General features: G+C 43.1%; 1 pseudogene; it reads left to right on the top strand.

Annotated features, from left to right (window-relative positions):
• Nucleotides 1–31,877: 31,877 nt before the first annotated feature.
• On the top strand, nucleotides 31,878–67,396 carry LOC109871488 (C2 calcium-dependent domain-containing protein 4C-like; annotated as a pseudogene).
• The last annotated feature ends 4,693 nt before the right edge of the window (nucleotides 67,397–72,089 follow it).

Here is a 72,089-nt window from a genome sequence, read left to right as displayed (position 1 = left end):
AACCAAATTGTGTGCAAAATTTGAGTGAAATAAGGTTTTTGTGCGTCTGAAACATTTCTGGCATCTTTTTTTTCTGCTCATGAAACTTGGGACCAATACTTTACAAGTTGCGTTTATATTATTGTTCAGTATAATACAGGAAGGATGCATGCTCCATATAGTGAATGGTTGCTTCTAAATCAGCATGGTGAACAGAGATGGAACAGAGGGTTGCCATTGTAAAACATGAGCTAACCAACATACAGCACCCATGAGTGACGGCTGACACAGATCAGTCTCACTCGCAGTCCATGAGAGACTAAACTTTTCCTGCAGAGCCTATGATTTATTTTCTTTGAGCACCATCTAGTGGGTATTTAATGTATGATGTTTCTAGAGTAGAGACCGAAGTATTTGATGCAGTAATAATCCAAGTATCAAAAAATCATGATCAACGTAAACGTGTGGCTAGCCGGTTAGTCAAGATAGGGAATGTGCACAGGACAGTCAGGCCTGAATGCCCTGGCATTTCTAACACACCAGACCATTTTGTTCCTCGAGGCTCCCACACTGGGCCATTTTGTTCCTCGAGGCCCCCACACCGGGCCATTTTGTTCCTCGAGGCCCCCAACGCTCTAAACACTAGGCTACCTGCCGCCCCAAGTAGGTAGGCTATGCGATGCAGAACTAAAAGAATAGGCCTACCGGTGGAAAACCTCTTTGACTATGCTCAAATTCAAATGCTATTTTCTAGTTAGTGAACTTTTCTTGTGGAGTCACTTATGTTTTTTACAAAACACTGCAGGCTGGCCGACCAAGCATGTCAGCACCAGCACCAAAAACAGACCTTAATCATAAGTGTCGCTCTCCACTGGCATGTCACTTTCAACAATCTTTAGACGTGCGACATTCTTCCTCCATTTATTTCTTAGTTTTGAAAATGTATCCTCTTTCTGCTGATAACAATATGTTATGTTTCATATGTGATTAACAAGGCATTAATTCCCACGTGGAGGTGTGTGCATTGAAGGGCGTGGTCTTGATGCGGAGTTGTACATGATGTCATCTTTTCAGACATTGTACTTCATCATGTAAAGTAACCTTCATGCAATGCCAGTGCACTCAAGAGTATGTTCCGTCTGTGCTTTGCAAAGGACCAAGGAGGATGCACTTCTGTGTTAGTAATACCAAATGTGTCTTCATTCTACCCCTGCTTTGTGCTTTGTTGGTTCCTTTATTTATAGATTGTTTTCTAGGTTTGTTTTACAGGTCTTGATTGGATAAACTGCTGCACAAGTGGAGGAAAACTCTGAATCTAAGAAATTACAGAGGCCCAAGGTCAAAGTAATTCTCACTAATTTATTAAAGGCATACTTCGGGATTTTGGAAATTAAGCTCTTTTTTTACTACCCCAGATTCAGATGAACTCATGGATACCATTTGTAGGTCTCTAAATCCAGTACGAAGGAAGTTAGAGGTAGTTTCGCGAGCCAATGCTAACTAGTGTTAGCGCAATGACTGGAAATGTATGGTATCTACTAGCATGCTAGCAGTTTCCATAGACCTCTAGTCACTGTGTACTGTCAGTTACCAATTTCTATAACTTGAGTTAGCAACTTCCTTCAAACCAATGCTTTCCAACATATAATTTTTGATTACCACCTCATTGATGCCTGGCAAGCTAAAGCAAAAAAATACACTTTCTATTCAAACAGCCACCAAACATTATCCTGAATCGAGTTTGTACTATTATCTACTTCTCTATTTTCTCTAGAAAATCTCATCATCATGCTTACTACTGCCAGGTACACATTTCAGAAGCTCCCGAAAGTGCCATAAGAAGAAGTTTTATTGTTTCCTTATTACAAAATCATACTTTCTGTGAACATTTTGAAACTGAATTGAATTCATTCATAATGATTAACAGTAATTCAGTCGATGATGCTCGGATTTTATGGGACGCAAACAAAGGCTTTAATAAAGACAATGCAGCTGCATTTGCATCTGGACCAAAAAAAAATCACAATTAAAGAAGATATCGAAACTGGATAAGTTGTTAACCACATTAGAGCGTTCTAAATAAAACTGGTTTCAGACAAGGTAGTGGCTCCTCTCTCTAAAGTCCAGACAGAACTAAATCTATTGATAAGCAGAATTTGCCATCCATCGACAAAGTCATCTACTGCCTAACAAGCTTTGCAGTAATGTTCAATTAGCGGATATTGCAAACATTGAATCTGAATCAGGTGAATTACTATCAGAACCCAAATTAATCAACCAAAGATTCTCCCCTAACCTTCCACTAAGATCAGAAATTGGGGAGAAAAAGGAGGTAAAACACAAAATATATTTGACCAAATTTTCAATCTTGTTTCCTCGCTGCAACTTGATTCCTCGCCGAACCCAACCGGCTCGGGAGCAGCGAAGGTGGAGTCATGCGTCCTACGAAATATGACTCGTGCCAACCTCGTGACAACCGGTGCCAACCGCACCAATGAGTCGGGTGAAACAACGTTCAACTTGCGACCGGAGTCAGCCTGCAGGCACCCGGCCCTCCACAAGGAGTCACTAGAGCACAATGAGCCAAGTAAAGCCCCACTGGCCAAACCCTCCCCTCTCCCCTAACGACACTGGACCAATTGTGTGCCGTCCTATAGGACTTCCAGACACGGCCGGTTGTGGCACAGCCGGGGAATGAACCCAGGTCTGAAGTAACATCTCTAGCACTGCCACTCGAGAGGCCCAGATTCTCCCGTTTCTATAAAGAATTGTACACCTCCGATTGTAAATCCACACCAAGCCAGATGTAGTATTTTTTACAGTAAATTCAGAAAGTTTTCATACCCCTTGACTTTTTTCACATATTTCTGTGTTGAATTCAAAATTAATGATTTTTTTTTCTTCTCACACATCCACACACAAAATCCTATAATGACAAAGAAAGCATTTTTTTAAACAGTTTTGCAAATGTATTGAAAATGAAATACAGAAATATCTCATTTACATACAGTACCAGTCAAAAGTTTGGACACACCTACTCATTCCAGGGTTTTTATTTATTTTCACTGTTTTCTACATTGAAGAATAATAGTGAAGACATCAAAACTATGAAATAACACATATGGAATCATCTCGTAATCAAAAAAGTGTTAAACAAATCAAAATATATTTGAGAATCTTCAAAGAAGCCACCCTTTGCCTTGATGACAGCTTTGTACACTCTTGGCATTCTTTTAACCAGCTCATTCTCTCAACCAGCTCATGAAACATGGGGCCAACACTTCACACGTAAAATTTTTGTTCAGTGTAGAGGAGGTTTAGGGTTGAGGACAAGACTTTGATCGATGGTCATCATACTGTAAGTGTGTCTTTATAATAAGTCTGCATAAGTTTAATTGCTGATAAAACACGAGTGACCCAGTGACGTAGATTAGCCTTTTTAAAACTCTTTACGTTGATTGATTAATTAATCTTATTCTATTAAAAAAATCTAAATGAATCCAATTGTTACTGAAATGGTGGTTCCATGTTAGATGGTTTAGGGAGTCTAATAGCTTAGACTTCCCAACCCGGCAGTCATTCTGAAAACCAGTTGCGAGTGAATAACAATTCAACATTTTAGATATCCCCACTTAGATTTCAATATGAATAACACATCACTTTGCAAGCCAGCATAATGTAACTTGCAGGCCTGAAAACCATGAGTTTCAGGCCACAGTATTAGTGTAAACCTTGGCCCTTAATAACTTAAACCTAGGCCCTTGAAATAAGGCCTCATTAAATACTTGTATTGTTTTGAATAATATAATTTATTGATGACATATTAGCTTAGGATCTCACAGAAAAAAGGCTGCAACAATCACGTCTCTGTCACTAACAAATACAGTAATGACTAGTACATCTGTAATTAACCAGAAAGGCAAGGCACTCTGGGAAATATGAAAATAAGGCTTTACACTAAGCAGTGTGTTAATTTAACACTGAAAAGTGTGGACTTGTATATATACTAGACCAGTGTTAAATGTAACACTGTCGGTGTTAATTTAACACTGGAGAATTTGCTGTGAAGAGGAACAAAAATACACAAGAATTGAGCTATCTGATGGGAGTACCAGTACCACATTGATGTACAGGGGTACGAGGTATTTGAGGCAGACATGTATATGAAGGCAGGGTAAAGAAACTGGACATCCGGTTTGATAATAATAAGAGTAAAATAAAGAACAGAGAAGCAGCAGCACATGATGAGTGTGAAAGTGTGTGTGTGTGTATGTTATCATGACTCAGAATATGACCCAGATACAGACACAGGAGGCAGAGAGTACAGTTGTCAATAATTTATTATAGCACGGGGCAAAGGGCAGGTCGAGGACAGGCAGAGGTTCATAATCAGGTCAGAGTCAGGCAGGTACAGGATGGCAGGCAGGCTCAGGGTCAGGGAAGTTAGAATGGTCAGAAATGGAAAAACTAGGAAACAAACACTGGAGAAACAGGAAAACGGGAAAGCACGCCAGTAAGACCTGACAAGACAAGACGAACTGCCAACAGACAAACGGATGTACTGTATAAATGCTCTGGGGATAATGGGGAAGATGGACGACACCTGGAAGGGGGTGGAGACAAGCACAAAGCCAGGTGAAACTGGTCAGGGTGACAGTACCCCCCCTCTAGTGGCTCCGGCAGTAGAACTCAGCGATGAGGGCTGGGTCCAGGATGTTCTTAGCAGGGACCCAGCACCTCTCCTCTGGACCATAACCCTCCCATAACCCTCCAGGTACTGGAATCCCCTTCCCCGAGGTCGAACAATCAGGAGGCGCCTCACCGTGTAAGCCGGATGGCCATCGATGAGACGTGGGAGAGGGGTGGGCATGGAAACAGAAGACAAAGGACAGCGAGACACAGGCATTGGACACATGAAATGTAGGATGGATACGGAGGGTGCAGGGCAACAGAAGACGAACAGCAGAGGGGCTAAGGATTTTAGAGATGGGGAAAGGGCCAATGAAATGGGAAGAACGTTTACGGGACTCCACCCAGAGGGGCAGGTCCTAAGTGTACAGCCATACCCTCTGCCCGAGGCGATAGCGGGGAGCAGGGGTCCAGTGGTGATTCGCTTGTTGCAGAAACCTGTATGTGGTCTTCAAAAGAGCGGCCCGGCTCTCTTCCAGGTACGGCGACAGTGGCGAATGAACATCTGGGCAGAGGGTTTGCTGATTTCTTCTTCTTGCTCAGGGAAGAGCAGGGGCTGACATCCCAAGGAACACATTCGAAGGGTGAGTGGCCGAGCAGGAAAGGGTGTTACGGGCATTTTCCTCCCACACAAGTAGCTGGCTCCAGGTGGTGGGGTTGGCAGAGACGAGGCACCGACTGGCCATCTCCAGGTCCTGATTGGCTCGCTCCGATTGGATGTTAGATTGGGGGTGGAAACCAGAGGACAGGCTGGCTGATGATCCAATGAGGGTGCAGAATGCCTTCCAGAACCAGGACATGAACTGGGAAACACGATCGGAGACCATGTCGACCAGAAGTCCATGGATCTGGAAGACGTGCTGCACCTTGAGCTGAGCCGTCTCCTTGACTGAGGGTAACTTGGGAAGGGGAATGAAATGGGGGGGCTTTAGAAAACCTATCTACCACCGTCAGGATAATAGTGTTGCCGTCTGACAGGTAAGCACAGTCACAAATTCCAGAGATAAAGGGACCAGCGGCGATGAGGAACAGGGAGTGGTTGAAGAAGGCCATCCGTAGCTTTCTGCGGAGTCTTATTTTGTGCACACACAGTGCAGGCGACGACAGGTACCTGGATGTGCCCATTCCAGGACCGGGGAACGGGCAGAGTCCGGGACAAACATTTGGTTAGCCGGACCACCTCGGGTTCCGGACCAGGTTCTCTACACCCCAGATGACTGAAGCCACTAGACAGGGTGTAGGGAGGATGGTCTCGGGGTCAGTTGGAGTAGCAGTGGGGCAAGTGTCAGACTTCTCAGATCTCGGTCCCCGGCCAGTAGGAGAGAGTGAAATTGAAACGTGAATAACAGGGCCCAATGGGCCTCCCTAGAGTTGAGGCACTTGGCGGTGTGGAGATATTCCAGATTCTTATGGTCCGTCAACACTAAGAATGGGTGTTCCTCCCGCTGCAACTAGTGCTTCCACTCCTCCAACGCCATCTTGACCATGAGGAGTTCTCAATTAACCACATCATAGTTCCTCTCACCAGGGTTAAGACGATGGGAGAGGAAAGCTTTTGGTCCTGGGCAGAACGCTGGGAGAGGACAGCCCCCAGGAAACACATTTAACATTCAGTTGATACTTTCTATTTGCTGTCCAGTCATATGGTCTATGGCATTAGATGTTTTTTTCCACTTTTTCTTGAAGGTGGATTTACTTTTTGCCTGAGAAATATGTATTGGTAAAGAGTTCCATTAAGCTATGGATCTATTAGCTGCCCTGAATTTGCCTGTCTGGTTTGGTTGTTATGCGTGTTGCTAGTATGTACTAACTGGACTGCAAAATACTGCGGTTTGTTGAAAAATATAACATTCCTAAAGAACATCAGAAGACGAGATAGTAATTTATTTTTAACGTGAAGCCATGAGAGATTCTGATGCATTTGGATAATATTCATACGGTTAGAGCAATGAAGACAATCTGCCAGCCCTGTTTTGAGCCATTGGAGATTTTTTATAACTTTCTTTGCTGCGGATGACCATGAAACTGGACAGTACTCTAAGTGTGATAGGATCATGGATTGAATCACCTGATTCAGTGTACTAGATGTTACATACTCTGAACATTTTCTTGTGACAGCAATGCCCTTACCCATCTTAATAACAATATTATCTATGTGTTCTGATCATGATAAATCTGCGTCCAACATGACATCTAGTAGATTTGTTTTTTTCACATGCTCCACATGCTTTCTATTCATCAACAAATTCAATTGGGGATCATCAGCAAGCATACAGTGCCTTGCGAAAGTATTCGGCCCCCTTGAAATTTGCGACCTTTTGCCACATTTCAGGCTTCAAACATAAAGATATTTGTGAAGAATCAACAACAAGTGGGACACAATCATGAAGTGGAACGACATTTATTGGATATTTCAAACTTTCTTAACAAATCAAAAACTGAAAGATTGGGCGTGCAAAATTATTCAGCCCCCTTAAGTTAATACTTTGTAGCTAAAGATTGATGTAAAAAGGGGGCTGATTCACTTCATCCCTTTTTACTGCAGCTCTCTGCCCCAGTTATTGCATAACCACTGACCTATATTTTGTAACTTGACAATTGCTTCTGGTGTTATCCCTAAGATCCTCCTACATGAAGGAGGAGATCCTTCTGACTTAGATAACTAACGTCCAACTTCTAAATTATCTTGCCTTTCCAAAGTTGAGAATCCCTGACAAACTTTCAGCTAAGCACTTTAACTTCTCACCCTATTCTTATAAGTGCACAAGGCGAGACCCAAATGCAGACACAGGAGGCAGATGGTTGAGCTCCGATATTTATTATATCAAAGGGAGTAGGCAATGGCAGATCGGGGAAAGGCGAGAGCTCATAAACCAGGTCACAGTCCAAACAGTACCAGGCGATAGGCAGTCTCGAGGTCAGGCCAGGCAGGGGTCAGAAACCAGATCTGAGTCCAAAACAGTCCAAGGGGATAGGCAGGCTGGTAGTCAGAACAGGCAGAGTGCTCAGGCAGGCGGGTTTGGAGTCAGGACAGGCAAGGGTCAAAACCTGGAGGACTAGAAACAAGCAGAGACTGCGGAGAAATAGGAGCTTGGAAAACCGCTGGTTGACTTGGCAAACAAGACGAGCTGGCACAGAGAGACAGGAAACACATGGATAAATACACCGGGGATAATACACTACAACTGGGGGGGTGGAGACAATCACAAGGACAGGTGACCCAGATCAGGGTGTGACAATTCTTAACGTGCACCAATCCAGGTTTAGACCTAGACATAGCACCTTTTCAGCTGCTACACTTGTTTTAGATGTGTTCAATTGCTTGGATCATAAAACATCATTGTGCTGCCTTATTTATAGACCTTTCCAAGGTATTCGATACCATTCACCATCACATTCTTATTCAAAGGTTGACTGATATAGGTCTGAATCAGGCTTCTTGCAGGTGGTTTGAAAATGATCTGTCAGACAGAACTCAATGTGTGATCTCTAATGCAGTTAAATATTGTTTAATTGACATTACAGAATGTGTACCGCAGGGCTCGGTACTGGGACCTGTTGTCTTTGGTATTTATGTAAATAATATTGATCAATCTGTTAAAACTTGTAATATTGATCTGTATGCAGACACCACTGTTATGTATGCCATTGCCCCAACTGTTGACCAGGCTATGTCAGAGATGCAATCTGACCTTGGTTGGTTTAAAACTTGTATTTAATGCCGCAGCTGCCAAATACATATTGTTCTCTAGTTCTCGCAAAAATGTTTCAGATGGACTACATATTTATTCATTGGATGGTTCTCCCATTGATCGGGCTCCTGCCTACAAATATCTGGGCATTTAGCTTGAGCCAAATAGATCTTTCCTATCCCTAAATAGCAGGATGCAGATTGTACAGTCAACTTCTCTGCTACTTCTTGACTATGGTGACACCATGCAGCAGCCACTACTCTTAAACCTTTGGATGCCATCTACCATAGCACCCTGCGCTCTATCACTGGTGATAATTAACATAATACATAAATACCCATCAAAATCTATCTGTTATATATTTTTTTTTTTTGTTGCATTGGCTGCGTCTCAATCCAACGTATCCGCCAATATTGCCCTTCCACATCTGTGGTGAAATGTGGCAGAGCTAGAGCAGTGTTTGTCAGACCATGTGACATCCAGAACATCAGCCTTCTCACAAAATCATATGTAGGGTCTGAACGTTGGTGCCTACAAAGTATGAATCCATTGAGAGATGAGACTCTCATGAACACGATGATGTTCTCCGTTTTTCTCTAGGACGCCCACAAGATTCACATGACTTGTCTGAAGTCGGTACAGCCTCTCGGTACAGCGTCCAAACGGTTTGCTCTACACACTAATATGACCACTCTGTGGAAAGATGAGACTCTCACAAACATGATGGTGTCTACAATTTCTTTCTGCGGCCTTGGCTGATTTCTTTTGATTTTCCCATGATGTCAAGCAAAGAGGCACTGAGTTTAAAGGTAGGCCTTGAAATACATCCACAGGTACACCTCCAATTGACTCAAATGATGTCAATTAACCTATCAGAAGCTTCTAAAGCCATGACATAATTTTCTGGAATTTTCCAAGTTGTTTAAAGGCACAGTCAACTTCATGTATGTAAACTTCTGACCCACTGGAATTGTGATACAATGAATTATATGTGAAATAATCTGTCTGTAAACAATTGTTGGAACAATTACTTGTGTCATGCACAAAGTAGATGTCCTAACCCACTTGCCAAAACTATAGTGTGTTAACAAGAAATTTGTGGAGTGGTTGCAAAACAGTTTTTAATGACTCCAACCTAAGTGTATGTAAACTTCCGACTTCAACTGTACCTCACTTCGCTGTTGAAGTATAAAGACATGAGTTACAAAAATACAATCACAGGGTTGGTTAATGCTTGAGGTTCCTCGGATCAAATTGGGTAGATCCGCTATTAGTTTTGATGCACTGCTGGTAGAATCTGCAGATCTTGTTGAAATTGGATGTTCTGGTATTGATTGAACACCTGGTAGCTGACAGATTTGTATTTTTTTGTATTTTAACTGTTGCTTATATTATATAAAATGTGTCAATTGTAAAATGCAGGGCTCCCTTGTAAAAGCGACCTTGGTCTCAATGGGACTCCCTGTACAGGGCTACCGACCGGCTCCGGTAAAATACAACAGCAACGTGAATGTTTCCATTTTTTACCTTCCTGGTTAGGAGATATGTTATTGGTTTCCTTTTTCATGACATGGTGTACTGGAGTTCTGATTGGATCATTGACTAGGTGGCACTTAGCATTATCGGGATTCTGCATTTAACTCCTTGTGTTTTACCTGTGCCATCAGGACTGTAGTTTACACTAAGCAGGTAGAGTTTGTTTTGGACTTGCTAGACAACAATTGAGATAGACCCCCCAAGCTCATCACTAGGCTCAGGACCCTGGGATTGAACACCTCTCTCTGCAATTGGATCCTGGACTTCCTGACGGTCCACTTACAGGTGGTGAGGGTAGGCAGCAACACATCCTTGACCCCCCCTCAGCATAGCCATTGGATAAATCTCCAAAATATTCATATTAAAACTAGTATTTTGTAAAAAAAAGCCCCCGCATTTGTACAGTAGGCCTTTAATACTCCTGTATGAGCGGAGAAAGATATTCATAAGACCAAAATTACGTATCACACACACTGTGGTATTCACATCTTCAAAGGCAGGCTTTTAATTAGGAACTGATGAATCTGACATTAAGGTTTCCAGCAGGAACTCCCTCCCCTCTAAACCTTTAATTAAACTCCTCATAGCCAATTAAGACTAACAGGAGGACTGAAGTATTGTAGTACACTGAAAGGGTAAATGGGGTTTTGGATAACTATGAAGAGTGTATCTAAGTACTGAGCGTTGAATAAATTAAACCTATTTGTGTGTGTTTGTGTGTGTGTGTGTGTGTGTGTTGGGGGGGGGGGTGTTGCAGCTGTGATGTGACCTTCGAGGGCCTTGCTCTGTGTGTGAGATGATAAGATGATTCATGTAGTTATGTCAGGGGAGAGCCCTGCTACTGTTAAGAAGTGCTTCATTGGACGGACACACACACACACACACACACACACACACAGGCTAGATAGGGAAGTTATTAAGTATAAACAATGCGAAATTTAGCAAGATATCATATTTCCGAGTATCCATTGCTTTTTAGACAAGCGTCTTTCTAAAATGATCTGCCGCAATTGTTGTAACCCCTATTACTAGCCTGTTCAACCTCCCTTTTGTCTGAGATCCCCAAAGTTTGGAAATCTGCCCCGGTCATCCCCCTCTTCAAAGGGTGAGACACTCTAGATCCAAACTGTTACAGATCTATATCCATCCTTTCTAAAGTCTTCGAAAGCCAAGTTAACGAACAGATCACCGCCCATTTCGATTCTAAACGTAACGTCTCCGCTATGCAATCTGGTTTCCGAGCTGGTCGTGGGTGTACCTCAAGCCACGCTCAAGGTCCTAAACGATATCATAATCGCCATCGATAAGAGACAGTACTGTGCAGCTGTCTTCATCGACCTGGCCAAGGCTTTCGACACTGTCAATCACTGCATTCTTATCGGTAGACTCAATAGCCTTGGTTTCTCAAATGACTGCCTCGCCTGGTTCACCAACTACTTCTCAGTTCAGTGTGTCAAATCGGAGGGCCTGTTGTCCGGACTGCTGGCAGTCTCTATGGGGGTGCCACAGGGTTCAATTCACGGGCTGACTCTTTTGTTCTGTATATATCAATGATGTCGCTCTTGCTGCTGGTGATTCTCTGATCCACCTCTATGCAGATGACACCATTCTGTAGACATACGGCCCTTCTTTGGACACTGTGTTAAGAAACGAGCTTCAATGCCATACAACACTCCCTCCGTGGCCTCCAACTGCTCTTAAATGCTAGTAAAACTAAATACATGCTCTTCAACTGATCGCTGCCCGCACCCGCCCGCCCGACTAGCATCACTAATCTGGACGGTTCTGACTTAGAATATGTGGACAACTATAAATACCTAGTTGTCTGGTTAGACTCTAAACTCTCCTTCCAGACTCACATAAAGCATCTCCAATCCAAAATTAAATCTAGAATCGGCTTCCTAATTCGCAACAAAGCCTTGTTCACGCATGCTGCCAGACATACCCTCGTAAAACTGACTGTCCTACCGATCCTTGACTTCGGCGATGTCATTTACAAAATAGCCTCCAACACTCTACTCAGCAAATTGGATGTCGTCCATTATAGTGCCATCCGTTTTGTCACTAAAGCTCCAAACACTACCACCACTGCGACTTGTATGCTCTTGTTTGCTGGCCCTCGCTACATATCCGTCGCCAAACCCACTGGCACCAGGTCATCCTTTTAGCCTGGTGGGAGGGTGTCAGTTTTGGAATATCCGGAATAGAACACAGAATAATGGTAATCTGATGAGGAAATGGAACACAATAGCTCCATGGATTCCATCACAGCTTGTTTCTTTGAATAATACCATTGGGGCACAAGTACCAGTACTCACTGGTTTGTCAGGTCTAAGGCATTCATATGGAAGGTTCATTATGAAAATACCACCTCAACAGGAGATTGAAAGGAAAGATCAGAAAAGGTTGACAGGGCTTAACCACTCATCTCTGACAGCGTATTACACAGAGATGGAGAAGGGGTTGGGGAAAATAGAGCGATACGGAGAAAGGGACATTTATCGTACATTTGATAACTACGCTCACAGTAACCATATAGCTTGCACACAAGCCACCGCCTATTTGGGTAAGAAATGCAATATATTTACGTGTAGATGTCTTTAGCTGTCGTCTCTCTGTTGAAACCAATCGATGCTTCTATGGGGAATGCTCGATGGGTGTAAGGCTCTTGTTGTCCACCAGAGGTCACAATATCCTTCTTCTGTTGTCTTGGTTTTGTAGTGGAGTGTTCAAATAGAACAGATTTTAAGGTGCACTAATGATTGTCTGATAATGGATCTTTTCCTTCCTTTCTCGGGAACATAGTCAAAGTTCTAGATCCCTTTACATGCACAGCTGCAGACTGTCAAATGTTCTGGACTAGTGAGTTTATCTTCTGCAACTCGTGTTGAGTTTCAGAGTTTCCAACCATTTGAAACGTTTAGCTCATGCTTCACATCTGCTGGTCTGAATATGTTAAATCTCAGTGAGTGCTTATAAGCACTCATGTCAGAAAGGGTATTTGCATCACACTGACACGATCTTCTGACCTCATTCGGGGCATGGCTTAGTTCATGTGCAAGGGACATGAAAAATATAATCACATTACTAAATTTCTTAAGTTAACAATAAAAAAATAAAAATCTTCATATTGACTGGAAACTTAACAGCCGAAGGGGGTTTCCTTCCAAAGTTACAGTATTTGGTGAATACAGTTTTTAATTATTTTACAAAATGAAAAGCAATATGACATGAATATTCTTTAGATCCCAACTGACCATTCTTAACATTCCTATCTTACAAATATTATTCCAATATTCACTTTCTTGAACATTATAGTTTTGGCAGAAAAAGTTTCCTGGAGGACAAAGGTATTCCTTTGGTTGGTACTGAAGAGCAGGAGAGGGTTCTCTACTGCATAAGATTTCTGATTGGCGTGAGGTGTAATAAACCGGCCCAGCCACGCCTCTCCTCTTCTGTTGGGGAGAGAGGAGTCTGGCTATCTGTCAGCCATTTGCCAAGCTGATCTGAAGCCTCTAATAAACTTATCCTTAGCAGCAGAGGTAACTCGGGTTCTTCCTTTCCTGTGGCAGTACTCATGAGAGCCAATTTCATCATAGCGCTTGATGGTGTTTACGACTGCACTTGAAGAAACTTTCAAAGTTTTTTTCTGGATTGACTGGCCATCATGTCCATAATGATGGAATGTAATTTCTCTTTTCTTATTTTACTCCTGAGGTGCTGACCTGTTGCATCCTCGACAACCACTGTGATTATTAGTATTTGACCCTGCTGGTCATCCATGAACACAGCCAGAAGAGGACTGGCCACCCCTCATAGCCTGGTTCCTCTCTATGTTTCTTCCTAGCTTCTGGCCTTTCTAGGGAGTTTTTCCTAGCCACTGTGGTTCTACACCTGCATTCCTTGCTGTTTGCAGTTTTAGGCTGGGTTTCTGTACAGCACTTTGAGATATCAGCTGATGTACGAAGGGCTTTATAAATCCATTTGATTTGATTTATTTGAGCTGTTCTTGCAATAATATGGACTTGGCCATTTACCACCCTTACCTTGTCACAACACAACTGATTGGCTTGAATGCATTAAGAAGGAAATACACTCCACAAATTAACTTTTAACAATGCACACCTGTTAATTGAAATGCATTCCAGGTGACTAACTCATGATGCTGGTTGAGAGAATGACAAGAGTGTGCAAGCTGTCATCAACGCAAAGGGTGGCTACTTTGAATAATGTCAAATATAAAATACTGTTTCGGTTACAGCATGATTCCATATGTGTTATTTCATAGTTTTGATGTCTTATCTATTATTTTACAATGTAGAAAAAATAAAAAAATAATAAAAAAACTGGAATGAGTAGGTGTGTCCAAACGTTTGACTGGTACTCTATATACAGCATATATACTACATATCTACCCCTAGACTTTTGCCACATTTAGTTACAGCCTTTTTATAAAATGGGTTAAATAGTTTTTTCCCTCATCAATCTGCACACAATACCCCATAATGCCAAAGCAAAAACAGTTTTTGTAGACATTTTAGCAAATTTATTAAAAATAAAAACAGATACCTGATTTACATAAGTATTCAGAACCTTTTCTATGCAACTCGAAATTGAGCTCAGGAACATCCTATTTCCATTGATCATCCTTGAGATGTTTCTACAACTTGATCCACCTGTGATAAATGTAATTGATTGGACATGATTTGGAAAGGCACACACCAGTCGATATAAGGTCCCACAGTTGACAGTGCTTGTCAGAGCAAAAACCAAGCCATGAGGTTGAAGGAACTGTCCGTAGATCTCTGAGACAGGATTGTTTCGAGGCACAGATCTGGGGAAGGACACCGAAAATTTTGGGCAGCATTGAAGGTCCCCAAAAACACAGTGGCCTCAAGCCTTAAAAAAATCGAGAAGGTCCTTGGTCAGGGATGTGACCAAGAACCTGATTGTCACGCCTGCTCCCGCTCTTCCCCCCTGGCGCACGAGGGTGCCAGGCTCCCCAGCATTGTGCACTCCTGCCACCATCATTACGCACACCTGCCTTCCCCCCGTCACGCGCATCAGCGATTATTGAACTCACCTGGACTCTATCACCTCTGTCATTACCTTCCCTATATATGTCTTGTTCCCTGCTCTGTTCCCTGCTTCAGCATTGATTGGCGTATGTCCTTGTTTATCCGTGTGCCGACGCTGTGCCTGTCGCGTTACCTGTCTGTTCCGGACTAAATGTTGATTCCCCGTGCCTGCTTCTCATCTCAGGCTGCAGTCCTTACAGAATCCTGAAGCCACCATATGAAGCATTGTGGAGTGCTGGTTTTCCAGTTGGTGGTGACGTCGGGTCTGGGGGCCAACACCGATGTAACCAGGGGTGCCTAAGCCAGCTCGTCAGGCGGTCACGCCCTGCTGGCTCAAGAGGTTCTTGCCCCGGTTGGCTCGGAAGGCGCCCATCCCATTTCAGGCCTCAACTGGATAGTCAGGTTTTTACGCCCAGCCAGCTCGTCAGGCTCCTATGCCTCAGCTGGTTCGTCGGGAGTTTACGCCCAGACAGCTTGCCCAGTGCCCGTGCCTCGTCAGGCTCACCCAGGTGGGACGCCGGGTGGCACCGCTAGAGAGAGGGGGTGTACTGTCACTCCTGCTCCCGCTCTTCCCCCCTGGCACTTGAGGGCACCAGGCTCTCCAGCATTGTGCACTCCTTCCACCATCATTATGCACACAAGCATTTCCCCCATCACGCTCATCAGCGATTATTTGACTCACCTAGACTCTATCAACACTGTCATTACCTTCCCTATACATGTCTGATTCCTTGCTCTGTTCCCTTCTTCAGCATTGATTGCTGTTTGTCCTTGTTTACCCGTGTGCCGACGCTGTGCCTGTCTCATTACCTGTCTGTTCCCGATTAAATGTTGACTCCCCGTACCTGTTTCTCATCTCCTTCATCGGTCTTTACACCGATGGTCACTTTGACAGAGCTCCAGAGTTCCTCTGTGGAGAAGTGAGAAACTTCCAGAAGGACAACCGTGTATGCAGCACTCCACAAATCAGGCATTTAAGGTAGAGTGGCCAGACGGAAACCACTCCTCAGTAAAAGGCACATGACAGCCAGCTTGGAGTTTGCCAAAAGGCACCTAAAGGAATCTCAGACCATGAGATTAAGATTCTCTGGTCTGATGAAACCAAGGTTGAAATCTTTGGCCTGAATGCCAATCGCCACGTCTGGAGGAAACATGGCACCATCCTTACTGTGAAGCATGGTGGTGGCAGCATCATGCTGTGGGGATGATTTTCAGCGGCAGGGACTCAAAGACTACTGTAGTCAGTAAGATGAACAGAGATGAACAAAGATGAACAGAGCAAAGTACAGAGAGATCCATGATGAAAACCTACTCCAGAGCACTCAGGACCTCAGACTGGGGTGAAGGTTCACCTTCCAACAAGACAACAACCCTAAGCACACAGCCAAGACAACGCAGGATTGACTTCAGTACAAGTCTCTGAATGTACTTGAGTGGCCCAGCCAGAGCCCGGACTTGAACACGATTGAACATCTCTGGAGAGGCTTTTTTAATAGCTGTGCAGCGGCGCTCCCCATCCAACCTGACGGAGTAGGTGAGGATCTGCAGAGAAGAATCGGAGAAACTACCCAAATACAGGTGTGCCAAGCTTGTAGCGTCATATCCAATAAGATTCGAGGCTGTAATCGCTGCCAAAGGTGCTTCAACAAAGTACTGAGTACTTATACTTATGAATACTTATGTAAATGTGATATTTGTTTTTGCTTTGTCATTATGGGGTATTGTGTGTAGATTGATGAGGGAAAAAAACGATGTAATACATTTTAGAATAAGGCTGTAAAGTAACAAAATGTGGAAAATGTCGAGGGGTCTGAATACTTTCCGAATGCACTGTACTGTAGATAATTAAGCAGCCCATTATTAGAGCTGCACTTGTAGACTAGCACAGGAAAGCAGCACCACAGATTAAAGGAGAAGCTAGTGATCAAACCTGAGTTAGTAAGTAGCCTATCTTTGTTAAATGTAATGAGCAATGTGTAATACATTACTTTTCCAAGTAACTAATCATAGCACTGATGATGATTATGGTTATTATTATTATTATTACTAATGATTCATTTCGGCAGCATATTCTTGATGTTGACGTGATGATTTGAGAATGGGCACAGCACGCATTATTTTTAAGGTAACTTTGTACTGTTGCTATACTTTTGTCCTACTGCTAATGTTGATCATTGGAATTGTGTGTATTTATATTGATGGCTGTCAGCTCATGATGTACTTTTAGTCAATTATATTCCGTTTCATTGTTTTCCATTTGGATTGTACGTCTCATGTGCTCACCGTCTGCAAAATCAATTGCCCTCTGGGACAAATAAACTCACAAATTCACTTTAATTTTTTAATTTTGTATTTATTTTATGTAACGGGTGTATTAATATGCTGAGTACACATCAAAGTAGGCACCGACGACATGCGTGAACAATATGTGCAAGGTGTGTGGGTAGATGGCACTTCCCTAACCATGATAATAAAGTACGCTTGTACCTCTGATTATTGGCATGACAACAGGAACTTTACCAGAGAATTGATAAGCACAACTTTATAGGGTAGCATAGCTTTGATTACATCAATGCTACTACGGGTATAATATCAAGACTTTTGTTCAACTCGGTTTGAAATAAAGATTGTGAAATGTTGATATACTTCCCCAAAGGACCAGTGTTTAGACCTAAATGTGGGAGTTATTTTTCTCTCTTTCTCATAGCAGGCCTGTTTGTTTTCACACCTCCTCCTGTATCTCTCCTCCTCCTTCTCAGTGAACACTACAAGCATAGTCTGTGCACTTTATTCATACGGTAAGTCCCTTTGGATAAGAACAACTGTCACAATAAGAAACATCCAGCTGACATTCTATGTCTTTCTGCCAGCCTTTGCGTTGAACCCCACTGTTAATACCCTTTATTCATCACCTTAGTATGGGATTACTTTCAAGTGATTGTTTTTAAAGATGTTTCTAAGTAGTGGATCCTGCAACCTGTTTCTACTGGTTATATTACCATGGTAACTGTTCACAAAAACACATACAGCCATTTTCCAGCCAAAGAGAGGAGTCACAAAAAGCAGAAATAGAGATAAAATGAATCACTAACCTTTTTTGTTTGATAAAGTCCATCATTTATGTCCAAATACCTCCTTTTGTTAGCGCGTTTGTTAAACAAATCCAAACTTACGAGGAGCGGGCAAGTCCAGGCGAAAGTTCAGACGAAAAGTTCAAAAAGTTATATTACAGTTCGTAGAAACATGTCAAACAATGTATAGAATCAATCTTTAGGATGTTTTTAACATAAATCTTCAATAATGTTCCAACCAGAGAATTCCTTTGTCTTTAGAATTACAATGGAACGCAGGTCGCTCTCACGTGTGCGCGCGTGATCAGCTCATGGCACTCTGCCAGACCCCTGACTCAATCAGCTCTCATTTTACAGTAGAAGCCTCAAACAACCTTCTAAAGATTGTTGACATCTAGTGGAAGCCTTAGGAAGTGCAATATCAACCCATAGACACTGTGTATTCGATATTCAATGAGTTGAAAAACTACAAACCTCAGATTTCCCACTTCCATGTTGGATTTTTCTCAGGTTTTCACCTGCCATAGGAGTTCAGTTCTGTTATACTCACAGACATAATTCAAGCAGTTTTGGAAACTTCAGAGTGTTTTCTATCCAGATATACTAATAATATGACCATAGCAGGAGGTTTACTCTGGGAATGCTTTTCATCCGAATGTGAAAATGCTGCCCCCTATCCCAAACAGGCTAGCAGATGTTGCAGACACTGTGCATCGACTCGGCACGAGAAGGCAGAATGACTCCAAGCCCAGTGGTATCATTCCATATTTCATATCACAGATCTACTGGCATGCCACTAGGAAAGCAGCAAAGAAATCGACCTTCTTACGCGACAACAACCTGTGGTTTGCTGAAAACCATTCGAAAGCATGCAGAGAAAGGAAAGAAACTGTGGCCAGCTGTGGAAAAAGCCTTTGTTGAAGGCCATGCGTTCATCAATTGACCCAAAATCAGCCTTCCTCCATGAGGACTTTCATCCTTTTGACAGATGTCAGCCTTCCACCATGAGGACTTTCATCCTTTTGACAGATGTCAGCCTTCCTCCATGAGGACTTTCATCCCTTTGACAGATGTCAGCCTTCCTCCATGAGGACTTTCATCCCTTTGACAGATGTCAGCCTTCCTCCATGAGGACTTTCATCCCTTTGACAGATGTCAGCCTTCCTCCATGAGGACTTTCATCCCTTTGACAGATGTCAGCCTTCCTCCATGAGGACTTTCATCCCTTTGACAGATGTCAGCCTTCCTCCATGAGGACTTTCATCCCTTTGACAGATGTCAGCCTTCCTCCATGAGGACTTTCATCCCTTTGACAGATGTCAGCCTTCCTCCATGAGGACTTTTATCCCTTTGACAGATGTCAGCCTTCCACCATGAGGACTTTTATCCCTTTGACAGATGTCAGCCTTCCACCATGAGGACTTTTATCCCTTTGACAGATGTCAGCCTTCCTCCATGAGGACTTTTATCCTTTTGACAGATGTCAGCCTTCCACCATGAGGACTTTTATCCCTTTGACAGATGTCAGCCTTCCACCATGAGGACTTTTATCCCTTTGACAGATGTCAGCCTTCCACCATGAGGACTTTTATCCCTTTGACAGATGTCAGCCTTCCTCCATGAGGACTTTTATCCTTTTGACAGATGTCAGCCTTCCTCCATGAGGACTTTCATCCCTTTGACAGATGTCAGCCTTCCACCATGAGGACTTTCATCCTTTTGACAGATGTCAGCCTTCCACCATGAGGACTTTCATCCTTTTGACAGATGTCAGCCTTCCACCATGAGGACTTTTATCCTTTTGACAGATGTCAGCCTTCCACCATGAGGACTTTTATCCTTTTGACAGATGTCAGCCTTCCACCATGAGGACTTTTATCCTTTTGACAGATGTCAGCCTTCCACCATGAGGACTTTCATCCTTTTGACAGATGTCAGCCTTCCACCATGAGGACTTTTATCCCTTTGACAGATGTCAGCCTTCCTCCATGAGGACTTTCATCCCTTTGACAGATGTCAGCCTTCCTCCATGAGGACTTTCATCCCTTTGACAGATGTCAGCCTTCCTCCATGAGGACTTTCATCCTTTTGACAGATGTCAGCCTTCCACCATGAGGACTTTCATCCTTTTGACAGATGTCAGCCTTCCACCATGAGGACTTTTATCCTTTTGACAGATGTCAGCCTTCCACCATGAGGACTTTCATCCTTTTGACAGATGTCAGCCTTCCACCATGAGGACTTTCATCCTTTTGACAGATGTCTGATGGTCAAAATAGGTTACCTAGCTACCTCTAATGTGAGCAGATTTCTCTCCTGGCTCCCAGGTGATTTTGCTGCACAGGATGACTGGGGTATTTATTTTCTTTTTCACTTTATTCTTACTAGGCCTACTTTAATTTCTTATATAATAAAAGAAACCAGTAATATAGACTTGCTATTTTGAACTGCAGTATAAGCAGTGAGCAAGCTCTATTGGTTGTTTTCTGGGCCGACAGTTGTTGTTATGCTTACTACTATTATACTACTTATACTCAATGGGTTAAGAAATCATGTCAAATCAAAGCCTTATTTATGTTTGCCAAACAGATGACTGCTTTAATCAAGAGTCTCATTCTATTTCTACTGTCATCGACTTCTGGAGATCGCAGTGGGGAAATGATTTATGGCTCTCTCATGGTTCTGAACACTCCACTGGAGTGATCACTCTAAATAATAATTTCATTGGAAGTATTTTGCAATCAGACTGTGGCCCTTCTGGTCACTTTCTTTGTCTTGTTATAAACAACAACATGTATTATTTATATTGACGTAAAATGATTTGTCTGATTGTAACGTGGACGCTGGGAGTCGGGAAGCAAGTGCTGGTTGTGGGTTTAATAATAAAACGGAACATGGAACAAACATGCGTAGCTTAAAGACATGAAACACATAGGCAATACCGCCTGGGGAATAGAACTAAGGGAGTGACAGATATAGGGGAGGTAGTCAGTGAAGGGATGGAGTCCAGGTGTGCCTATTGGTGAAGTGCAAGTGCGCGTAATGATGAATGCTAGGATCCGTGGTAAGTAAACCTGCGAAGTCGAACGCAGGAGGGGAAGAGCGGCAGTAGACGTGACACTGATACTGGCCTTGTCAGAGCACCCTATTGGAAGTGTAATAGAGTTGGTCAAGATAGAGATAAAGAATGTATTTACATACTTCTGGAACAATGCTATAAATTACAATTCATACAGTAATAACTGGGAGTTTTTTTTTTTTAATATGAGGTTGCAAAACATGGGAGTATTCTTGCCAAGACCAGGAGAGGTGAAGAAGAGAGTGTAATTACTAAGATCACCTCTCTTGCTCAGAAGCCTGCTGAATGTCTTTCAGAAGAGGATCAATGTGTTTTGATTTGTCTACAGCATAAACTGAAAGCAGAGGGAGCCTTCGTCAGATCTAAGACGAAATGGCTAGAGGAGGGTGAACCAAATTCCTCCTATTCTTTTCAGGTTAGAAAAATTCCACTCTAAAAATAATACCGATACGGTGCCTTCAAAAAGTATTCATACCCCTTGAGTTTTTGTACATTTTTGTTGTGCTACAGCCTGAATTCAAAATGTTCAAAAGTTTACAACATAGGTGTAAAGGTCGAGAGAAAAAGTTTGAGCAATCAAAGTGACAGACAGTGACACAGTCAATTCCACCTTGCTCACTCTTGCCTGCATCCAGCTGATCTAGGGTGTAATCATTATTCCAACAGTTGCAAACGAGAGTTTCTATTAGACAAATTCAGGTATGTTTCGTTCCGTTTCCTTCCGTTTAAGAAATGTTTTTCAACAGAATCGAACAGAATGAGTACACCCCTGATCACACGCAAACACAGTTCACTTTCATAGCAGCCACATACAAACAGCATTATCATTTTGCTCGTTGTAGAATTTCTGCTCTCATTTACATGGTCTCCTCCTCTCACCTTTTCCCTTTGCTTGTGGATTTCAGTGCACAACACATCAGCTGTCTGTGACTAGGCCAATTCCAAGTCAATTCTAACCGCTACACACAACTTACCTTCATCATCGTAGCTACTAGATGTAATGTATTAGTAAACCCGCAACAATCATGCAGTACAATGTACAGTCAGCAAGCAGTTTAGCAGTTACACTGGATGGCCCTGGTGGCAGTAAATGAACAAAAACAAGACCTTACCTTGACCTGACTTGGAAGAGTTGGCACAAAAACGTTTTTAAAAGTGTTGATAGGGGACAGAATGCGTTCAGACCATCAAATAATTGGCATATACATTTACTCTGACTGAATTTCCACGTTGGCAAGGATATTGGAAATTGAATCAAAGCCTATTGGATGATCACTTGTTTTTTAACTCGGATAGAATTATTTATGACTGAATTTTCCGACATAACATAGGTACAGCAGATCCCCTTATTCTATGGGACACTTGTGCCTTTAGAGACCATGCAATTCAATACTCATCCCTAAAACAAAAGCCATTTAGGTCAAAAGAGTCCATATTAACAAAGGAAATAGAAGGACTAACGGTACAAATAAATGAAAACTACCATAAGCAGCACAGAATAAGTTAGAGAAAAAAATAAAATAAATGGAGGAACTTATTCAAGAAAGATAAACTGTAATACCTTATATTATAAAAAATAAAGCAAACTAGATGTAATATTGGAAAAATGCACCAAATTATGTTTTAATCTTCAACGTAGAAATGCGACCAAAAATAATTGACTGAAACTTGTTACAAATGACAGTCCACCATGATTCACTAAACAATATTTGGAAAGAGGAAGAAAAGTACTTTAAGCACATGTTTTCATTTAATTCTCCTCGATCTCCACTTACCCGAAGTTAATTGTATGGATTTTTTTACATGAATCATGTCAAAATGAACAGCTGTACAGAAAGAACCATGTGAATGCCAAATTACAGAGGAGGAACTGCTTGTGCAATTAAAGCCTTTAAGTCCTGGAAACCTCCAGGGCTAGATGGTATACCAGTTGAGGTACAGTGTTTCTTCCTTTAAAAGTTGCGTCATACTGCAGCGCAGCTTGTGGGGTGCTGCAGAATTCGATGGCATGATATTTAACTGTCAGCCATTGCTGCCATTAATGCTAGTTAGTGCTAGTTTGACCACCAGAGGGCATCTTTGAAAAGCTAAGTCAGGGGTTAAACTTTTTCAGCCTGGGACCCAAATTAGAAATTCTCTGTTTTCCTGGGACCCAAGCTTAGGAAAATTTGCAACTATGCATAAATATCGGTACATTTCATTGCCTTCATGCCTAAAACAAGTGCAATATAGACAAAAACAAATAACAATGAAATTAAATGTCAATATAAATATATATTCATGTTTATTTCCCCCCATTAAAAACATATCTGTCTACGTTGGAACCTTTGCTGTTAAAACACAATACATCATTTTCATTGTGAACTGGAATAAACGGATTGATCACATCACACAGATGTATAACAGAACACACACAGGCTTTTTGATAGTGCAACACTAAGTAACAATGCAGATGAAAAATGATCAGGCCTACTGTACATCTTACTGTATAAATTATTGTTGAAATAAAGTCTAGGTTGGAACTGTTGCTGTTAAAATACAATATCTATTTTTTCATTCTGAACTGGAATAAACTGATTGATCACATCACACAGATGTAGACCAGAAAACACACACAGTCCTAATGAGAGCATGTCTATTCTGGGCTCCGTTTTTGACAGTACCACACTGAGGTTATACTCAGCCTTGAAACTGTTTCTGTACTTGTTTTTTAAGTATGTCAGGGTTGAGAACCCTTTCTCGCGTATGTATGTGGTGCCAAACTGGATCAGAACATCTACTGCTTTCTCAGTCAGGCAGGAGACCGCTTCCTGCTGTAGATTAACAACCCAGACCTGTGTGAGTGTGTTTGCCTCAAAAAGCATCTTGCTTCAATCAGTTTATTCCAGTTCAGAATAAAAATTGTATTTTAGCAGCAACAGTTCAAACCTAGACTAGTTTTCAACAATCATTTCTACAGTAAGATGTACAGCTGATCGTTGTTCATCTTCATCTGTACTGCTACTGGGGTTGCACTGTCAGTAGCTAGTTTGCTTAGGCGAATGTTAACTATTAGCTGTGTACAAGGCCAGGGGATTGTTTGAAAGAGAAACTCACATCTACTACTATGAGAGTTAGTTAATACTATCTTATTTCTGCTGATCATCACCTGTTAGAAAATGACAACAATGCCTTGCTAGCTGACATACTCTTCAACTGTCGAAACACTGTTTCCTGAAGCATTCTGCAGCGGTTCTGAAAGAACTCACTGGGTTTACCATAATTTGTTCGTTATGAGAGACTCATTACTAAGCACATCCCCGCACAAAACACATTGTGGGAGCTCCTCGTTATAAGTTTGTATGAAAGAGAGAGAAACTCATCGCTCTATATGCATTTCATGACAATTGAGCTCAGTCAGAACTTGTTACTAGCATGAGTCCATTTCATGACAGCGGTGAGTGATGACTAGTGGTCATGACAAGTCAGTGGCAGACAGAGCATCATCTGCTGCTGAACGACAGCGCTGCATCGTGTGTGTCGCAGAGTGATCTTCAAAATAACTGCAGAAAAAAGATCCGGTAAACCACTAAGCACACAGGCATCTCCCTCCCACTCGCGCAGCTGCCAAACAGCAGAGACCGCAGATGCACTTGGACAAGTCAATTCCAGTAATTAATGAAAAAAATTATACATTTACTCGGACACGTCGCGACCCACCATTAACAGGTCCGCGACCCACTTTGGTAGTATTCATTAACTCTGTCTTTAATGCTTTTTCGGGTTGCATCAGTCATGGACAGAAACTTCTGAGGCACAGTATTAATGATGAACACTCTGAGGTTCACTGGTATGCCACATTTGCCTCATTTGCCATTTGGATTCTTCCCAGTTAGTATTCTGTGTCCGGTCGTGGTATCTCTCTTTGGTTACACATCCTTGGAATAGCAGACCAGCATAATGATCTGGAAGGCCCTTACTGTGCTTGGTGAGCAGGTCGTCAAGTTGCAGCAAATGCTTTGATCATCTCAGCAATGTTTAACCTGTGGTCGAGATCTGATGCAGCGCTCCATCACTCTCCTTCTTGGTCAAATAGCCCTTACACAGCCTGGAGGTGTGTTGGGTGATAGTCCCACTAAGCGCAAAACAGATGGGATGGCGTATCACTGCAGAATGCTGTGGTTGCCATGCTGGTTAAGATTACCTTGAATTCTAAATAAATCACAGTGTCACCAGCAAAGCACCCCCACAACATCACAACTCCTCCACTATTCTTCGCGATGGTAACCACACACACTGAGATCATCAGTTCACCTACTCTGCGTCTCACAATGACACAGAGGTTGGAACCAAAAACCTCAAATTTGGACACATCAGACCAATGGACAGATTTCCACTAGTCTAATGTCCAATGCTCGTGTTTTTTGGACCAAGCAAGTCTCAAATTTTTATTGGTGTCCTTTAGTAATGGTTTCTTTGCAGCAATTTGACCATGAAGGCCTGATTCACTCTGTCTCCTCTGAACAGTTGATGTTGAGATGTGTCTCTTACTTGAACTCTGTGAAGCATTTATTTGGGATGCAATTTCTGAGGCTAGTACTGTAACTCTAACGAATGTATCCTCTTCAGCAGAGGTATTTCTAGGTCTTCCTTTCCTGAGGCAATCCGCATGAGAGCCAGTGTCATCATAGCACTGTTTTTTGCACCTGCTATTGAAGACACTTTCAAAGTTCTTGACATTTTCCAGATTGACTGACTGTCATGATTGACTGGCTGTTATGTTTTAAGGTGTAATGGACTGTCTTTTCTTTTTGCTTATTTGAGCTGTTCTTGCCATAATATGGACTTTGTCTTGTACCATATAGGGCTATCATCTGTATACCACCCCTACCTTTTCAGAACACAACTAATTGGCTCAAATGCATTAAGAAGGAAAGAAATTCCACAAATTCACTTTTAACAAGGCACGCCTGTTAATTGAAATGCATTCCAGTTGACTACCTCATGAAGCTGGTTGAGAGAATGCCAAGAGTGTGCAAAGCTATCATCAAGGCAAAGGGTGGCTACTTTGAAGAATCTCAAATATAAAATATATTTTGATTTGTTGAACAATTTTGGTTACTACATGATTCCATATGTGTTATTTCACAGTTTTGATGTCTTCACTATTATTCTACAATGTAGAAAATTGTCAAAATAAAGAAAAACCCTTGAATCAGTAGATGTGTCCAAACTTTTCACTTTACTGGTACTGTATATGTGTGTCCATGTCCAGTTACTGATTTTTTTTAACAAGGTAGAATTGAAGAAAAATCAATTTGTGTGAATTTGCTTTATCCAACATTTTGTAGGATATTAGTAGGATTTTAAACAAACACTCAAAGAGGCAACAGAAGCAGGAACAGCATACGGCTGAGTGACTAACTCATTCCTGGCTTTTGTTCAAAATAAGTTATATTATTAAACGAAGTCTGGTGCTCTCTAATGTGTGGATAGGCCAATGGGAGTAAACGGATACCGCACTCTGGTCAAAGAGTGATGACGGACACAGAAGCCCAGTCTAGGAGTTTAATGATGAAGGTATACATGCGGTCTGTGTAGAGAGGACAACAGGATAGAATAAATAGAACATTACTACAATGTAAATCCAATAAACAATATTACATTAAACAGTAATGTCAACCATCTCTATATACAAAATAGAAAAAGAACACACCATTATTCCCCTCAAGAGAACTGACATTACCGTTACACCAACTGGTAGGCTAATTACACAATTGACAAAATGGTAAGAGAATTGGTGATGAAAGTTACCCCTCTACATAAACATTTATTGTATTTACATACAGTGGGTATAAAAGGTATGTGAACCCTTTAGAATTACCTGGAATTCTGCATAAATTGGTCAAAAAAAATTATTGTATATGATCTTCATGTAAGTCACATCAAGAGACACACACAGTCTGCTTAAACCAATGACACAGAAACAAATTAAATTATAATTGTTCATGTCTTTATTGAACACACTGTGTAAACATTCATAATATTGGTTGGGAAAAGTATGTGAACCCTTGGATTTAATAACAGGTTGACCCTCATTTTGGCAGCAATAACCTCAACCAAACATTTTCTGTAGTTGAGAAACTGCAGAACTGCACAACGGTCAGGACGAATATCCTTTTTACAAAACTGTTTCAGTTCCACAATATTCTTGGGATGTCTGGTGTGAACCACTCTCTTGAGGTCATGCCACAGCATCTCAATCGGGTTGAGGTCAGGAATGACTGGGTCACTCCAGAAGGGGTATTTTCTTCTGTTCATTCTATTCTGTTGTTGATTTACTTCTGTCTTTTGGGTTCTTGTCCTGTTACATCACCTTCTGTTGAGCTTCAATTGGAGGACAGATAGCCTTACATTCTCCTGCAAAATGTCTTGATAAAGTTGGGAATTCATTTGTCCGTCGATGATAGCAAGCTGTCCAGGACCCGAGGCAGCAAAGCAGCCCCAAACCATAATGCTCCCTCCACCATAGTTTACAGTTGGGATGAGGTTTTGATGTTGGTGTTGTGGTGGAATTATTGTAATTGAAAGGAGAGAATTTTAGTTTTCTATAAAACAATCAAACTTTATTATTTCATTAGTGCAGTAATGGAGCTGGTCGTTAATCACCCCTGGAGGTGATCACTGAGAACTCAACCAGCTGGTTTGAGCCACAGCATTTTATACCAAAGTCCATCCTCATTCAGTCTACATGACAAACAGGAATGGGTCACAAGGTTAAGATTTGTATGAAAGATACTAATAATTCACAGCAGACAGTAACTGCTGTAATAACTGTCCTCATTGTGTAGAGACCAGTGTCTATCCACCAACTCCATTATGGAGCCATCTCCCCCTGGGACCCCAGTACAGAAAGATTAGCTCATGCTCTGGTATGCGGTATCACCCACAGACATCGTAAATCTCCTGTCAGTGTTAGAGGCCAACTTTCAATTCACACAGACACAATAGAGTTATAAGAACCCTCTATTCTGTTGCATAAAACAACCATTTAATACAATTACAGCATTATAACATAATCTTGCAATTTTGCTCTAACAGTGTGCTGTGCCTTCTTTCACCAAAACACATAGTGTTGTGTGCAGTGGCGGATTTATGTATAGATGAAAGCCCGAGGTAGGGGGAGCGGGGGGGAATCTATCAAATAGCGCACCTCTATCTTTGAACAGTACTAATGCAATTAGTAACGTAATAGGTTGTGCAATTTAGTTTGTGTGTTTCTTGTTTGAAATGCAATAGTGTAATAATCAGGTTCTCTTCTTTATAAGTGTGTTATTCGATTTGTGTATTTGGGTGATATAGGATGTGCAATTTAGTTTTATTTGTGTGTTTTTTGTTAGGGTAATAGTGTAATAATTGCATTCTCTTTTTTGTTTGTATTTATATACTACAATTTGTTTGTATTTGTCTTTGTTACTTCTTTTTGATATTTATGAGTCTTGTTTTTTGTGTATATTGTTATATTTAAATAGTTTTAAATGTCATGATTATTTGTGTTGTTCCAAATGTCTGAATAAAAATGCCAGTTAGTGCAGAATGGTTCTTTTTTTATTTCTGGTGGGGGGTGGGTGTGGATATCTGATATCCGCTGTGGATATCCGATAGCCCAGGACATGAGAGACATGTTGCTTGCATGTAGTGGAGTACACCAAGATGCCGTCTATGTACACCACTACACAGCAACCCAAAATGTCTCTAAACACTTCGTTAATGAAGGATTGAAACACTGAGGTTTTTTTTGTCAGGCCGTATGGCATTAACCTGTGTTTGTAGTGCCTGGTGCTGGTGCTGAAGGTGGTCTTCCAAACAAACAGTGTAAATCCAATTTGGTAAAGTACTGAGCACCGTGCATCTGTTCGATTACAGTGGGTATGAGGAGCAGGGCATAACTGAATTTAGCGGTTGCCTTATTCAGTGTCCGGTAATTGATACAGGGGTGGAGACCTCCATCCTTCTTCTTCACAAAAAAAGAAGCTGGAGGAGGCCGGAGAGGTGGACAGGAATCCATGGGCCAGCGCCTCGTGGATGTACACCTCCATGGCTTCGGTCTCTGCATGCAAGAGAGGGTAGATGTGCCCTCGCGGGAGGGCTGAACCAGGCAGTAGGATAATAGTGCAGTCCCAGAGACGATGAGGGGGCAGGTACGTGACACGAGTCTTAGAAAAAAAAACGTAGGTCCCGGTATACCTCAGGGATAGGGACGTGGTTGACCTGGTCCGGACTTTCCACTGAGGTGGCACAGATAGAAACAGAGAGACACCTCCCCTGACACTCACAACCTGCTCTATGTCCATGATATCCTGGGGTTATGCAACTGGAACCAGGGGAAATCTAAAACTATGGGGTATACAGGAGAGTCTAAGATGAGGGAAGTGATGCGTTCATGGTGGCTGTGAGCAACTATGAGGGAAATGGGAATCATGGTCTAGAACACCAGTCTGCTTCCTAGGGGACAGTTGTCTAGGGCATGGACGGGGATAGGGGCTTGTAAAGGGACTAGAGGTATGCGTAATGATAAGGCCACTGACTGGTCTACGAAATTGCCTGCAGAACTCGAGTCTACTAGAGCAGGACTCAGTAGGGTCCAGGATAGTCCGGGAAGGTGACAGGAAGGGCTGGGTGGACCAAGAGGAGCAAGGCACGTCCACGCCTACCTGGGAAGGTGCGGGAGTACTCCTCAACCTGTCGCTTCCTCGCCTGGTTCTCCTTCTGGGACAGGTGTTCCAGGGGTGGTCCATCTCTCCGCAGTAGGAGCAGAGACCCTGTTAATGGCGGCGGTGATGTTCCTCTGGGGGAAGGTGCGTCGTGCCCACCTCCATGGGCTCAGACTCATTGGGGGTTCGTGGGAGAGACCCGAACCCATGGGATGGGCGACAACGGGCACGCAGGAGATTATCCAGGCGCATGGCGATGAGCTGGTCCAGCGTGAGGTCCTCATCGCGACAGGCCAGCTCGGTCTGGACGTCTGCCTGTAGCCCATTGTGGAAACCATCAATAGGGCCTGGTCGTTCCAGCCAGTGGACGCAGCCACGGTCCGGAAATCCAGAGCATACTCAGACGCTGTCCTGGACCCCTGTTGTAGACGGAGGAGATGCTCACCTCCCTCTCGGCCCTCTGTAGGGAGATCGAAAACAACACAGAAGAGTCGCTCATTGAACTGCACTCCCAGACGGCATGTGCCCACTCCAGAGCCTGGCCTGTCAGCACCGAGATCACCAAGGTCACCTTGTCCCTCTCGGAGGCCGTCCCTGTATGACGGCAAGGTGGAGGTCACACTGAGAAACCCCCGACAGTGAGCTGGAGTGCCGTCAAACTGCTCCGGGGAGTGGCAGGTGGACGTTCCTGACCAGATCTGGCGATGTAGATGGTGGTGTGGTGGCTGGAATGACCGCAGGGAGCAGGGAAGGTGGTGGTGTAGCCTGCAGTTGGTGTACGGTCCGGAGCACCTCGTCCATGGCAGTCCCAAGGTGTTGAGGAGGAGAGGTTGGGATGTCCTGCAGCTTCCTGTTCTGTTGGCGTCGCCGGCCTTCTAGTTGCTGCTGAACCTGTTGCTGGCAAACACCCTTTGTCTCATCATCACTGCACACACTTGTTTCCAATCCCCACTCTATCACTGTATATATACTCCCTCTGTCATTTGTCTTTGTCGGTCATTGTATATGTTGCTTGTTTCCTGAGAGGAATCTCTCCTACTATTTCCTGACTACTTTATTATTTTGCACTTTGGGTTTCGTCCGGCTTTTATATACGGTGCTTTAATAAATTCAGTAGTTCTAAACCTGAGACTGCCTACTGCCTACTCCTCTCTACACTTGTGACAATAAGGAACAATGACAAGGTTGCGACACACATCTGATTACTCATTATGAATAGGATTTATTTTATTTGTTTACATTCTTCATTGTAAACACAATGTCACATTGAAAACACACAACATGAGTAGATTCACTTGGTCAATACATTTCTTTATTAGAGACTATCAGAAAGACAGCCACGAAGGAGTGAGTCACTCAGCTTTATGCTGACAAATCCTCACTGGACTCTCTTTCATTCAGTTTCTTCTTCACATCAGCAAAGAAGGACTCCATGTTTCAGAAACTCACTTTATATAGAGGAGCCATCACTTTTTCACACTGTGGTAAGTAAAGGCAGTGTGTTATATTGAATTATTTCTTTCTGTTTTTAGCGGGAGAGAAACCAAAAGCCCACCGTGCCTATTTTTTGATAAGTGTAATTGCGCCATTGCATTTACCTAAGTTCTCTCTCAACTCCAGGGTCACCGCCAGCAAAATATTGTTGGTTGCCTGATGCAGGAGAAGAGAAGAGAGAGACTCTTGGACTGAAACATTTACCAGTCCATTAATTTATGAAAGATAGTCAATTTGTGCCACAGTTTAGAATACCGATAGATCAGCGTTGTAACTCCCCCTTGTGATAGTGTGATGCAATGACAGAATGATGCAATTTACCACAATCTGCCACCATCTACCACAAACGGTCGTGGCATAAGCTCAAAACATTTAAACCTCTTCAACGTAAAGTCCCTATATTTGGAGACCCTGATTGATTTTTAAAATTAATTCAGTCCGGCATGAGAACGATAGCCCATATCTGCAAAAGCAGGGTGTCTTGGATATTGATTGGTGCCTTCAAATCTTTGGTATGACTTACTACCATATATGGACATACATATTTATAAGGGCAGGCTGAGCCGATGACCTCATTTCAAGATGGCTGCTACCTACACTCTGGTTAGCGTTGTAAAGTATAAACTAAATTAACACTGAATACGTTGATACACACTGAAAGCAGGGACTCCACAGATCATGAAGATATTTTTTTCGTCTGCCTGTGACCTATCGTTATTGATCACCAGCCCCGAGAGTCAAAATGTTATACACAACATTTTCACCAAACAGCAAACATCTTACAAGGTAAGCTTAAATTTGGTCAGTGTTTGAGATATAGCTACATGGAGGGGTATCAAATGAATCCTTAGGTTGGTAGGAACAAATTGCCAATGGTATCTGATGATGTTTGACTTAATGCCAACATCGAATGTCCACCGAGTGAATATATCTTTGTGCATCAAAATGATGTTGACTGCTTACGTGCTGTAGGCATCCATATCCCCTGTAAGTCCCCCGTCACCACCACACTGTTTGAAAGAGGTTGGTGTTACAGACATTTTGTTTTTACAGTGAACAATAACTTTTTGGCACAGTGTGCAAAAACAGTGCAATTACCATATTCGGACACTTTGGAGAGGTTGAAAGGACACTTGAATGTACCCTGGATACCCCATAACACCACCACAATGTTTGAGTGAGGTTGATATGGTAGAAATTGTGTTTTTATACTGAACAAATAGCATTTAGGGATTGCTAATATGTAATACCACTGGGATTATCTAATTTACAGACATATGCCACTTTGGAGAGGTTTAGGGACACTTGGAATACCCAACAAAAATGTACGTTCCCAGAACAGGTGAATTTATTTTGTTTAAAAAAACATTTAATTTTACTGGTCAGAAAAAGTATGGCTAAGTTCCCACAACTAACGTGAAATCAAAAATATACATTCCCACAAATTCCAAGGAACCAAATGTGCTAGATGGGACATTTCCATTTTCATATGTGGGAGGGAAAAAATGGAATTGGAATCTTTCAAAACATTTCTTTCATAAGTCTGGAATTCGAAAAACCAAGTGCTTCGGAAATCCCTGCTCATCTGACACTCTGACTCACCCTCATCACTTCCCCACATAAAGACGGGTTGATCCCAGACCTGCTCATCACAGAAACATGATGGGAATCATATTGAAGGATGGGAGGAGGAGAATAAGGTGAGAGAGAGGGTTAGTTGAGTGGGCGAAAGATGCAAACCTGGGTTGGAAATAAATACTGGAGATTAATCCGATGGATCATAAAAAAGAGTTAGACTGAGAGAAGAGATGATGGAGAAAATGGATGTCAGGGTAGGAAAAGATGGCAGGAGTATGTGCCACGGATGATTGAAGTGTCAGGACAACAATGTAAGCCAACACCTCCACATTCCAGAGATGTCATTGATCATTAGCTAGCTCTTTGTTTCAATCCTCAGGCTTTCCAATAAGAGCATTTAAATTGGAAAGCCACTCCACGGAGACGATGAGTGACAAAACATGTGAAATAAAGGCCATTGTTTCCCCTTTGCAAGGGTAGATGACTTAATAGGGACATAAGTATGTGATGAAGCATGGCAGTGAGTCACATGCAAGGTGCCCTTATAATAGCCAAGTTAAGCACTGAGCATGAAGGACTGAATTGAGAGAAGGATGGAAAGAAGGGTGTAGAAAAGAGCAAGTTGATTTTATTGTCATGAATCTTGCCATTCTGCTAGATGGGCCAGCTGCAAAGTCAAAATTGGCTATACTGTAAAAATTCATGAAAACAAAAATGTGCTTCTTGGTCTTATTTTACGGTTAGCAGTGTGGTTAAGATGAGAGTTAATATTAGGGTTAGGTTTAAAATCCGATTGTATGACTTTGTGGATGTGACAGCTAGTGACCACTCTATAGAGCTGCCTCCAGGGTAAGACTCATGACAATAAATGCCAACCTGCTAGAAAAAAGCCCTGAGGCTCCTCACTTTGTTGCACTCGTTTGATTGGAAAGATACTTCACTCCTTCCATTTTCTCCTCTCCCTCTGGTCGATGTGTTGATGCCGTCAATCGAGCTCAAAACCAGCGGGAATCCTTCCTGCCGTCGGCGGCACTCTAAATAGACTTAAACTGCATCTATTAATGCATCAATTGGAAATGAAATTCGGTTTGTTAATGGGGGCTGCTGGGGAGAGAGTCAGTAGTCACTTAATTGAGATCCGGCTGTCTGGAACACTCCACAGAGGGCTGTGAGATTTTTTTTAAATCTAACATGCACACCTTGTATATCAAGTGTTGAACAGCCTTTCCTTCTGTACTCTATGGTTTAAAGTCAGGTTTGAGTTGAAGCATATAAGTAGCCTATGTGAGTTGTATTTATTCATTCTTCAAGTGGACTTGTGATGGTTGATCTTCCCCTACCCCCATCACCCTAAGTTCATATAGTATACATTTGCTGCACACCTGATTCCCTTCTATTGATTCTGTTCATTTCACGAGTTCGGCTTTTGGAAGGGGTAGTAGTTGATTGAGTTTGGTATGAGGGTTTTAGAGATTTTTGGAGAATCTTTCAGTACTGTACATCCAACTGGCCTCACAACCGCAGACCACGTGTATGGCGTCGTGTGGGCAAGCGGTTTGCTGATGTCAACGTTGTGAGTAGAGTGCCCCATGGTGGCGGTAGGGTTATGGTATGGGCAGGCATAAGCTACGGAAAATGAACACAATTGCATTTTATCGATGGCAATTTGAATGCACAGAAATACAGTGACTAGATCCGGAGGCCCATTTCTTATAAGGTTTCTGTGACCACTTTTAAGGGCCAGCTGTGCTGCCCTAATCTGAGCCAACTGCAATTTTCCCTGACCATACTACTGAACAATAGGACTAGGTGTGACAAAACCAGGACCTGTAGGACATGCCGTGTTGATAGTGTTGTTAACAATGCAAAACAACGCTTTATTATGGACAGACTTCTCCCCATCTTAGCTACTGTTGTATCAATATGTTTTGACCATGACAGTTTACAATCCAGGGTAACTCCAAGCAGTTTAGTCACCTCAACTCGCTCAATTTCCACATTATTCATTACGAGATGTAATTGAGGTTTAGTGAGTGATTTGTCCCAAATGCAATGCTTTAAGTTTTGGAAATATTTAGGACTAACTTATTCCTTTCTATCCATTCAGATACCAACTACAGCTCTTTGTTAAGTGTTGCAGTCATTTCAGTTGCTGTAGTAGCTGACAAGTCATCCGCATACCGCACACACTGGCCTTACTCAAAGCCATGTTGTTAGTAAAGATTGAAAAAAGAAAGGGGCCTAAACAGCTACCCTGGGGAATTCCTGCTTCTACCTGGATTATGTTTGAGAGGCTTCCATTAAAGAACACCCTCTGTGTTCTGGTAGACAAGTAACTATTTTTTGAATATATTTTTTATTTATTTTAATTTGACCCCTTTTTCTCCCCAATTTCGTGGTATCCAATTGTTTTAGTAGCTACTATCTTGTCTCATCGCTACAACTCCCATACAGGCTCGGGAGAGACGAAGGTTGAAAGTCATGCGTCCTCCGATACACAACCCAACCAAGCCGCACTGCTTCTTAACACAGCGCCATCCAACCCGGAAGCCAGCCGCACCAATGTGTCGGAGGAAACACTGTGCACCTGGCAACCTTGGTTAGCGTGCACTGCGCCCGGCCCGCCACAGGAGTCGCTGGTGAGCGATGAGACAAGGATTTCCCTACCGGCCAAACCCTCCCTAACCCGGACGACGCTAGGCCAATTGTGCGTTGCCCCACGGACCTCCCGGTCATGACAGAGTTTGGGCGTGAACCCAGAGTCTCTGGTGGCGCAGCTGGCGCTGCAGTACAGCACCCTTAACCACTGCGCCACCCGGGAGGCCCAAGTAACTCTTTATCCACATTATAGCAAGGGGTGTAAAGCAATAACACATCAGTTTTTCGATAATGTCAAAAGCTGCACTCAAGTCTAACAAGACAGCCCCCAATCATTTTATCATTAATTTCACTCAGCCAATCATCAGTAATTTGTGTAAGTGCTGTGCTTGTTGAGTGTCCTCTATATGCGTGCTGAAAGTCTGTTTTCAATTTGTTTACTGTGAAATACCATTGTATCTTGTCAAGCAACATTTTTTCCAGAAGTTTACTAAGGGTTGGTAACAGGCTGATTGGTCAGCTATTTGAGCTTCACTATTCTTGGGTAGCGGAATGACTTTCGCTTCCCTCCAGGCCTGAGGGCACACATTTTCTAGTAGGCTTAAATTGAAGATGTGGCAAATAGGAGTGGCAATATCGTCCACTGTTATCGTCAGTAATTTTCCATCCAGATTGTCAATCCCTGGTGGCTTGTCATTGTTGATAGACAACAACAAAAAATGGCACCTCTTCAACACTGACTTTATGGAATTCAAATGTACAATTCTTGTCTTTCATAATTTGGTCAAATATACTTGGATGGGTAGTGTCAGTGTTTGTTGCTGGCATGTCATCCCTAAGTTTGTTTATCTTGCTAATGAAAAAGTAATTAAAGTGATTGGCAATATCAGTGGGTTTTGTAATAAATGAGCCATCTGATTCAATGAATGATTGAGCAGAGTTGGCTTTTTTCCCCAAAATTTCATTTCAGGTGCTCCAAATCTTTTTGCTATCATTCTTTATATCGTGTATCTTTGTTTCATAGTATAGCTTATTTTTATTTAGCTTCGTCACATGATTTCTTCATTTGCAGTACGTTTGCCAATCAGTTGGGCTGCCAGACTTATTTGCCATACCTTTTGCCTCATCCCTCTTAACCATACACTTCCTCATCAATCCAAGGGGATTTAACAGTGTTTAGTCATTACCCTTAATGGGTGCGTGCTTATTAGGAACTGGAAGGAGACATTTCATGCATGTTTCAAGTGCAGCATCTGGTTGCTCCTCATTACACACCACAGAGCAGCAAATATTCTTTACATCATCAACATATGAATCATTATAAAACGTATTATAATGACCTCTTATACACTATATTAGGCCCAGCCTGACCTCTTATACACTATATTAGGCCCAGCCTTTGGAACTTTGGTTTTCCTAGATATGGCTATTATATTGTGATCACTACATCCTATGAATTTGGATACTGCTTTAAAACAAATTTCTGCAACATTAGTAAAGATGTTATCAATACATGTTGATGATTTAATTCCTGTACTGTTTTAAATACCCTGGTAGGATGACTAACAACCTGAACCAAGTTGCAGGCACTGGTTACAGTTTGAATTTTTTTCTTGAGTGGGCAGATTGATGAGAGCTAGTCAATATTTAAATCACCCAGAAAATCTACTTCTCTGTTGATATCACATACATTATCAAGCATTTCACACACATTATCCAGATACTGACTGTTGGCACTTGGTGGTCTATAGCAGCTTCCCACAAGAATGGGCTTTAGGTGAGGCAGGTGAACCTGTAGCATATTACTTCAACAGTATTTAACATTAGATCATCTCTAAGCTTTACAGGAATGTGGTTCTTTATATAGACAGCAACACCGCCCCCGTTGGCATTTCTGTCTTTTCGGTAAATGCTATAAATGCCATGTATTTCTACCACTGTATCATAAAAGGTAAATGAGTTTCAGAGATTGTCAGAATATGAATGTCATCTGTTACAAGCAAGTCATTGACTTCATGGACCTTGTTTCTCAGGCTGCATGTGTTAATATGGGCATTTTTTGTAGCACTTTTCTGGGTTGCTCCATTGTTTTTAATGCTTTCCTGGGAAGCTTATCAGAAGTAGACTAGATAGTGCAGGGTACGCTGCACAAAGTGGTCTTCCTACTAAAGCACTCCGCCTCAGTGCTAACAGTGTAACTCTGGTTCATTGGCTCATTACTGCATCCAATAGCTGTAGGATTTAGAAAGGTATTCAGGGAAATTAGGGGGACATAAATTAAGTTACGTACATTGTGTCTGCCATTGCTCATAGGATAATGTACATTTGATGCAGCATTATGACAACTCATTGTCACAATGGTAGGGATTAACTGAGTTGGTCTTGGATCATTGTTTCAACACATCCTTGAATTGCGAGTCCAGGAGCTAAGATGATTTGGATGGACTCCATCATAACTGTAGAGTATCTTCTGTTTCCAGAAGGTGTCAAAGTTATCTATAATAGTGACTCCAGCAGAGCTACAATAATATTTGAGCAGATGTGTAATGCCAGTAGCCTGCTGAATCTTTCACACCCGTGACCCAATGATGGTACTGGACCTGAAATGATAGGCCGTTTTTGCCTTGGGGACCGAGATGTTTCTCACCATAGAGCTGCGTATGATGACAGCTGGCGATGTTAATGGGCCGGTCTCTCAGGCAGCCTCACTGTCTGATGGTGGGAGCTCCGAGGATCTGAACCCGATGTAGAAGCCACCGGAGAGAGAGACCAAACAAAGGAGGAAGACTCCGGATCTGATCTTGAATGGGAAGCCCCCAAGGAAGAAGGAGCTGGAACCTCTGGATCCTGGTTGGCAAAGCTGTTTCTGGTCTGTGTCCGGTCCGGGCTCAACATCTCCAAGGAGACACCCGTTGCCAGAAGACGCTTCAACCTCCACGGCGAGTGGCGTATCTCCATGGCTGGTTGGTTGGGTTGAGAAACAGCTCCGTTCTCCAGGGTAGAGGAAGACCCCTTCGGGGATGGAACCCTGCTGAGCACCAGCTTGTCGGCTGTGGAGAGCCGACACGTCCGCAACACTTACACCAGACCAGAGCGACGTCCGGCTGCTGGGGTGGAAGGAAAATAAAAAGTAGGCGGGTGTGGATTCCCCAGTAGCTTGTGTAGGTTTGCTGCTTGCTTGCTAAGAGTAGCCACTTCACTCATGTAGTCCTCCGCAAGCTTGCAGTTGCTGCATTGAAAGTCAGCGCAGTCCATAGACAACTCTGGAAACGTTCAATAGTGACCTGCATGTCTCTCCCCCTCTGCAGAATCTGGAGGGTATACATATCTCCCTGGCATATTACATAATTTATGCAGGAGATTGTTGTGCTGTGCTCACTTGAAAAGGAAGGTGGCAGGGCGGTCCTTCTTGTGGGCAAAAAGAAGGTCGAATCATGACGTTGGTGATCTTCAGAATGGAGCTCTAGAAAGAGGCCCGTTCCCGACTTGGAATTCTGAGTTGGATGACTGTTAAAAACATATTTCCAAGTCAGAGGTAAATTTTTCTGAGTTCCCAGTTGTCTTGAACTCACTGAAGTCAGAGATTTCCCAGTTCTCGAGTTTCCAGTTGTTGTGAACGCAGCAGAAGTCATGCTGGATTGAACAGCATGGCCAATGTTGAATGTTTATCCTTTTAAGCTTGAAAAAGAGACCCTTAAACCCAGACTTGGACTACACACCTACTCCACTGAATAGCAAGCGAGTGAATGCTCTGCAATGATTGCAGTTCCACTGAATGCTTCCAAACCACTCATTGTTGAATTTGTGATTTCCAACTTGTTGTGTAATTGTTCATGTCCAATGGCTGATGAGCATGATACATTTTATCTGTAATTTCTCATCATATGACAAGGATTGAAAATGATATGCCAGTAGATATTTGACTTGATTCATAATGATGTCTGTTAGCTCGCTAGCTAAAATTTTGAAAGTGTGATGTTGAGTCTAATCAAAGCTACTGTAGATATAACGTGATTTAACGTAATTTTATCTGTGGCATTGGAACACAGAAGTGATGGTTGTTGATAGTGGGCCTCTGTATGCCTATGTAGATATTCCATGAAAAAATCTGCCTTTCCAGCTACAATAGTAATTTACAACATTAACAATGTCGACACTGTATTTCTGATCAATTTGATGTTATTTTAATGGACAAAAACCTATGAATTATCAACTTATGAACGGTAGTGTATATATTTCCTGCGCTTTCTCATATCTCCTAGATATAGGACAGACACTTCAAAACCTTAGTTCAAAAATGTATCATAAGGAATGTCTTTTTTTTTTGCCATTTATGAATGTATTATTCAATACCTTTCTATGGGCTACAGTAAAGGCTAAATTTAATATTTTAACATCTTTTTTTGTTATACCTAAAGCGGTCCTAACATTTTAAATTAAATAGCTAAATTATCCATGGCATGACTATCTTTAAAAAACAAAACAATTTGTTACCTTAGTTGAACCCACCCCCAACAGCTCAGACTTTTAGGAGGTTAAGACATTTCGGCATCACAGACTGGGACAAAGAGAGGTTGAAAATAACCATGAACACGAATGCCATCTGATCTGCGCATGCTCTGTGAACGTGCCCTGGAATACGGTCTGTCCTTGCGAGTGTTGACCTGATTAAAGACCTTACTCACTTCGACCTTGGTGAGTGAGATCACCCAGTCTTCTAGTTAGGCACAGTACAGTGGTGATTTTGTCGAAGCGTGCATAAAATGCATTGGATTAGTCTGGAAGAGAGGCATCGTTGGGCAGATCATGGCTATGTCTTCCTTTGTAATCCGTAATGGACTGTAGCCCTGCCACATACGATGCTATATTGTCCCTTTGCTCATTTGATGACTGTGTGGAGGTTGTAGCAGGACTTCAGGGTTGCCAGTTTTTCTCTGGATCAGAAAGGGGCTTAGGGGGCCTCCCGAGTGGCACAGCGGTCCAAGGCACTGCATCACAGTGCTTAGAGGTGTCACTACAGATCTGGGTTCGATCCCGGGCTGTGTCGCATCCTGCCGCGACCGGGAGACCCATGAGGCAGCGCACAATTGGCCCAGCGTCATCTGGGTTAGGGGAGGGTTTGGCCAGCTGGGATGTCCTTGTCCCTTCACGCACTAGCGACTCCTTGTTGCAGCCAGGCGCATGCACACTGATTTCAGTCGCCAGTTATACAATTTCCTGCAATTCTAAAAATACATCCATGGAGTTTCATATTTTTTTTTGCAATTACAGCTACTTTCCTTCAGATCTACACATTTTGGCATGCAGCTGAGAGAAAATGTTACAGATTCAAAGCACATTTCCTGTGATTCTACATATTCTGCCAGGGAGCTGAAAGAACATTTTGCAGTTATAAAGGTAGTTTGCATTTTGCCATGGTTAATGCTGTGTTCAAAGGAGCGAGTCATGGGTACTTCCTGTTTGAGCTTCTGCAAGTAAACAGGAAGCAGTATGGAGTCATGATCTTATTTGCCAAATGGCAGACGAGTGAGGACGTTGTATGCTAGCTTGTGGGTAGATTAACAATGGTCTGGAACTTTATTGCCCCTAGTGGCAAAGTAGACGTGTGCTGCCGTGGCTGCTCCTATCCAGAAAGAGGGCCATCGGGTGTGATTAGAACCAATGGCTGTTGGTTGGGTGGTCTCTGCCAAGATAAACAGACTCCAAAGGGCACTGCAGTGGAAGTGGTGCAGGGGTTTGTTTGGTGCTTCTAGGGTTGGTTTGGTTTGGGAAGAGCAGAGCCTGGTCCTGAGGGTGGCTATGCTGATGGAGAGGATATTGAAAGTGATGAAAAACCGGGTGAGTGCGCTGGAAGGTGGCTACCTGCATGTTCTGCATGAATTCGAGGCCGCTGAGGTATGTCCTGATGGTGGTGTAGTAGAAGCGGAGGTGCTGGTGGCCGTAGGTGATGTAACTTTGTGACAATAGGAAGGTTGCAGTTAAGGACAAGGATCCTAAAAAAGGGAAGGCCCGGTCAACAGCAACGGAGGGTGCAAGGTCGGGGCTCGACATGGGTCATGTCTGTGGGGTGGAGATGGGAGCTGAGTACCGGCTGCAGGAGAGACGATGAGTGAAGGCAATGGGCCCAGTTCGGGCTCAGCATGGATGCAGCGAGGTAGGTGGGTGTGAGGTTGAAGCGGGAGCTAGGGTGGCTGATTGAGAGAAGGTGCATGCAGGAGCCTCAGTCCTGTCTCAGCGTTGGTGGGCTCATTTGCCCGAAGGCCGTGGGAGGAGGCTCTGTCCAATCTCTGTGTGGAGAAGCCATACAATGGCTGTGGGGAGGACGTGGGAACAGTGATGTAGTCAAGTCACTAAACCTCGAGTCGAATCCCAAATCCCTGGTGTTTGAGTCCAAGTCGAGTCCCTTGGTAGTGCTAAAGCTGTGGTCTATTCATTTAAAGCTACATTTGGTCATGTGTTGCACATTATGAAGGCTAGCTAGGTAAAGCAGTAGCTACTGCTGAGCAATTAACCAAACAACTATTTGACTGACATTGGTTAAATTACTTGAATTCCATGTTGTTGTTTTTCTCCTGTGAGCGCAATGCGGAGTTTTTCGAGAGATAAATCAGGACAAGCCCAAATTGTGTGATGTAGTAGGGAGTTGTAGGGATCTCTACCTGAAAATACATGATCTGAGATTGTTAGTTGGTATTCAGCAGTCATAAAAGTTTGCCTTATTTCTTTTGAAGAACTACTAAAATAGTGATTTTGTTAGACATCATAGGCAGCAGCTCTTTAGAGATGAGATGACTTGGAATGAAATAAAGTGATCAAATAGGCCTAAAAGAAAAATGATATACACAACTGAAATATTTTATTAAAGTAATGTGAATAAATGGTTAATAAAAAAATTAAAATCACCTTTATTTAACCAGGTAGGCAAGTATAAACAAGTCTATATACGATGTGAGCAAATGAGGTGAGATAAGGGAGGTAAAGGCAAAAAAAAGAACATGGTGGCAAAGTAAATACAATATAGCAAGTAAAACACTGGAATGGTAGATTTGCAGTGGAAGAATGTGCAAAGTAGAAATAAAAATAATAGGGTGCAAAGGAGCAAAATAAATAAATAAATAAAATAAATAAATACAGTAGGGAAAGAGGTAGTTGTTTGGGCTAAATTATAGATGGGCTATGTACAGGTGCAGTAATCTGTGAGCTGCTCTGACAGCTGGTGCTTAAAGCTAGTGAGGGAGATAAGTGTTCCCAGTTTCAGAGATTTTTGTAGTTCGTTCCAGTCATTGGCAGCAGAGAACTGGAAGGAGAGGCGGCCAAAGAAAGAATTGGTTTTGGGGGTGACCAGAGAGATATACCTGCTGGAGCGCGTGCTACAGGTGGGTGATGCTATGGTGACCAGCAAGCTGAGATAAGGGGGGACTTTACCTAGCAGGGTCTTGTAGATGACATGCAGCCAGTGGGTTTGGCGACGAGTATGAAGCGAGGGCCAGCCAAGGAAAGTGTACAGGTCGCAATGGTGGGTAGTATATGGGGCTTTGGTGACAAAACGGATGGCACTGTGATAGACTGCATCCAATTTGTTGAGTAGGGTATTGGAGGCTATTTTGTAAATGACATCGCCAAAGTCGAGGATTGGTAGGATGGTCAGTTTTACAAGGGTATGTTTGGCAGCATGAGTGAAGGATGCTTTGTTGTGAAATAGGAAGTAAATTCTAGATTTAACTTTGGATTGGAGATGTTTGATGTGGGTCTGGAAGGAGAGTTTACAGTCTAACCAGACACCTAGGTATTTGTAGTTGTCCACGTATTCTAAGTCAGAGCCGTTCAGAGTAGTGATGTTGGACGGGCGGGCAGGTGCAGGCAGCGATCGGTTGAAGAGCAATAAGTGATAAGCAGTAATGGGCAGTCACTACTATCATGGGACTTGTTGTTGTGTTACAGCATTCAAACCAATGCATAGTGCATTAATGTTTTTGTTGTTGTTGAAAACAGTGATAAAAAAAATTATAATCTAACAAACCGAACCAACCTCAAAAAGCACTAATCTCTCAGTACGAGCAATAGCTATCTGACATTGGCTGTTGTAGCTAGCAGATTGAATTATGCAAGAAAGAGAGACTTTCTGACAAGTCGTCACTGGTTCAAGGCCAAGTCACCACTAGTCAGGTCTAAGTTGAGTCACTGCGTGGGAGCTTGGTCTTAACTGCTAGGGAAAAGATGGGCACATGCTGGACGTTCAGAGAAAAGATGGGAACATGCAGGTGGTTCAGCCCCATCCTGGGTTGGGACGAAACACGTGGGGAAGGCTGCCCTGGTGGAACGGGAGGATCTGTTCCGTCTCAGCGTGGCGAGGCAGGTGTGGGCAAGGCCATGTAAAACTCTTGTGATGGAAATTTTATACATCTGCTTTTCTTCTAATTAATTTCTGTGTTCTATTCATGTTCTGTTCTAATAACTAATTTATGTGTTCATGCATGTGACTGATTTAATGAATCCTCACTTATCAGTATCTGCAATTTGGCAGTACGCCCAGACCTTGTTTTGAGAACAAAGATATCTCAGTTTCAAGGTCACATGTTATGAACCAGTAATGATTAATTATGCTAAATCATGCAAATATAACTTGTCTGTGTATGGCCGAATATAAGACAACTGCAGGGACTGCACCCGCAGGGCTTCTGACAAACGTTCACTATGGTGCATCGAGTTTGACAATAAACAATGATTAATTTAAGATTGACTTTGAGTGTCCCCGTGGAAGAATTTCCACAACACTCTGGTCCATCTGGGCCTTTGTAGCAGGCTGCAAGAAGAGAACCTAGATGTGAGGAAGTTCAGGGGGTCCAGGGTTTGATTCAGGCAAAGTGCCAGAGCTCCAGGAGGGTGCCAAATTGGACTGGCCAAGTTGCACTACGGTGAAAATGCTGAGTCATCCACTCGACCTGGTTGAAGTTTTGCTTGTAGACTTGCACTAGAGTGGAGGACATTGATAGATCATTTGGCACAGAGGAGATGAAAAGAGCTGAAGGGGGTGGAAGAGGCAATAAGGTAGTGTAAGGAAGGCCAACCCCCCCCCATCCTGGACCAAGGTAGTGCTGAACCCCACTTCCTGGTAGGGTAAACCCCCAATTGTTGAGTGGTGTTGTGCTGGACTACACACCCCAGGGAATGGTAGAAGTGGAGAGAGCGGTATCTTAGTTATATTATGGTAGTTCTTACAGGAGCCAGTGAATATGCACAAAGTCTTTAACCAGGTTATCCTCTGGAACTAGCACTCTGTCAAATCAAATCAAATTTTAATGGACACATACACATATTTAGCAGATGTTATTGCGGGTGTTGCGAAATGCTTGTGTTCCTAGCTCCAACAGTGCAGTAGTATATAACAGTGCAAAAGTATCGAAAACGATTCACAACAATGCAAGTAAAATGGAATTAAGAAATAAATAAAAATTAGATCTAGCAATGTTTTGGCCTCCCAAGTGGCACAGAGGTCTAAGGCACTGCATCTCAGTCCCTGGATTGAATCCAGGCTGAATCACATCCGGCCGTGATTTGGAGTCCCATAGGGAAGCGCACAATTGGCCCAGCGTCATCCTTGTTTGGCCGGGGTAGGCCTTCATTGTAAATAAGAATTTGTCCTTAACTGACTTGCCTAGTTAAATAAAACATACAAAAATAATGTTGGATTGGCATTGACTAAAATACAGTAGAATAGTATACAGTATACATATGAGTAAAGAAGTATATAAACATTATTAAAGTGACTAGTGTTCCATTATTAAAGTGGCCAGTGATTCCAAGTCTATGTACAATATATTGGCGGGAGCCTTTAAGGTGACTGGTTGTGTTACCGGGTAGTGATGGCTATTTAAGTCTGATGGCCTTGAGATAGAAGCTGTTTTTCAGTCTCTCTGTCCCAACTTTGATGCACCTGTACTGACCTCACCTTCTGGATGATAGCGGGGTTAACAGGCTGTGGAATGGGTGGTTGATGTCCATGATGACCTTTTTGGCCTTCTGTGACATGGGGTGCTGTAGGTGTCCTGGAGGGCAGGTAGTTTGCTCCCGGTGATACGTTGTGCAGACCGCACCACCCTCTGGAGAGCCCTGTGGTTGCCGTACCAGGCAATGTTTACAGCCCGACAGGATGCTCTCAATTGTGCATCTGTAAAAGTTTGAGTGTTTTTGCGGCCAAGCCCAGTTTCTTCAGCCTCCTGAGGTTGAAGATGCGGTGTTGCGTCTTTGTCACCACACTGTCTGTGTGGGTGGACCATTTAAAATCTTCAGTGATGTGTATGCCAAGGAACTTGAAGCTTTCCACCTTCTCCACTGCGGTCCCGTCGATGTGGATAGAGGCTTTCTCCCTCTGCTGTTTCCTGAATTACACAATCAGCTCCTTTGTTTTGTAGACATTGAGTGAGAAGGTATTTTCCTGGCACCACTCTCCCATTGCCCTCATCTCGTCATTGTTGGTAATCAGGCCTACTACTGTTGTCGTCTGCAAACTTCATGATTGAGTTGGAGTCGTGCGTGGCCACACAGTCATGGGTGAACAGGGAGTACAGGAGGGGTCTGAGCAAGCACCCTTGTGGGGCCCCTGTGTTGAGGATCAGCGAAGTGGAGGTGTTTCCTATCTTCACCACCTGGGGGGCGGCCCGTCAGGAAGTCCAGGACCCAGTCGCACAGGGCGGGGTTCAGACCCAGGGCCCCGATCTTAATGATGAGCTTGGAGGGTACTATGGTGTTGAATGCTGAACTATAGTCAATGACCAGCATTCTTACATAGGTATTCATCTTGTCCAGGTGGGATAGGGCAGTGTGCAGTGCGATTGCAATTGCATCATCTGTGGATCTATTGGGGCGGTAAGCAAATTGAAGAGGTTCTTGGGTTTCAGGTGATATGATCCTTGACTAGTCTCTCAAAGCACTTCATGATGACAGAAGTGAGGGCTAAGGGGCTTTTGTCATTTGCTTTCTTGGGTACAGGAACAGTAGTTGACATATTTAAGCAAGTGGGGACAGCAGACTGGGATAGGGAGAGATTGAATATGTCCGTAAAAACTCCAGCCAGCGGGTCTATGCATGCTCTGAGGATGCAGCTAGGGATGCCGACTGGGCTGGCAGCCTTGCGAGGGTTAACCCGCTTAAATGTCTTACTCACATTGGCCACGGAGAAGGAGACCCCACAGTCCTTGGTAGCAGACTGCGTCGGTGGCACTGTGTTATCCTCAAAGCGGGCGAAGAAGGTGTTTAGCTTGTCCGGTAGCAAGACATAGGTGTCGCGACATAACTGATTTTCCCTTTGTAATCCGGGATTGTCTGCCCATGATTTGCGACTCCACTTTGTCTCTGTACTGACATTTCGGCTAATTGATTGCCTTACGGAGTGAATAACTATACTGTTTGTATTCTGCCATATTACCAGTCACCTTAAATGAGTTGTTTCGTGCTTTCAGTTTTGCGCGAAGTCTGACATCTATCCACGGTTTCTGGTTCGGGAAGGTTTTAATAGTCACAGTGGGTACAACATATCCCTATACACTTCCTGATGAACTCAGGCACCATATCAGTTTATTCGTCAATGTTATTCTGAGGCTACCCGGAACATGTTCCAGTCTGCGTGATCAAAACAGTCTTGAGGCATGGATTGAGATTGGTCAGACCATCGTTGAATATTCCTTAGTATGGGTACTTCCTGTCTGAGTTTCTGCCTATAGGAAGTGAGGAGCAAAATGGAGTCGTGATCAGAAGGCAGGGAGGGCAGGTGAGGGCCTTGTTGGCACTTCGAAGTTGAGTAGCAGTGGACAATATTTTATCAGTGCGAGTACTACAGTCAATATGTTGGTAGAACTTCGGTAGCCTTTTCATCAAATTTGCTTTGTTAAAATCCCCAGCTACAATAAATCCGTCCTGAAGATATGTGGTTTCCAGTTGGCATAAAGTCCAGTGTAGTTCCTTGAGGACCATTGTGGTATTGCCTTGAGTGGGAATATACACGGCTGTTACTATAACCGAAGTGAATTCTCTTGAGAGGTAATACGGTCGGCATTTGATTGTGAGGTATTCTAGGTCAGGTGACAAAAATACTTGAGTTTCTGTATGTTATCACAATCACACCATGAGTAGTAAATCATTTAACAAACACCCCCACATTTCTTCTTCCTGGAGAGTCTTTATTCCTGTCTGCGCGATGTACTGATAACCCAGTTGGCTGTATGGACGGGGACAATATATCCCGAGAGAGCCATGTTTCCAGGAAAGAGTATTTTACAATTCCTGAAGTCTCTCTGGAAGGAGATCCTTGTCTACTTTATTATCTAGACTGAACATTAGCGAGTAATATACTCTGAAGCGGTGGATGGAGTGCACGCCTCCTGAGTCGGACTAGAAGTCCACTCAAAATACCTCTTCTCCGCAGGCAGTGTTTTGGAACAGCCTCTGGAATAAAATAAATTGCCCTGGGGGGTATGAACAAAGGATCTAATTCGGGGAAAGTCGTATTCCTGGTCGTAATGCTGGTGAGTTACCAACGCTCTGATATCCAAAAGTTATTTCCGGCTGTATGTAATAACACAAGAAAAATGATTGGCTAATAATGTAAGAAATAATAGACTTTAGCATCATCTTGTTTGTGGGTTGCTTTCATGATTGTGGTTTTATTTCCCAGTTTGGTCCATCTTTCAAAGGATTACCATGTTGATCGAATGAGTGTTAAGACTTGCACAAAGGGATCAAGTTGGTTCTGAAAGGTTAAGGCAAACAAATGGTACAGGGTGTGGATGCCTGAATGGCTCATCTGGAGGAGCCAGGGACTGCCAGAGGCCAGCAGCGGCGAGAGAGGAGGAAGGGCCCTGGTTGAGCAGAGGCAGCCGGAGGTGAGGCCGGGCCGGTGAGGGAGGAAGAGGAGATAGTGGCCGAGAAGGCAAGAGCAGTGACAAAGTGATGTTTTGTTTTGTCATTCATTTCTCCTAGAGGAAGGGGAGAGAGGAAGATTTCGCAGTAAATGGGGCAAAGCCCAGGAGTTCCACGTCTGGGGAACCCAAAGACGGAACCATGACAATGAACCCTGGCGCTGAGACATGACGGGTAGGTCAGGTAGGTGAGGCGGGCTTGTGGCTAATGAAAATTTGATGCAGTTGAGCAAATTGGCATGATCACGGCTCTATGATCAAATATGGAGTTCCTTGCTAGTAGGCAACGTTCCAATATGGGACTTTCAACTCCAGGGTCGCGTTCCAATATGAATGTCGGTGCCCATGTATGGAATTCCTGCTCTGGGCTAAGGTCTAATATGAAAGTCTGTGCCCATATACAGAGTTCTTGCTTTTGTGGATTAGATGTGTTGTCTGAAGCTTAAAGCTCTCTACCCGAAATTGCATTATAAACTACACTTAAATAACTGAAAATGAAAGACTCACTTCACTGTATTCTTTGTGTGAGAATGGTTTGAGATATTGAAGAGGGAACTGGTGTTAATTACAAATCCATAGCTACAATAGATGCAGTGTTCTGTCCTTACTCATTAGGGAAGCTTACACTGAACAGAGATAACTGGGAGAAACACACACCGTAACAGATGCCTAGAAGACGAAGGGGGAAGACGGACACTAACTAGATGACTTCATTATGTCTGTCAAATCAACACAGCGACTGGAGAGAGAGAAGTAGGTACAGGAGGATAGAGAGAGACAATTAGACGGGATATGGGAGATAAAGATAAATATATTCATCTGAAACCTCGGATAAAGTATATGACAGGCAGAGAAGTTACATTTCCTCTGTACAGCTTTCGGGTTGGTATGAATGTGTTTAAATATTTGAGCTTCACAGGTTTTCTGCTTGAGCTCTGGTTTGTCTTTGTTCATGTAGATGTTGAGGGATCACAATGGTTTATGGCGGGGATATCGTCTTCTCCCATTGCTCCAATGCAATATCCAGCCCTGTCAATGAGGAGTCTCTTATAAAGGGAAGGCATCACAGACTGTACTAAATTGACCTTTAATGAATAGTATTAATGGCATTGTTTCATGAGCATTCCTATGTTTTTTATTTTACCTTTTATTTAACTAGGCAAGTCAGTTAAGAACACATTCTTATTTTCAATGACGGCCTAGGAACAGTGTTCAGGGGCAGAATGACAGATTTGTACCTTGTCAGCTCAGGGATTTGAACGTGCAACCTTTTGGTTACTAGTCCAACACTCTAACCATTAGGCTACGCTGCCGCCCAGGGGTGTAGTATTTTCCAAGGCAATGAGAAGGGAGATATTGTATCAAATTATATTTGAAGGGGAATGGAAACATCCTTGACAGAGTTTATAGCTCCTTTATAGCCATGTGAGTCCAGCTGGGAAGGGCCTGTAGGAAACAGAGGTGTATAACACACACACACACACACTAGTAAATTAAGGATAGCTCAGTGCTGTGCTAGCAGAGCTGTGGTGATAAATCTGTACAGCCCAAAGCAAATACAGAGAACACACAGAATAAGTATGGACCCAGAGGAGATCTCTGGATGCGAGACAGTACTAAGGAGTCCGGAGCAGGGAAGGAACACTCAGTGTTCACCCATGTGGCAGCCTAAAGTCAAGACAACCCGCTTGAAAAAGTAAACAGATCAGCATTCAATTTTGTTTGGTGTTCCAGTTGTCAACAAACTTTTAATTTTCTCTTTAAATAATCTACATGTTGATCTCTTTTAGATTTTTGGGTGAAGCCTGAGATTAATTAAACAAGTCCAATGTTGTCTGCGTCGCTGGCACACAAACACACAGAATGAGACAGAGCCGATCGTTAATTAACTAACTATGTAAACGCCAATGACAAGCACAACTATGTTGGCATAAAGTGATTCAGCCAACAAGATAATGTGTTGTGTTTTCTCTTAAATCTGGAATCCTTACTTGGTGAAAGAAAGAAGTTACTGCAAACAGCGAACAACTTTTTTTCCTCTCAGACATCATTGCACACGTGATAGAACAACAGAATATGTACTGCGGGCTCTTCTCTTTCTCCTTAGTTTCAGCAACAAAACGATAACAAAAGTGCTGGGAGCGAACAGTGGAGCAGTTTCCTCTAAGGCTGATTCAATCTTTAAGGTATATAGCCTTAGATGTACACTACATGACCAAAAGTCTGTGGATGCCTGCTCGTCAAACATCTCATTCCAAAATCATGGCCATCAATATGGAGTTGGTCCCTCCTTTGCTGCTATAACAGCATCCACTCTTCTGGTAAGTGCCCAACAACTGTAGATGTTGGAACATTGCTGTGGGGACTTCCATTCAGCCACAATAGCATTAGTGAGGTCGGGCACTTATGTTGGGCGATTAAGGCCTGGCTCGCAGTCGGCATTACAATTCATCCCAAAGGTGTTTGATGGAGTTGAGGTCAGAGCTCTGTGCAGGCCAGTCAAGTTCTTCCACACTGATCACCACAAACCATTTATGTATGGACCTCGCTTTGTGCATGGGGGCGTTGTCATGCTGAAACAAGAAAGGGCCTTCCCCAACCTTTTGCCACAAAATTGGAAGCACAGAATCATCCAGAATGTCATTGTATGCTGTAGCGTTAATATTTCCCTTCACTGGGACTAAGGGGCCTGAACCATGAAAAAACGCAGACCATTATTCCTCCTCCATCAAACTTTACAGTTGGCACAATGCATTGGGGCAGGTAGCGTTTTCCTGGTATCCGCCAAACCCAGATTTGTCTGTCGGACTGCCAGATGGTGAAGCGTGATTCATCACTCTAGAGAACACGTTTCATAGTACCGCCACTCCAGAGTCCAATGGCGGTGAGCTTTACACCTCTCCAGCCAACGCTTGGCAGAAATCTGACGAACTCACTTGTTCGAAAGGTGGCATCCTATGATGGTGTCATGTTGAAAGTCGCTGAGCTGTTCAGTAAGGCCATTCTACTGCAAATGTTTGTCTATGGAGATTGCATGGCGGTGTGCTCGATTTTATAGACTTGTCAGTAACCTATGGCCTGTGCTTCTGAAGTAAAAAGATAACTGGGTTGCTAATCTAAGGATTATGTTTATGCAGATACGGTGGACTGAATTTAGATGCTTTCTTATAAAGGCTGCACGGAGGAATCCTGAAAGAAAATACCCCTGGAACATTTTGCCGGTCTTGTTTCACGAAGGAATGTAAATAAGCGTGTCTGTGTGTGCGCTTGCCTGCATGCCCAAATACAGGTATGCGTGCACGTTTGTGTGTAAACGCTCTGTATCTGTGTGGATCTTACAAGAGGCAGAGAGATCTATGGATGTGGCCACTAAACAAATTATAGAATTTCATAGATCCATCTTCTCTTTTGTTCTTTATCAAGGCATTTTCTCTCATCTGTCCCCAGCTCCAGTCGATGGTGCTTAGTGGGAGGCAGCAGTCGCCTCACAAACCCCTGGACTTTACATAGCAACAGGGGGTGAAAAAACAGTCCCTAATTGGCCACTTGTCCTGTACCAATGAGATTTATTTTCTTTTCTTCATGGTGAGACAGTTATTTCTTTATTTTTCCACTGAGTGAGAAAAGAGTTAGACGAGAAAGAGAATAATGAATCATCCGATTTTGGAGGAGGAGGTGGAAGGATACAGCAAAGGGATACAGTTAGATGAAGAGGGAGACACACAGACAAGGGGGGGAGAGGTACAGAGAGAAGGTGGCGTGAAACAGAGGGGAGGACATGAGTCAGAGAGAGAGGTACAGAGAGAAGGTGGCGTGAAACAGAGGGGAGGACATGAGTCAGAGAGAGAGGGGCAGAGAGAAGGTGGCGTGAAACAGAGGGGAGGACATGAGTCAGAGAGAGAGGGGCAGAGAGAAGGTGGCGTGAAACAGAGGGGAGGACATGAGTCAGAGAGAGAGAGAGGGGCAGAGAGAAGGTGGCGTGAAACAGAGGGGAGGACATGAGTCAGAGAGAGAGAGGGGCAGAGAGAAGGTGGCGTGAAACAGAGGGGAGGACATGAGTCAGAGAGAGAGGGGCAGAGAGAAGGTGGCGTGAAACAGAGGGGAGGACATGAGTCAGAGAGAGAGAGAGGGGCAGAGAGAAGGTGGCGTGAAACAGAGGGGAGGACATGAGTCAGAGAGAGAGGTACAGAGAGAAGGTGGCGTGAAACAGAGGGGAGGACATGAGTCAGAGAGAGAGGGGCAGAGAGAAGGTGGCGTGAAACAGAGGGGAGGACATGAGTCAGAGAGAGAGGTACAGAGAGAAGGTGGCGTGAAACAGAGGGGAGGACATGAGTCAGAGAGAGAGGGGCAGAGAGAAGGTGGCGTGAAACAGAGGGGAGGACATGAGTCAGAGAGAGAGGGGCAGAGAGAAGGTGGCATGAAACAGAGGGGGGGACATGAGTCAGAGAGAGAGGGGCAGAGAGAAGGTGGCGTGAAACAGAGGGGAGGACATGAGTCAGAGGGGTACAGAGAGAAGGTGGCGTGAAACAGAGGGGAGGACATGAGTCAGAGAGAGAGAGGGGCAGAGAGAAGGTGGCGTGAAACAGAGGGGGAGACATGAGTCAGAGAGAGAGGTACAGAGATATGGAAGGAGTGAGAAAGGGGACACATGAAGGTACAGTATACTTTGAGTGGTTGTGCAGACTGTTGGGTAATAGGGAGGGAAATAAGGAGGTTGAGAGGTAGGTAGGGAAGGATAAAGAGGGGGGGGGGGCGGAATGGGAACAGCAGAGCATTGGAGTTCTAGTCATAGAACTCATTATAAATAGAAACAGACTTGTTCTCTCTCGGCTTTTCCTCCAATTAAAACAGACCGTGTGCCTTTGGAGGGCATGCAGCAGTTTAGCTCTGTAACCATTACATTACCCTGTGTTCTAAACCCAGCTAAACGGTGTGTGTTTGTGTGTGCACACGTGCGTGCACTACAGGGATAGGGTTAACCTGCATGGATTGCTGTTGTGCATTAGTCCTGGCCTGAGCAATGCTCTAACTTCAACCATGGTTTTTTTATTTGTATAGTATGATTCAAATATTCAGAACATTCTCAAATGTTCTTTCCTTCCTGTATTCGGCTCCCTATTAGCTGTTTCTTTAGCAACTGAGGGGGAGAAATACACAAGATACAGTCTGTTACAATGACATAACGTAGACACAGACAGTGAACATGACTGTGAATGACGATGATGAGACAGCCTATAGTGAAGAGGTCAGTGACATCAACGTCAGCAAGACACAGGAACTAATTGTGGATTACAGGAAACGGAGGGCTGTGCATGCCCCCATCCACATGGACTGGGCTGTAGTGGAGCGTGTCGAAATCTTCAAGTTCCTCGGTGTCCACATCACTAAAGAATTATCATGGCCTTTACACACCAACACAGTCATGAAGAAGGCAGGAGGCTGAAAAGATTTGGCAAGGGCCCTCAGATCGTCAAAAGGTTCTACAGCTGCACCATCGAGAGCATCCTGACTGGCTGCATCACTGCCTGGTATGGCAACTGCTCCACATCCGATCGCAAGGCGCTTCAGAGGGTAGTGCGTACAGCCGAGTACATCACTGGGGCCGAGCTCCCTGCCATCCAGGACCTCTATACCAGGCAGTGTCAGAGGAAGGCCCTAAAAATTGACAAAGACTCCAGCCACAAAAGTTATAGAATCTTTGCTACTGCACAGCAAACGGTATCGATGCAGCAAGTCTGGAACAAACGGGACCCTGAAAAGATTCTACCCCCTATATAGCAGCCATATGACTGCTACATAGTTAAAACTCTCTGCGTTGACCCTTTTTGGTTCAACTCTTTTGCTGCTACTGTTTATCTTTTTATTTATTTCACCTTTATTTAACCAGGTAGGCGAGTTGAGAACAAGTTCTCATTTACAATTGCGACCTGGCCAAGATAAAGCAAAGCAGTTCGACAGATACAACGACACAGAGTTACACATGGAGTAAAACAAACATACAGTCAATAATACAGTATAAACAAGTCTATATACAATGTGAGCAAATGAGGTGAGAAGGGAGGTAAAGGCAAAAAAGGCCATGGTGGCAAAGTAAATATAATATAGCAAGTAAAACACTGGAATGGTAGTTTTGCAATGGAAGAATGTGCAAAGTAGAAATAAAAATAATGGGGTGCAAAGGAGCAAAATAAATAAATAAATTAAATACAGTTGGGAAAGAGGTAGTTGTTTAGGCTAAATTATAGGTGGGCTATGTACAGGTGCAGTAATCTGTGAGCTGCTCTGACAGCTGGTCCTTAAAGCTAGTGAGTGAGATAAGTGTTTCCAGTTTCAGAGATTTTTGTAGTTCGTTCCAGTCATTGGCAGCAGAGAACTGGAAGGAGAGGCGGCCAAAGAAAGAATTGGTTTTGGGGGTGACTAGAGAGATATACCTGCTGGAGCATGTGCTACAGGTGGGAGATGCTATGGTGGCCAGCGAGCTGAGATAAGGGGGGACTTTACCTAGCAGGGTCTTGTAGATGACATGGAGCCAGTGGGTTTGGCGACGAGTATGAAGCGAGGGCCAGCCAACGAGAGCGTACAGGTCGCAATGGTGGGTAGTATATGGGGCTTTGGTGACAAAACGGATTGCACTGTGATAGACTGCATCCAATTTGTTGAGTAGGGTATTGGAGGCTATTTTGTAAATGACATCGCCAAAGTCGAGGATTGGTAGGATGGTCAGTTTTACAAGGGTATGTTTGGCAGCATAAGTGAAGGATGCTTTGTTGCGAAATAGGAAGCCAATTCTAGATTTAACTTTGGATTGGAGATGTTTGATATGGGTCTGGAAGGAGAGTTTACAGTCTAACCAGACACCTAAGTATTTGTAGTTGTCCACGTATTCTAAGTCAGAGCCGTCCAGAGTAGTGATGTTGGACAGGCGGGTAGGTGCAGTTAGCGATCGGTTGAAGAGCATGCATTTAGTTTTACTTGTATTTAAGAGCAATTGGAGGCCACGGAAGGAGAGTTGTATGGCATTGAAGCTTGCCTGGAGGGTTGTTAACACAGTGTCCAAAGAAGGGCCAGAAGTATACAGAATGGTGTCGTCTGCGTAGAGGTGGATCAGAGACTCACCAGCAGCAAGAGCGACCTCATTGATGTATACAGAGAAGAGAGTCGGTCCAAGAATTGAACCCTGTGGCACCCCCATAGAGACTGCCAGAGGTCCGGACAGCAGACCCTCCGATTTGACACACTGAACTCTATCAGAGAAGTAGTTGGTGAACCAGGCGAGGCAATCATTTGAGAAACCAAGGTTTCCTAGTCACTTTATCCCTACCTAGACTACAAAAATATGTGGACACCCCTTGAAATGAGTGGATTTGGCTATTTCAGTCACACCCGTTGCTGACGTGTATAAAATCAAGCATACATCTATGCAATCTCCATAGACAAACATTGGCAGTAAAATGGCCTTACTGAAGAGTTCAGTGACTTTCAACATGGTACAGTCATTGGATTCCACCTTTACAACAAGTCAGTTCGTCAAATTTCTGCCCTGCTAGAGCTCAACTATAAATGCTGTTATTGTAAAGTGGAAACGTCTAGGAGACTTTGTGGCAACAGTTTGGGGTAGGCCCTTTCCTGTTTCAGCATAATGCCACCATGCACAAAGCAAGGTCCACACAAAAATTATTTGTTGAGATCGGTGTGGAAGAACTTGACTGGCCAGCACAAAGCCCTGACCTCAACCCCATCAAACACCTTTGGGATATAATTGGAACTCTGACTACGAGCCAGGCCTAGTCGCCCAACGTCATTTCCCAAACTCACTAATGCTCTTGTGGCTGAATGGAAGCAAGTCCCCTACAGTAATGTTCCAACATCTAGTGGAAAGCCTTTCCAGACGAGTGGAGGCTGTTATAACAGCAAAGGGGAGAACAACTCCATATTAATGCCCCTAATTTTGGAATTAGATGTTCGGCAAGCAGGTGTCCAAATACTTTTGGTCATTTTGTGTATATGTACATACAGTATCTACCTATATTACCACATACCCCTGCACATCAACTTAGTGTTGGTGCCCTCTGTATATAGTTATTGTAACTCATTGTGTATTCATTCCTTGTGTTATTATTTTTATTTCACTTCTCTGTATTGTAGAGAAGGGCCTGTAACAAGTCATTTCACTGTTAGTCTACACCTTTCGTTTACAAAACATGTATCAAATAAGATTTTATTTTGACTTACCTCTAGTGAAACACAAAGCCATTATTAGTGACCTGCAAAAAAGAACAGCAATGCCCTACTGTTTATGTGACCAGTCTCATACTTGGTAAGACCACTGTTGGTTTCACAACTGAAAGCCCCCCTGGTTGGTTCAGGAGCCCTCCTCTGAATATCGGGGGGCCCGCTCTGTGTATAGGCTCCCTCTGAATATCGGGGGGCCACCTCTGTGTATAGGCTCCCTCTGAATATCTGGGGGACCCCTCTGTGTATAGGCCCCCTCTGTTTATCGGGGACCCCTCTGTGTATAGGCAGAGCACTGCTGACGTGGGCTAATTGAGTGACTGTCAGAGACTGACATAACAAGTGGAAAACTGCTGATGCACGACCCATTTTCAAAATTGCACCTTGTGTATTACGCTTTTCTAACTCTCAACAGTCAGTTGCGACACCAACTGGGTTCCCAAAGGTTTTGTTGTGGTTTCCATGGGAAGTTTTCTCATTGTTCTCTGAACAATTTGAGAACATGACTTCAAATAGAACCATGAGGAAATCTGTAGCAATCGTTATGCTGAATTACTGAAATTCCCACAGAAGAACGTTGTTTCTCAAAGGCCCAGTACAATAAAAAAAATATGGTTTCTCCTATGTTTTATATCATATTGTACAACAGCTGATGAAACTACCACTGTAAAATTGTGAAAACATTTGATCAGTGTTATTTCCTGATAGTTGCTGGTTGAAAATGCAATCGACACAGGACCTTCTAATCAGCAGATTTGCATGAGCGGGAGTTTCTGGTTTCCATGGTGATATCACCATGCAGATTGGTTAATAGACCAATAACAAAGAGTTCCAAACCTCTCTGCCAAAAACAGCTAATTTTCAGTCTTCCCCTCCCCACTCAGACCACTCCTAGACAGTCTATAGCAAAATTCTTGCTTGGGAACTAGTTTGCTAAAAAGGTACCATAGTTACAATCTGATGCCATTTTCAAAACAACTGGGAACTGGAAACTCGGAGATCTCAGACTTCAGTGGGTTCATTCCAACTCGGGAACTCTGGGTTCTTTCTAGAGCCCGAATTTTCTGAACTGAAGATCACTGACGACATGATTTGACATCAATGATCTTTGACCAGTTGTCTTAAAGCACAATAAGTGAGTCGAGTGAACTATCCCTTCACCTCATTTTCTTATAAGATCTTTGGTCTGCTAGATACTTACATGATAACCAGAATGCATTGTATGATGTCAACAAACATAATGGCAAATAGCTTAGCATTAGCTTATCAACCTTGAAAAACCTTCAAAAAAGTATTTTACACACATCATATGTGTCCATTACAATCTATGTAAGAATTGGAATGTATGAATTGTTACCAGTACTTGAAAACGTGAATAAAACAGTAAATACATTATGCTCCACACAGTGCATGCGGTATGCTACAGGAGAAACGACAACACAATATACATAAAATAAGGCACTTACTTTGATAGGAACACACACATGTTCAAAGTTATTATTTGTGCGGAAAACAACAATGAAGGCAATGCAGGTGCCAGCCAGAAAATGTGCCACGGGGAAAAGGTAATTTTTTTGAAAACTCAGTTTCAAACTTCAGTTTTACACACATAATAAGACAACACAATATGAATAATATGATATGCTTTACTAGAATGTGTTTTATTAAAAATAAAGAATAAGTATAAAGAGACCATAATTTAGACAAGTTAAATACAGTGGGAAGAAGGGTACAGAGGTTAAAGAGCAATACTGGAACAGCCGAGGGATAGGGGTGTAGAAATGCAACCACTCACACATTCAGTCAGTCATGGCCACAGACTGACCATCCACCAGACCAAAATTAAAGTTTACAATGCTTGTTTTCATTTTTTTTCTTCGTTTTTTACAATGACATTGTTTCCAAACAGAGCAAAACACGTTATTTTTTAGTCTCTGACAGGGAAAGAGGCATAAGGCATCCACAAGTCAAATTCAATAAGAATCAATGGGCACCAACCTCAATGACCCCCCCCCCCCCAAACAAAATTGCTCCTCCAACCAGCAAATCACAGGGGTGTTAAATACAGATTTATTTTGGTTTTGATAACAATGCCATCAGAGAGTGGATTTTATAAAGTAAAACTGGAATGGAGTCCAAGTCCAAAGTTTAGAGTATTTACATTTGTTATATTTAACCTTTATTTAACTAGGCAAGTCCTTTAAGAACAAATTTGTATTTACATTGACAGCCTACCCTGGCCAAATCCAGATGATGCTGGGCCAATTGTGTGCTGCCCTATGGAACTCCCAATCACAGCCAGATGTGATATAGCCTGGATTTGAACCAGGGACTGTAGTGACACATCTTGCACTGAGATGCAGTACCTTAGACCACTGCACCACTCGGGTATTGATTTTTTATTTTTTTTAATCTAATTTCTGAGAACACAACACATCTCCCACCCAATATTTATAAGATGGGGGAGCTGCCATCTTCCAGTTCTGGAGTGTTAGCCGTCTAGCTAAAAGAGTTAAGCAACAGTGTCCGACTGAACTCTGGACAGAGGGCTGTCTATGGGCCATACTCCAAAAAGGGCTGTAAGGGGAGACGGATCTAGAACAGTGCCATATATATCATAGAAACATTTAAAATAAGAATTCCCAGAAACCAGACAGTTTTATGACAGTCCCAAAACACATGAAACAGTGTGGCTGCCTCTGTTTTACATTGAACACAGGTAGGATCAAAATCAAAGAATAATCTTCAGAGTTTGGCCCCGGACCAGTGGATACAGTGAACCACCTTGAATTGAATGAGGCTGTGCAGCACAGATTCCCATCTGTCTTCCCCAAGTCCCTCCCTCAAATCCTTTTCCCATTGAGTCTTCCCAAGGCACCAAAGAAGGGTTGTGTAAGTCATTAAATGATTGCATACAGTATATATCTGAAATTGCACCCTTAGGAAGCTTGTTTAGCTAAAAAGGGCTCTCCATAGCTGTACTCACGGGCCTATTGGGAAATTAAGAGGTGTTGGATCTAACAAAGTTCCTAGTCTGGAGATAGCGGAAGAAGTGGGATTGGGGAGGCTGAACTTTTCCTGTAGCTGAGCAAAAGAGGCAAATGTATCGTCAAAGAATAATTGGGCCAGTGAAGAGAGGCCTAGTGAGTGCCAGATGCCAAAAGCCCCATCATTTAAAGATGGAGGAAATCAAATGTTCTGATTGGACCTGATAGGGAAAGCCTCTAAGGCTAAAACGGAACTGATTCCAAATTTGAAGAGACTGCTTTACAGTTGAGTTGACACACCTTTTGCCTCCGGATAGTGGGAGAGACGAGCACAACACAGAGGAAAGTGCAGCAGGTTTACGTGATTCAGACTCGATCTGGATCCGGAGTGGTCTTGGGCCAATAGTATCAGTCTGTAGCCAGTACAAAAGGGCTCTGAAATTTGCAGCTCAGTAGAATGTCTGAAAAGTTGGTAGAGTTAAATAAAATAAAATGCATGAATGCTTGGTTCATTGAATTGAAAAAAGATTATGGAATAAAAATAGGTAAACATTGAAGTAAATATAAACATTTGGGCCACACATTCATTTTAATGACGTTAACCTTTCCAATAAGAGAAAGAGAGAGACTTCCAAAAAGTGTACATATTTTCAAACTATCTTAGAGCAACTTTTTCCTTAATCAAATTTGAATATTTCCTTTAAAATCCCAAGTAGGGGAATTGATCCTGGACAATCCTAAACTGAATGCTTGTAAAAGAGCACCCCTACAGTATCGGTGAGTCCCCCGCGGGTCAGTTGAGGCTAATGTGATTAGCATGAGCATAAGTAACAAGAACATTTCCCAGGACATAGACATATCTGATATTGGCAGAAAGCTTACATTGTTGTTAATCTAACTGCACTGTCCAATTTACAGTAGCTATTAATAAACCAATTAGACACATTTGGCCAGTCTTGATACAAAATGTTTGAACAGAAATGCAATGATTCAATGGATCAGTCTAAAACTTTGCACATGCACTGCTGCCATTTAGTGGCTGCCATCTAGTGTCCAAAATCTAAATTGCGCCTGGGCTGGAATAATACATTATGGCCTTTCTCTTGCATTTCAAAGATGATGGTACAAAATACACCAAAACACATGTTTTTTCTTTGTATTATCTTTTACCAGACTAAATGTGTAACATTCTCCAATATTAATTTAACGTTTCCACAAACAAGTGTTTCCTTTCAAATCTATATGCATATCCTCACTTCAGGTCCTGAGCTACAGGCAGTTTGCTCTCCTAGCTGTTGTTAAGGAACTAGAGCAAGCACACTTGTGGTTATTTTGTTTGGAACACAACCCTGCATCCCTGCAATCACACAATTATTGTTGTTTACTCAATCCATAAATGGTCCATTTATATATCGCAATCTGGGTGAGGTGGGCATCATTTGAAACCTTGTTCTACTGCCAACATGGCTAGCTAAGTTATAAAATATGATATTACAGTGTTAGGCATTCGCAAAGCAATTCCGGGAAACACATCATGTTGGTGCGCACAGAAAGGAGTCATAGGTGCATTCAGTTGCGTGTGCCGCGGTGATATTTTGTTCTTCACAATATGCTCATTCTGTTCAGAAAAACCCAGGGTATGACCCCATGTCATCTGCTAACTGTACATCAAACATAGTGATCCTAAACACTGACACTGTATATGACATGAGTTTTATGATGTGAAGTGCATATTTGTACTCACAGGTTTTTGGCTTTCTTGTATGATTTCAAAGGGGTATTTATTAAAAAAACAATACAGTGTTCTTCATTTACAGCATTTTCCCCACTTCGACAACAAACAAGTTCCCCAATTACTGGGAGGGATTGTCGCACGTGGTCCTCAAGTTCACCACTCACTTTAGTTGTTTACATTAAAGTCATAATTTAACATTTCAATAAATGTGTAATGTGTGATATGTCATTAAAAGTACAATGTTATTCAGTTGGAACATGAACATTTTAAGTAAGGTCAATATGAGGGTAAACATATTTTTCAAAACTGTACCTGCAGAAAAGGATGCTGTGTAATATGCAAATGTTTTTTGCATATACTTTTAGGAAAGTATATTTAAGTAAATTGTGTGGACATTTAAGTTAAATATGCCTTTTTGTTAAAGTATACTATATTTTCTTGAGATATGAAAAAGTGGAAGCACAATCATTATCACTGTCATCTTTCTCTGTACTCTTCAGAGACCTCATTTAGAAACTGTGCATACACATTTGCATTTTTTTTAGATGCATGCCAGCAAAGCCACTATTAAACATAACCCTGAACAAGACATTGATTGCACTATAACGGTGACAAACTATGCCCACAAACTGTTAGGGCCTACATAAAGCTGTCCCCGACAGCTGAGCTTTCCTTTCAGCACCATGGAGTGAATCAATACTACACCTGGCTATCAGCAGAGCCTTGTCTGTCAGCGAAACAGTGCATTCAGCCTTATTTAGTGCTGCCTTTTTACAATCCATAGCTGATATGGCTGACTTGCTTGAATAAATATGGTTTCTACTGACTTATATATATATTTTTTTTGCAAACATTTCTAGCATGATGTTTTTGCTTTGTTATTATGGGGCATTGTGTGTAGATTAATGGTGGGGGGGGGGGGGCAATTTTAGAATAAGTCTGTAACGTAGCAAAGGGTGGAAAAAGTCAAAGGGTCTGAACTTTCTGAATGCATTGTATATCAACACTCTCCCACTGATCCTCCACATAGTGGACAATAGAGACAAACATAAACAATAGAGTGGACTTATTTCCCCACAGCCCAAAGGGTCTACACCGCCAGGTACGTTCTCTCTAACAGCCCCATCATTGCCCATTTACTTGTTGATGCAGCTATGGAAGCTGAGCTACAGTCTGTCTCCTCAGAGCCCAGGGAAACTCTTACAGCTCTCCACGGTGCTACTCTGCCCATATACCATCTCATCTCCTTCCCCCAATGGCCCAGCAATACAGAGTACTCTACTGTAATAGAGGAGCCAGAATGTCACTCTAACTTCACCAAGGGACTGATACATCAAGTTATCACAGCCATAGACCACCACCAGCCCTGCTGGCAAAGAGGGAATGAAGGATTACATGGTGATGTCATCAACTCCAAGTTTTGCAGTAATTCCATTTCTATGGTCTATCTGCTCTGGGAGCCAAATGGAACTCGACTTCCTCAGAAGCGAATGCAGCAGAATGTGGGGTGAAGAAATGCCCGTCAATTTTATATGTCTCCTGCAGGAGGATCTCTGATCTGATTCACTGATGTCAGGCCCCTTTGATTTAATGGATAAACCCGTTAATGATAATGTTTGCAAATACAATGAGAACGTTTCTATAGACAAATAGGAAGGAAACAACGATTTGCCCTTCGGTTAAAATCAAAATACGTTAGATCCTATTTTGAGTAGGGTGCGTGGACAGCCTGGGAACCTCCCATTGGCTTGTCGTCACCATGGAGAGCGCGACAGCGGGCAGGGTCCATATGTAAAACCAGACGTGGTCTCCTCAGAGCCCCAATTATTGTTTGTTTCCCCCACAGTTACTCTTGTCTGACGGAAGGTAGGTTAGTTAGGCAACCCATGTGAAGCGAATCACGGAAAGTATTAAGGGGACTGGGACAGACGCATGTGAGTGAAGTTGAACAATTTTCTATTTCTATCGGGAGGAGTGGGAGTGAAACACTTCTGCCCAACGGCGAGTTCCTGTGATCCAACAGGTTCTTCGTTTGTCTTGCAGCCTACCGGTCGGCTCGTCGCCGCTTTTCGATCAGTGACACTGTGAGTCGGTCTGTGTCTATTTTACAAGTTGTTCTGCTATCAGGGACCGTCCCGCCTAAATCTAGGTATTCTGTTTAGCGCGTAAAAGTTGTTCAACGGCGCATAATGTGAAATAGGCTACAAACTTAATGGTTACATTTTATCCTGGCTTATAGGCAACCGTGTACATTTCACTAGATATGCAAATGTTTTTTGTTTGGTGGAAGCAATCATTAAACAGATGCGCACAATACAGGCCATTACGCCGCTCTCTTGGATAGGTTATGCGCACTTACGGGAAACTTCTCGTTAATGAAAGTCAGTGCCTGGAGGGGGAAAACATTCAAAACTAAACACTCTAAATGTACTTATTTTAAAACATTATTTGTTTAATGTTAAGGTATTTCAGAGACCTCCACTAATTATAGCAAATAAACCTAAATGCTTCATCCATTGTTTTATTACTGTTTTGTTATTTTGGACCGGATAAAATCAATAAAGTCTTATCATGTTCTCATTAATCCACCTGGACCTATTAGCCCGAAACATTTGAATTAGACTGCATGATTTGCCAACAGCTCGCAGATACAGTGCGGGTAGGCTACCTAAATTATGAGATTATTATGGACAAGAGCGGAATTATTTGTAATTGTCAAACGGCAGCCAAGCATCGATCACTAGAATAAGATCCTGGATATTTATTGGAAAGGAGCTTCAAGCTCGTCACCTTGCATATTCACCACCCGGTGAAGTTCCTAACTTATCTGTAGCCTAATAAAGTGCATGCTTTCTAGAGTCGTAGTAGGAAGACCACACAACATGTCATCACTTGACTTCAAGTTAACTTCGATATGATGATTATTATATAAATTATTATTATATAAAATGACGGAGTTTCCACCGTCATTTTATAGACACAAAAAGATCCCACCATGTCGAACGAACAAATTGTCAGTTTGCGTTTATAAAATTGTACTGACATTTCATGTTTCCATGAGCCCGGTCTTGACTTTTTTTCATGCGTCAGGTAATTCACCCGCATGAAATGGTTTTATGGAAACGTGGTTATTGATTATATTTTTTACACTATTTCAGCTGAAAAGCATCCCACTTAGCTTAAAAACAATGTTCCCCAGAGAATGTTCCTGGAGGACCATCATAAGAACTCCCAATGACTAGTAAAATGAAAGTACTGAGAACGTCCTAAAAAAGTATTGACATGGTCCTCAGTGAAGTCCTGGTAACTTTTACAGGGAGCTACACAAATGTCCCCCAGGGAACGTTTACGTGACATCCCCTTGACTACCATGAAACGTCCCATTGTGGGCATTGAATGTCCCAGGGATAACGTCCTAACAGAACCAAGTAGGAACCTATTAGTAATGTTACCTAATGGACATCAAAATGCCTTATTACTATATAACGTTATACTGAGGCCAAACCATGACCTGTACTGAACATCGTCTAATGGTCCCGAGGTTAATGCATGTTTTACAGCTCCTAGAATGTTCTCAGAACTCAGTGGGATAAGGTCTCACCGAAACCCTTAAATGGACCTAATGAGAACGTTGCCTAATGTTGTTTTCGACTTACCTGTTTGCTAGGTTCATGCTATTGAGAACCACCCACTTTTCCACATTTGCCTTTATGAACTCTCCCACTCTTATCTTTCTGTATCCACAGTTTGAATTACATGTTGACACAAGGGGATGTCGTTTCCTACCTACCTGTGACTGTATGACATCACGTTTTGTCCTTCTGTGTCTGCAGCTAGCTAACTTCAGGCTCTGGGGGGGAAGCATGTGGCTCCTGGAGAAGTTCCGTGGTTCTCATGGCGGTCACTCTGCGTTGGCGGGAGACAAGCAGCAAAACCAGACAGACCCCGTCTCCATCCACACCAACATCATCACCCCCGGTAAGATCCCAGACTTCTTCATCCCCCACAAACTCATCTGCTGACCCCAGAGACAGAGTCCCTCACACTGGAGCCCCAGCCCCACTAAACCTTGCGCCCCTACACCTCCGAGCACACCATCTGCAGCCAGACCCAGGGCAGCTGCAACCTGAACCCCCGCAGCCCGCGCCTGCTGTCTCGTCTTGCTGAGGACACTCACAACCTTTTGAGGGCCGCTAACCGCCATATCATCCAGATTGAGAGCACAGGAGGGGAGAGACACCAACGCAGAGCCACAGTCACAGACAGACATGTCCCTGCCTTACGTCCCCAAGGCCCAGACCTCGTATAGGTTCTCCACACTGGTGGAGAGCCCCCACAGCCACCGCAAGGAGTCCATCTTCCACAGAGACCCCAGCAGCCTCCATACCTCCCCGGGCTCCCAGACACAACCGGGTGGGGGGGGGAACCACCTGACCCCCTCTGTCCCCAACCCCTACCGCTACTTCAGTGGGGGTGAGAGCGACACGTGCTCTTCGGCCGAGTCCTCCCCCATTACCTCCCCCCTCCTCACCCACTCCGCCTCCCTCCTCCGATCCATCACACAGGAGACGCAGGCCAAGGTAAACAGTAAGGATGTTAACATCTAAGGTGATCACTTTAAGTACATGTTTTTAAAATACATTTAGCTCAGAATTTTGTGTATATGGCCCTATATGATATATGATATAATCATCCCTTCCCTTCACAGATTTTTTTCTCCCTCTCAGGTATCTCGTGCCAAGCATACCCTGGCACGCCGCAGATCCCTGTCCACAAACGAGTGCAGCTCGCCCGACACCAGCCCCAGCCTGCAGCGCCGCCGCCTGCGCTGCCCTCCCTCCCCTACCTTCCGCGGACGCAAGGGGACCGGCTCCGGGGGGGCGAGTTCAGATCTCCTCCAGCGTGAGCACTCGGTCAACCTCAACAAAGGTGGCACGCTGAGGCTCAGCACTCACTATGATGCCGAGGCGGCCCCGCTGAGGGTCCGAGTGCTCGCCGCCGAGGACCTGTACGAGAATCAGACGGACGGGAAGAGCATCAACTGCTGCGTGTCTCTGTACCTGAACCCGGGCAAGCAGCAGAAGCAGAGGAGCACCATCATCAATAACAGCAGGAACCCCATGTTCAACGAGGACTTCTTCTTTGACGCTGTGCCGGCCGCCCGGGTCAAGAGCCTGGCCATGAAGATGAAGGTGGTGAACAAGGGAACCAGTCTGAAGAGAGATGTGCTGCTGGGGGAGAGGGAGGTGCTGCTGAGCGAGCTACTGCCAGGCATCTAGAGATTCAGGCTTTCTTTGGGTTCTGTTTGGATTGACTGAGATCGAACCCTGAGGTGGAGCTCTTTTTTTGAAATTGTGTCCCTTAGTGGAACTAGTTGGATTGGTCACCTTGGACACCCAGCACTGTAGCAAATCAGAATAAGGAGGTGTGTGATGTGTGGGTGTGTGTATGTTTGTGTGTGTTTTAGGATTGAATATTTTCCTGATGTTTTCCAAATGTTCAATCCCGAGAAGAAATCCCTTTTCTACCAGGCAACCCAGTATGTCCTGTCAAACCCGGAAGTGCCATTCAAAAGCATTATAAAGCACATAAATACAGTATGTCTGGATTTGATTATAGCTTTGATCAACATGAAAATTCAAACCTGATGCTCCCTGAGCCTGATGGGCCATATATTAAAAACATGTTATGAACCCAACATAAACAACATTTAAAATGCCCAAGCCCAAAAAGCCTAAATGATTGTGCCATTATCTAATACATACAGGCTACTGCACCTTACGCACGACCGAAAACCATAAAAGCCCATAGATATAGCTAGCTAAATGCTCTCTTAGGTAAATAAATGAAACTAGTTTCAGAAGCTAATCTTTTTCAGTTTGTACTGTATTACTGTACTGTATTATACTGTGTTATATGGACTTGAATTATGCACATCGTTCAAGACCATGATAAACAGCACAAATGCACATTGCTTTTTTTAAAGGTTTTGTTTATCCGCACCAAAGAAAATAAGTGAAAGTACAAATAAAAAAAACTGGTGAAAACGGTGTGAAGAAGAGTTTTGAAGCCCAAAAGTGGCTTATATGAAAACCACACCACGAATATAAGTACAAAGCAAACTAAACGTTTGGTCAAACAGTTAAACAAAGCATGTTAATTATAATTGTGCATGATACACTCAGTATACAAGAAAAAACATGTTTGATTGTGTGTGTGTGTGTGTGTGTGTGTGTGTGTGTGTGTGTGTGTGTGAGAGAGTTAGGCTACATGGAGGGGGTTACTGGGTAATTTGGTTCATCAGGCTGACCCCCAGTGTTTGCTTGAAGTTATTGAGGGATGATGAGGTTTTGGTGATGTGAAGGCAAGGTTATCACAGTGTCTTGTGTTATATAGATGGATTTCAGAATTAACCTGAAATTATCTATTGAAGGGTTTAGGTGAACTGTCTAGGAAGTGTGATTATTTGTAGATGAAAGTGCATAATGGGCTTATTTTAATGTCATAAATAGACAAAATATTGAGTTTCTAAAATAAAGGTGCAGATGGAGCCAGGTAGGTGGCTAAATTAGTGGTAAATGGCCTCCAGCGTGGCGCAGTGGTCTAAGGCAATGTATCGCAGTCCTGGGCTGTGTCGCAATTGGCCCAGCGCCGTCCGGTTTAGGGGAGGGTTTGGCCCGGCTGGGATGTCCTTGTCCCATCACGTTCTAGTGACTCCTTATGGCGGGCTGGGCGCATGCATGCTGACTTCGGTCGCCAGCTTCTACGTTGTTTCCTCTGTCAATAAGCAGTGCTTCTTGGCGGGGTTGTGTTTCTGAGGATGCACGGCTCTCGACCCCCTCGCCTCTCCCGAGTCCGTACGGGAGTTGCAGCGATGGGACAAGACTGTAACTACCAATTTGGGTTAAAAAATAAAAAATAAAAAAACATTAGTGGTAAATTAGATGCACATTCAGTCTTTATATGACTGTAGCATAAACTATGCTGCAGCAAATGTAGACCTACCTGTCAAAATAAAAAAAGTTACCATGATGAGATAGATGCTAGGTCTACATACATTGTGAACTACGCTCCATACTGAGATGGGCGGTACAGTATGTCCCTACCCTGAGCGTTGATTCGTCATGCCGTAGAGAAGCCAGATTTAGACATCGCATATACAATAATTTAACAATTCTATTTCACTGCATGCTGTTCATGTACAGTACCAGTCAAAACTTTTGATACACCAACTCATTCAAGGGTTTTTCTTTACTATTTTCTACATTGTAGAATAATAGTGAAGACATAACTATGAAATAACACATTTGGAATCATGTAGTAACCAAACAAGTTGATCGTGTTTCTTGGCCCGAGCAAGTCTCTTCTTCTTTGTGTTCTTTAGTAGTGGTTTCTTTTCAGCAATTCGACAATGAAGGCCTGATTCAAGCTGCCTCTTCAGAACAGTTGATGTTGAGATGTGTCTTGACATTTTGCGGATTGACTGACCTTTGTGTCTTAAAGTAACGATGGACTGTCATTTCTCTTTGCTTATATGGCAGGGTCTACAGGAAATCACGGACTACAAAAAGAAACCCAGCCACGTCACGGACACCGACGTCTTGCTTCAAGACAACCTAAATATCTTTTCCCGCTTTGAGGATAATACAGTACCACCGACGCAGCCCACTACCAAGGACTGCAGGCTCTCCTTCTCCGAGGCTGACGTGAGTAAGACATTAACCCCCGCAAGGCTGCCGGCCCTGTGCAATTGGCTCCTGGATTTCCTGACGGGCCGCCCCCAGGTGGTGAAGGTAGGAAACAACATCTCCACTTCGCTGATCCTCAACACTGGGGCCCCACAAGGGTGCGTGCTCAGCCCCCTCCTGTACTCCCTGTTCACCCATGACTGCGTGGCCATGCATGCCTCCAACTCAATCATGAAGTTTGCAGACAACACAACAGTAGTAGGCTTGATCACCTTCAATTACGAGATAGCCTATAGGGATGAGGTGAGGGCACTCGGAGTGTGGTGTCAGGAAAACAACCGCTCAATCAAAGTCAACCAAACAAAGGAGATGATCGTGGACTTCAGGAAACCTCAGGAGGCTGAAGAAATTGGGTTGTTACCTGAAAGCCTCACAAACTTTTACAGATGCACAATTAAGAGCATCCTACCAGGCTCTCCAGAGGGTGGTGCGTTGTGCAAAACGGATCACTGTGGGAAAACTACCTGCTCTCCAGGACACCATCAGCACCCGTTGTCACAGGAAGGCCAAAAGATCATCAAGAACAACAACCACCTGAGCCACAGCCTGTTCACCCCGCTACTATCCAGAAGGTGAGGTCAGTACAGGTGCATCAAAGCTGGGACAGAGAGACAAAAAATAGCTTTTATCTCGAGGCCAACAGGCAGTTAAACATCCGTCACGAACACAGAGAGGCTGCTGCCTACATACAGACTTGAAATCATTGGCCACAATCACTTTAATAATGCCACTTTAATAATGTTTACATATCTTGCATTACTCATCCCATATGTATACAGTGAGCACCATAATTAATTGGACAGTGACCATTTTTTTGTTATTTTGGTTCTGTATTCTAGAACTTTGAGTTTGAAAGGATACAATGACAATGAGGGTGAAGTGCAGACTGTCAGCTTTAATTTGAGGGTATTTTCATACATATCAGATGAACCATTTAGAAATTATAGAAGCTTTTGTACATAGTCCCCCCTATTTTCGGGCATCAAAAAACATTGGACAGTTTAGCATAATGTAGAATAAAGTAATCATTGTTAATATTCGGTTGCATATCCTTTGCATGCAATTACTGCTTGAAGTCTGAGATGCATCGACATCACCAGACACTGGGTATCTTCCCTGGTGATGCTCTGCCAGGCCTGTACTGCAGCCATCTTCAGTTCCTGCTTGTTTTGGGGACTTATTGCCTTCAGTCTCCTCTTCAGCATGTAAAATGTATGTTCAATTGGATTCAGATCCGGTGATTGACTTGGCCAGTCATGGTTTTTCCACTTTTTGGCCATCAAAACCGCCTTCGTTGCTCTAGCAGTATGTTTAGGGTCATTGTCTTGTTGCATGATGATGTGCCTTCCAATGAGTTTGGAGGCATTTGTTTTATCTGAGCAGGTAAAATATTTCGGTAGACTTCAAAATTAATTGTTCTACTTCTATCTGCAGTCACATCATCGATGAAGACAAGTGAGCCTGTTCCACTGGCAGCCATACAGGCCCAAGCCATAACACCCCCTCCACCATGTTTCACGGATGAGGTGGTATGCTTTGGATCATGGGTCTTTTTTTCTCTCCACACTTTCCTCTTTCCATCACTCTGGTACATGTTAATCTTTCTCATCTGTCCACAATACTTTTTTTTTTTGGGGCTCTTTTAGGTGCTTTTTTAGCAAACTGTAATCTGGCCTTTCTGTTCTTCAGGCTTATCAGTGGTTTGCATCTTGTAGTGTACCCTCTGTAGTCCTGCTGGTGTAGTCTTCTATGTATGGTAGACTTTGACACATCTACACCTGCATCCAGGAGAGTGTTTTTGATATGTTGGGCTGTTGTCAAGGGGTTTTCTTCACCATCGAGAGTATTCTGTGGTCATCCACTGCAGTGGTCTTCCTCAGTCTACCGGGTCTTTTGACATAATTGAGTTCCAAATTGAAGATTTGGCATAATTTAAGAACCAAATTGTTTACTTGGGCATGCCAAGGGTTTTTGCAATGTTCCTGATTGATTGATTTTCATTTCTGAGCCTTATGATGGCCAGCTTCATTTGCATCGACACTGCTGTCTTCCTCATGTTGTCACACCCCAACAACAACCTACAAAGGCAATAGCAAAGTCTAGAATCAATACTATTCACCAACAGCTCTCCTGCATTTACTAACGAGACAAATGAATACACCTGACTAACGACACACATCTGTGAAGCCAATTCAACAAATACTTGTAGTACCTTAAAATGGGGGGACCATGTACAAAAGGTGCTGTCATTTCTTAACGGTTCATCCAAAATGTATGAAAATACCCTCAAATTAAAGCTGACAGTCTGCACTTCACCCTCATTGTCATTGTATCCTTTCAAACTCAGTGCTAAAGTACAGAACCAAAATAACAAAAAAATGGTCATTGTCCAATGAATTATGGCGCTCACTGTTATACTGTATATTTATACCATCTATTGCATCTTGCCTATGCCACTCTGTCATCGCTCATCCATATATTTATATGTATATATTCTTATTCCATCTCGTTACTAAGATTTGTGTGTAGTAGGTAGTTGTTGTGGAATTGGTAGATATTACTGCCCTGCCGGAACTAGAAGCACAAGCATTTCACTACCATCTCAATAACATCTGCTAACCATGTGTATGTGACCAATAAAATGTGATTTGATTTTGATTTGATTTGAGCAGTTTTTGCCATAATATGGACTTTGTCTTTTGCCAAATAGGGCTATCTTCTGTATACCACCCCTACCTGCAGCAAACACTGAAACGGGAATGTTTTTTATCTTCATTCAAAGACTCAATCATGGACACTCTTATTGATTTTTGTGGCTGTTTTGTGTGATGTATTGTTGTCTCTACCTTCTTACCCTTTGTGCTGTTGTCGGTGTCCAATAATGTTTGTACCATGTTTTGTGCTGCATCCATGTTGTGTTGCTACCATATTGTCATGTTGTGTGCTACCATGCTGTGTTGTCATGGTGTTGCTGCAATGCTATGTT

The sequence above is a fragment of the Oncorhynchus kisutch genome, linkage group LG27, assembly GCF_002021735.2.
Source record: "Oncorhynchus kisutch isolate 150728-3 linkage group LG27, Okis_V2, whole genome shotgun sequence".
NCBI classification, from domain to species: domain Eukaryota; kingdom Metazoa; phylum Chordata; class Actinopteri; order Salmoniformes; family Salmonidae; genus Oncorhynchus; species Oncorhynchus kisutch.
Note: the sequence above shows the minus strand (reverse complement) of the source record. Positions and strands in the feature narration are given on the sequence as shown.